General features: G+C 48.9%; 3 long non-coding RNA genes across 9 annotated transcripts; 1 reads left to right on the top strand and 2 right to left on the bottom strand.

Moving 5' to 3' along the window:
- Positions 1-32,797: 32,797 nt before the first annotated feature.
- Positions 32,798-39,650, bottom strand: LOC147575798 (uncharacterized). Of its 2 annotated transcripts, XR_015241569.1 has the most exons (3): positions 37,300-39,650; positions 36,478-36,594; positions 32,798-35,680 (listed from the first exon to the last, which is right to left on the bottom strand). It is a non-coding gene; the product is annotated as an uncharacterized LOC147575798 (long non-coding RNA). The 2 variants fall into 2 exon arrangements; XR_015241568.1 differs by having other exon boundaries at positions 36,478-39,650.
- Positions 39,651-39,735: 85 nt separating this feature from the next.
- LOC147575797 (uncharacterized) lies at positions 39,736-47,280 on the top strand. The gene is made up of 2 exons (XR_015241571.1): positions 39,736-43,254; positions 43,838-47,280. It is a non-coding gene; the product is annotated as an uncharacterized LOC147575797 (long non-coding RNA).
- Positions 42,872-61,677, bottom strand: LOC147575796 (uncharacterized). Of its 6 annotated transcripts, none has more exons than XR_015241567.1 (4): positions 58,333-61,677; positions 50,991-57,438; positions 47,951-48,391; positions 42,872-47,751 (listed from the first exon to the last, which is right to left on the bottom strand). It is a non-coding gene; the product is annotated as an uncharacterized LOC147575796 (long non-coding RNA). The 6 variants fall into 6 exon arrangements; XR_015241565.1 differs by lacking the exons at positions 42,872-47,751; positions 47,951-48,391 and adding exons at positions 49,568-49,944; positions 57,840-58,030 and having other exon boundaries at positions 50,176-57,438; XR_015241566.1 differs by lacking the exons at positions 42,872-47,751; positions 47,951-48,391 and adding exons at positions 49,568-49,944; positions 50,176-50,422 and having other exon boundaries at positions 50,652-57,438.
- Positions 61,678-71,340: the final 9,663 nt, after the last annotated feature.

The following is a 71,340-nucleotide window of genomic DNA, read 5'->3' as shown; positions in this document are numbered from 1 at the left end:
AATTCCTTTTGCAAAGAGGAGCGGGATGCTGGGGGTGCCCGTACAGGAGGTGAAAGAAACAGTTTTTCATCTTGTTGGCATTCAATTTGAAAATCTAGCTATCGGTAACCTAGCCTCAAAGCTAGTATTTGGGCGATTTCTTTTATAACTAGAGCTGACATCGTGAAGAATATTAATGTCCGTGTGAATAAGCAGGACCATGAGTTGAGCGTCTGACCACAGTTCTCTGTGAATATTGATTCCCCTTGGTTAAGAATGATGGCAGAACTCGTTATGGCTGCCACTTTGACCTTGTTTGCATTAGGGGATGACCGATGGCTACACATGAAGTGAATTTTCTTTGCCTGGGGTCTTAGCATGTGTCATAGCCCTGACGATGGGGCTGGCAGAAAGAGTCCACATCACAAAGGGACAATGTGACTTCAGGCTTGTTCCTCTGGCCAATGTCCGAGTGCCTGCAACGTGCCAGGTACCGTGTTGGGGGCAGTCAGCGTCTCTGTCCTCCTGATGCTTCTTGTCTGAATGATTTTGTGAATAATTAATAACTGGTTCAGTACATACTCTGCAAGACAGGCAAAGAGCGTTCGGAGAGCCCACAACCAGAGGCCCCAACTGGTCTGCGTGGTAGGACTGGCTTCCCTGATAAAGGGTGTGTGTTAGCCGATAGGGAAAGAATGAAGGGAATTAGTCAGATAAGTCCTGGTGGACGCTTCCCCCCTGGGGGAAACTACGTGGACACCCTGAGACAGGAGAGAGCAGAAGAAAAGACAAAAAAATGAAGGACGCGTGTGTGTGTGAGATGAGCTGAGAATTTCAGACTCAGCTCTAGGTGGGAAGCCACCGTGGGGGTTTTGGGGGAAGGGGGGAATGTTGGATGAAGTGATTTGCAGGTTTCAAAAATGTGCTTGTGTTGAGGACTGCACAGTTGTGGCAGAAATCACTCACCAGCTCTCTGATTCAGCATTTAACATTCAAAGACTGTGTCCTTTTTTTGTTTTAATTGTGGCAAAAGACACAAACATGAAATTCACCATTTTTTCAGGGTGTATTTCACTGGCATTGGCAATATTCTGTTGTTATCCAACAATTACTGCCATAACTCTTTCCATCTTGCAAAACAGAAACTCTGTACCCATGAAACGATAACTCCCCGTCCCCTCCCCAGCCCCTGGCAGCCACCATTTTCCTTTCTGTCTCTATGAATTTGACTCCTCGCGGAACCTCACGTCACTGAAATCGTACAGTATTTGTCCCTCTGTGACTGGCTTATTTCTCTCAGTATAAGATCCTCAAGGTTTATCCAGGTGGTAGCCTGTGCCAGAATTTCCTTTTATGGGGCGCCTGGGTGGCTCAGTCAGTTAAGCATGCGACTCTTGGTTTTGGTTCAGGTCGTGATCTCATGGTTCATGAGTTTGAACCCCATATCCGGCTCTGTGCTGACAGTGCAGACCCTGCTTAGGATTCTCTCTCTCTCTGTCACAGAATAAATAAACTTAAAAAAATTTTTTTCTTCCTTTTTAAGGCTGAATAATATTCCACTGTGTGGATAGACCATTTATGTATCCACTCATCTGTCAATGGACACTTAGATTGCTTCCACCCCTCAGCTATTGTGAATAATGATGCCCTGAACACAAAAATGCAAATATCTCTTTAAGTCCCTGCTTTTGAGGGACTATATACCCTCAAATATTCTTTTGAGTATATACCCTCAAAGTCTATTTCTTGGACTTCCTTTCTAGGAATGACACTACACCAAACTCTAGGGAGGTTTAGACAAATGAGTATCGCCCAGTCTCTGCCATCCCAATGGAGACAGGAAACTTTAAAAACAGAGCAATCTTCACTGAACTGGGCAACTGATAAACGATTTGGGAGTCCATAAGGAAGGTGCACCACAGTGGGCACCACTGGAGACAGGAACCCAGATGAGAGGCTACGGTGACAACCCAGATAAGAAAAATCAGCATCTTCAATATCGTGACATCGGGGCACCTGGGTGGCTCAGTCGATTAAGTGTCCGACTTCAGCTCAGGTCATGATCTCACGGTTCTTGAGTTTGAGCCCCACTTCGGGCTCTGTGCTGACAGCTCAGAGCCTGGAGCGTGCTTCAGATTCTGTGTCTCCCTTGATCTCTGCCCCTTCCCCGCTCATGCTCTCTCTCTCTCTCTCTCAAAAATAAATGAATATTAAATATATATATATATCGTGACATCAATGGGGATGGAGAGAAAAGCAGTTTTCTTGAGTTAGTGTAAGTCATGGCCAAAGGCCATTTGCTCTTGGTTGATTTCAGGATGGTCAGTGTCTGAGCCCACATTGTGCCTCTCCCCTCAGGACCATCAGCCTCTGTCTCCTCCTCCAGGGCCTCCTTCAATTAAGGAGCATCTCTGCCCACCCCAACCCCTGCTTCCCTGTGACCGGATGAAAGACAGCCCAGGAAAACCCCCACAGCTCACACCGACTGGGAGCTCTTTGGAGCAGCAGCTTTGAAGGACAGATTCCCCGAGCAGGAACTCCCACTGGGCAACTCAAGGAGCCTCTGGGCAGCTCGGTCCCGTTAGCTATTTTTAGTTTGCCTTTTAGATTTAGAAACAGGCAGCATTCTGTAAAAACTCATTTTTTCTGCTTCCCTCAGGCAGAAAATTTCAATCCCAAACCTTCACGCTAAGTGACAAGATGTTTGAGAATTTAGCCGACTTTCTTCCCTCATTGTTACCTTGCCATTCATACCTCTACGGATGCTGAATGCCCCGAGTTTTCTAGTCCCAACTCAAGCAGCAGACAAATGACAATTAATGAGGTCCCTAACTGTGTCAAGATTGTGATATCATTCTGGGGTGGGGGTGGGGAGCTGGTTAATACAGTATCTGTACATAATTGAGAGATACAAACCTCAACGCCCACCCCCAAAAGTAGTACCCTAAGCTTGAACATCAAATCCTCCAAGTGGGTTCTCAGATCCTGGGCTCATTTGAAAATATTTATTTATTTTAATTTTTATTAAATATTTATTTATTTTTGAGAGAGAGAGAGAGAGAGAGAGAGAGACAGAGCACCAGCAGGGGAAGGGCAGAGAGAGAGGGAGACACAGAATCCGAAGCAGGCTCCAGGCTCTGAGCTGTCAGCACAGAGCCCGACGCGGGGCTCGAACTCACGAACCGAGAGATCATGACCTGAGCCAAAGTCGGACGCTCAACTGACTGAGCCCCTGCCTGGCACCCCTGAAAATATAAATTCTTCGGGAAGATGAGAAATCCGGTTAACGAAACATTTTACCTTAACATCTCGGTCACTTAGTACCATTAAGGACCCTAAAGAAATAGAGCCACATGACAAGAGAGACACCAGTGTTTCATTTACTTATTCTTCTTTGTGGCCCCAGCTGCGAAGACTCAGAAAGCTAACAAATGTCTGTAATTGGCTGCTCTCAGAAGTATCGCAGAAACACCCACAGATATAGGACACGGAGCTGGCTACATGCTGAGCTTGGAATATGACATAACATAACCTTATGCCTCCATTTTTTTAGTTTGCAAATTGTCAAATCTGTGGAAAAGTGGAATGGGCAGTAAGTACCATTCAGGTTCGTCGCGTGGCTTTCATCCAGATGTACTTGTTGTTAATGGTTTATCATCTATGCTTCCTCTTTCTCTCTCTATTCCCCTATATACACATGATATATGCGTAAGTGCACACACACACACACACACACACACACACGTGTATATACACATATGCCAAACCGTTTGAAAGGAAATTGTAGACATCATGACGTTCCTCCTTAGATGCTTCAACACGCATCCTCTAAGAACAAAAATATCTGCCTTCATAATCCCAGCACTGTTATCACACCCAAGAATAACAGCATCGACACGTCAAAGGGAAATTTTCAGGAAGGTAAAATTTTGACTCTCGTCCATATATAAAATGACCACGTGTTAAAGATTTTTATTTAACTCCTGGTTAATGGGGGCCCTGGAAGACGTCACCAGCAGTTCAAAAGAGGATCCAAAGAGCCATCACATGTACAGGTGAGGAATGTTGAAAGGAATGAACACACGGAGGCAGAACTGGCTTGTCTGTGTCCATGAGCGAGGATTATTTTGCCGGGCTATCTATTATCTACAACTTGCTGAGTTGTAAAATAGCTCAAAGGCACTGAAAGCGGCAGAGCCCCTCTGGAATCAGAATTAGATAACCTTGAGGGGTGTGCTCTAGACCAGGAATTTGGCAAGTGTTTTCTATAAAGGGCCAGATAATAAATATTTTAGGTTTTTGCAAGCCACGCAGCATTCGAACGTGAAAGTAACCATAGACATCCCTGAAGGAATGATCATAGCTTCCTGCCAATCAAACTTTATGTACAGACACACGGGGCAGTCCCTATCTGGCCCCCTAGCAATACTTTTCTGGCCCTGCTCTAAAGAATGAATAATTCTGCACTGATGCACACATTTTCTCCAACACTTAAAAAAAAATAATAAGAGGCTATCCTGAGTTGAATTGTGTCCCCCCCTCAAAATTCATATGTTGGAGACCTAACCCCAATACCTCCGAATGTGACTGCATTTGGAGATAGGATCTTTAAAGAAAGTAATTAGGTTAAAATGAGCTTACGAAGGTAGACCCTCTCTCAATAGGACTGGTGTCCCTATAAGAATAGGAGATTAGGACACAGAAGGAAGGCCGTGTCAAGACACACAGAGAAGACGGCCATCTACACGCTAAGGAGAGAGGCCTCGGGAGAAGCCAACTCTGCCCACACCTTGATCTCAGACCTCCAGCCTCCAGAACTGTGAGAACATCAATTTCTGCTGTGTAAGCCGCCCCAACGGGTGGTACTTTTGTTACAGCAGCCGGAGCAGACTGACAGATGTCTTTCACTTGGGAAAAGATGGTTGTCTACTCAAGTGAGTAGGTTAGGCCAACTTCTCCCTAAAGTTATTTTGTCAAACGCACTATGTCAAGAAACGCTGCAGAGGCGGAGGTGGGGAAAGGGTTGTGATGCCAAATCAGTTTAGCAACGATAGCAAACCATAGTTCCTTCTTAAAAATCTGCCATGACCCCAGAGTGTCAAAGCTTTTGAGATGTCCCACCATGACACCTGTTTTAGCTCGGGATAGCCTAGAGCTTCCCAAATTGGAATGCTTGTTGTTGTTTTTTTAAGGTACAATTCTTTCTTGTTTAAGTTTATTTATTTTTAGTAATCTCTACATCCAACGGGGGGGCTCGAACTCACTACCCCAAGATCGAGGGTCACGTACTCTTCTGACTGAGCCAGCCAGGTGCCCCAAAGTTACAATTCTTAAATAATAAACCCAGTATTCTTGGAACGTGCTTTGGAAACACTAAGGTGAGCAAAGAATGAGACAGGTATTCTGAGAATGTAGAGATGCCTGCAGGCCGAGCCTTGGGGAGGGCAGGATTCAGAAGGCTGCAGTCGAGAACATGAGTGTGTTCCAGGCAGGGGCAAGAGGGGGACTCCTGTGCCCAGACCTGGGCCAGCGAGGTAGACAGGAGAACATGAGGGGCCAGACTGCTCAGTGATAATCGCTCATCGTTATGTGTCTGAGGAAGGCTGGTCCTCAGGGAAGGATCGTTATCTGTTTTCATGGAGAACCCGAGGTCTCAGTATCCTGTTGCAGAATAAGGAATGGGGTTCGGAACACCTGGCCCCCGGCGTCTTCCTTTGGGGCCCTGGCGATCACCTCCCAGCAGAACTTCAGAGCCCTCTAGTCACTCCTCGGTGTGCATCTCGCATCAGTGGGGTGACAGCCGGTGCACACAATGTCAGCCTCAGGCCACCAGATGGCGCGCGGAACCCACGGTGCACGTGCCCCGTCTTCTGGTTTGTCCCAGCGCTGGCCCAGGGCCCGTAGGAAATGTGTTACTATGTCTCCTCTTGCCCAGCGTCCTGCAAGGTTTTCACTCTTTCCAAAGCTCATCTGTAGAGAAACATGTGAAACACCATACTGCGCAGCTGTGCTTTTCCTCTCCTTTTGCTCCTGGGGACAGGCCAGCAGTATTTCCCCTTGTCTGAAGAGTCTCAGAGTCCAGGGTCCTCATGCATGTTCTCCCCGGAACAAGAAGTGGGGAATACTTAGCCTCCATTTTGAAATCCGCAGTCCTGATGAAATGTAATTGCTGGGGGGAAAAATATCTCAGGGATTGTTTATTAGGGCAACCGCATTCCTGGTGTGAAAACAGACTGCAAACGCTTTGTTACTCTGGTATTCTGACTGTTAACACAGTGGGGTGTAAGGTTTTTACGTAATCCCAAACCTCAGCCGGGAAGAGTTAATGATGTTACTCATGCCACCAGGGCATGAAAGGAAAGCTTGCATTTTTCGGTGGTTATTGCTTGCCCAGAGCGGTGGAATGAGCCATAAGGCTGAAAGCCAAGGGACTTGGGCCACCCATGCAGTGAAATAATCCCCGAGAAATGCACTGCTTGGAGTGGAAATGAAAGTGAAGGGAACAGTCATTCCAGGGCATTTACTAAATATTATTGACAGTCATTCAGTCTCAAGTTTGGTTGATGCTCAACACTGCAAATCTCGGATTTGGGATCTATTACGTAGATCACAGGAAATGACTGACACCAAGCAGTTGGAACACTGTTCTCGTCAAGCTCTGGGTCGTCAGCAGTGAGCTCGGTTCTTATTTTCAGTTCCAGTAGGAATGAATAATTAATAACCTCGTTTCTGAATGGAAAGTACATTTCAATGGATGGGTGATGTTTTCAGAAGGGCCTCTGAGGGTTACTGCTTATTTCCTTTTTTTTTTTTTTTCTCTTTCTGAAGGGGGGGGGGGGCCCTGGATGAGAAGAAAGAAGCAGTATTCAAATGTACGACGGCCTCTGTTTTTGACCCATCGGAGCCTCACGTGAATAAGGAAAAGCAGAATCTGATGCTGACATCGGCATCTACACTAAGCTAGGCACTCCCTCCCACGTCCCGTGAGTACTTTCTTGACCTTTACGGCAACAATTTGATAGTTGGCATCGGACCAGTTTTTCAGATGAGGCTATGAAGCTCCGAGAGGTTCAACAGTTTGCCCAAAGTCACACTGCTTAGTAGATTCGAGAGCCGGCACTCGCAACCGGGTATGCCTGACTTCAAAGCCTGGGTTCCTTCTCCTTCCGCCACGGCACTTCCTGGACTCGCAGGACCTCCAAGTCGGGAATGAGCTGGGAGACCGTTTAGGTGAACCCTCGAAATAATGGAGGCATTCTTCTGGTGCTCTCCAGGAGTTGAAAGGCAAAGAAGTCATAAATGTGCCTGGCGAAGCCTAGAAGAAATCGGAGCAAGGCTTCAGAATGCAGACAGAGGGCAACATGCAAATGTGGGTTGGGGCGGGATGGCCGTAGTATCCTGAAGTTGTGTGTACTGTGTTATAGGACTCAGAGGAATGCTCAAAGTACTCTGCCCCGTACCCGCCCCCCCCCAACACCTCCCAGAAAGGTAAGTCGTGGTCACAAGCGCCGTCTCCATACGAGAGCGAGTTGGCCAAGTGGAGTGAGAGTGGACGGGCGGTTTCAGGCCACACAAGTTGGCAGAACGGCCAGAAATAGAACTTCACGCTGTGTGTCTCGCTCGTGCCTCAGTGGGGCTCGTCCTGCCTCACACGTCTCTTGCCGGGACTCGGTCTGCGTGAATTTGGTGAGGAAACCCAAAACCAGGTTTTGGTTTTCATTACACAGCGGAAACTTGGCCTCAGATCACTAAAAAGTTCGCTGTGGTCTGTGAACCTTTTGAGCACGTGGAGCCAGGCTTCTGCCACGTGTCTGCCCACCGGTGCCCGCAGGGATTTATGGGGGTGAGCGGGAAGCGGGGCCCCCCCGGGGCCGCATGGCCGGTCCAGGCGCACGCAGGCCTGGCCTGACGCGGGGCACCCCGGGAGCCTCTGCAAATCACGGCCCCCGGCAGACTTTTCTGGGAGCTCCAGGGGAATGGCTTTCAGGGAGAGAGGGGAAAAGGAGGGAGTGATTTAGGAGGTGTGCATATTCATTTGCAAATGAAGTTATGGAAGTTGCTAGTGAGATTTATGTTGGTAATTAAGTGATAATGGCTGTGTGAGGCTCCGCTTGAGTTGGATTTCCTGTAAAATATCTGAGTCCCGGTTTGAGAAATGTCTTCTTGTTGGGCATTTTCAGAAACAATTTCGGTTTCTACGGTACTTTATACTCACCAACTAGTAGCTCCTGGAAGCACCCTTGTAAGGCAGGCCACTGGGCTAGTCCCTTCGCGCATCCCCCAGAGATTGTTCGTCTCTGCACGGCATGGATCCCATCTCCCCGACTCCCTCACGGTCCATGGGTTCGAGCCCCGCGTCGGGCTCTGTGCTGCCAGCTCAGAGCCTGGAGCCTGTTTGAGATTCTGTGTCTCCCTCTCTCTGACCCTCCCCTGTTCATGCTCTGTCTCTCCTTGTCTCAAAAATAAATAAAATGTTAAAAAAAAAATTAAAAAATAAATAAATAAATAAAATAAATCCTCAAGATCCTCTGGCCCGGGGTGCCTGAGTGGCTCAGTTGGTCAGGCGTCTGACTCTTGATTTCGGCTCAGGTCATGATCTTGCGGCTCACGGGTTCAAGCCCCACATCAGGCTCTCTGCTGACAGTGCAGAGCTGCTTGGGATTCTCTCTCTCTGCCCCCACCTGCTCGCGTGCTCTCTTTCTCTCAAAGTAAATAAATAAATAACTTAAAAATAAATAAGTCCTCAAGATCCTTTAAAGAACCAGCCTGAAATGACCCAGTTTAATTAAGGAGACCAAGGAAATCATGAAGAAACCAGGTCCGAATTCCATGCAAAGATCTTGCAAGAATTCAAGTCCAAATTGCTACATAAACAACTGATGGCCTCCCTTCCCATGCAGGCTGTCCGTGGGGGGCTGGAATATCCACGAGGGCGGGAGAAAGGAATAAAGGAGAAAAACAAGCCTCTGGGTCAAACCCAGACTGGCTAATCAGTCCTTGATTAATTAATAGCTGCCTCCTCTCCACATACATTGTTTCATATTTCAAAAGAGAGAAAGACACCCAACTACATAGGTGTGCTGTAATGAGGTACATCCCTTAGAAAGTAATGGGGCTGTGGTTTTCTTAGTTTCTCCTTTCCTTTAATGGTGGAAGTCTAAGTAAATATTCAGTCCTAGGACTAAGCGAGTAGAAAAACACTTTGTGCGATAATTTACTGGTTCGTGCATCCAAGGTGCAGCTCGCTTAATGGGAAGTGCTGAAAAGCTCAGCTTCTTTTCATGTTTGTCCCCGTTCAGGGTTTTTAGAATACTCTTTCAATTCTTTCGGTTATGTGAGAGAGGGCTCAAGGGTTCGTACGTCTGTGAGCGGAGAGACGGGTTTTCAAAATTATGGCGCACCTTGGTTCAGTGAAAGAAGGTAAGCGCTGACTGCTCCCTTTGCGTCTTTGGGACTGGAATCTACCGCCAACATCTATGAATAAACCTCGTGGTAGGGGATTCGGCGAGGCACAAAAGCTCGGCGGTGGTCCGTATCAGACGCTCGCTCGGTATCTATCTGGTCGGAAGAGAAGAAAGTGCCAAACAAGAGGCACCATCAGGAGTTCAGAGGGGGCCTCTTTTGGATGCTGTGGCAAGACGAGGGAAGTTCAAAGACAAGAGGAGGTGGGCTTGCTGGGTCCTGAAGCGATCCTACGACTAAGGTCACAGGAGAGAGAAGAAAGGGGAGATCCAGGAATCAAAGCGCTGCTGGGCCTGCTGATGCCCTGTCAATCCTGAGAGGTCGCTGGGAAGGGCAAATGAGAGGCGCGAATGCTAAGGAAGGGAGTCCGAACGTGCTCATTTACTCGAGAGGATACTTCATTGTCCTCAGAGTATGGAAAGAAAATAAGCTAAATTATTAAATGGTTAATCAAATGGCTAAAAGTGTGACATGCTAGTGATGCAGCATATGTGTAGACACGCATAAATATATACATATAAATACACATATAGACACATATAGACATATATAGACACATAAATATAGACACATATATACACGTAAATATATACACACATATACATATGTAGACACATATATATACATATATAGACACACATAAACATAGACACATATATACACATATATAGACACACATAAATATATACATATAAATACACATATAGACACATATAGACATATATAGACACACATAAACATAGACACATATAGGCACATAAATATATACACACGTATACATATATAGACACATATATATACATATATAGACACACATAAACATGGATACATATATACACATATACACACATAAATATATAGATATAAATACACATATAGACACATATAGACATATATAGATATATATAGACCCACATAAATATAGACACATATAGGCACATAAATATATACACACATATACATATGTAGACACATATATATACATATATAGACACACATAAGTATATACATATAAATACACATATAGACACATGTAGACATATATAGACATATACAGACCCACATAAATATAGACACATATAGACCCATAAATATATACACATATATACATATGTAGACACATGTATATACATATATAGACACACATAAATATAGACACATATATACACATATATAGACACACATAAATATATACATATAAACACACATATAGACACATATAGACATATATAGACCCACATAAATATAGACACATAAATATATACACATATATACATATACACACATGTATACATATATAGACACACATAAATATAGACACATATAGACACATAAATATATACACATATATACATATATAGACACACATGTATACATATATAGACACACATAAATATATACATATATACATATATAGATGCAAGTAAATATATACATATTTAAGGCCTATACATATATATGTACACATACATATATACATACATGCACACACACATATATACATATGTACATGCACATGGCATATATATATACACATAAATACATATATATACTTAGGGCATATATATATATACACATATATATTACACACACGTACCATATATATACACATAAATACACACACTTTTATATATATATATATATATATACACTTAGGGCTTATACATATATACACACACATGTATACACATAGACACACACATATATGTGCACATGTCATATATATATACACACATAAATATATATATACTTAGGGCCTATGTGTGTGTGTGAGCACACATACACACATATACCCATACACATATCCTTAAGGCCTATGGTATTACTATATATATATATATATATATATATATATATATATATATATATAGCAGCAAGATCTTTATTAGTGCAGAGTAGTATATGAAGAATATTTTGAGATGGCCGCTGGCTAGGGTTTCCAGGGATGAACTGAATTGTCATATTTAGTATAATTCATTACCTTTTTCTTCTCTCGCTTGGCTAATTCGGGTTCTTCCCAAAAGATGTTAGTTTTAAAAATTCACCACCCATCTCCAAAACCTAAGGAGAAGGCCAACATCTTGGTTCTCACACGACTGTAAAGCACAGTCGTCTTTCAGAATTACCCAAAGGCACGTAACAGAGAATAGGAGAGAAAGCTGTGAAGCGGGCATCTGAATGCACAAAGGCACAAATGCACAAGCCACCCACTGAAAGCTTGCTGCGTGGCAGACGTGTCCTCGAGCACCGTGCACACGTGAGGCTCTTCATACAGAATAAGTGAACAGCCAGCCAGACGGATTTGCTGTGATTTCATTGTTGGCTCCCTTTTTTCCCTTACCCCTGGCCCCCGCTGACCTTTTCACTTCATCATCAAAGATTTAAATGTCTGCGTTTTGCTCACGCCTCCCAAATTTCCATTCTTTTCTGTGCCTTTTCCCCTGTGCCTACAAGATCGCTTTACCTGTCCACCTGCAACAGGAAAGAGGTGAGAGAGAGCTCAGAGCAGCAGCTCCCGCTGGACGGGCTGGGCAGCCCTGGGTCAGTCCCAGGAAGCCAGACGCCCAGTCTGGAAGCCAGACGAGGCCAGGAAGAATTCTCTACAGGCTGCGGAGAGAGCAAGGCCCGGTGACATCCTGATTTCAGACTTCTGGCTTCCAGAATCACAAGGCCATAAGCTCGATTGCCAAAGCCACCGAGTTTGTGGCCCTTTGTCACAGCAACCCTGGCCACCTAACACAGAGCGCTGTGGCGGGGAGCGTTTGAAGACGCTTTGAGATCCGATCTGAATTGGAGATCCAGGTTGAATTACCTCCTCGCTGATGGTTTGGGGCAAATTTCTCACCGAGCCTCGTTCTTTCTGTAGACCTAAGTGGCTTATGCAAGGGAACCATAGGACTGCTTCCCCTGGATGTATGCACACCTGCTTCTTCCCCCTTCCCTCTCTCTGTCTCTCTCCCTCCCTTCAGCCCTCCTGCCTCTACTTTTCCAGTCTTCCACATGTGGCTTCTTACGGCTTCAGCCACCAGAGAGAAATACCTGTGAACCACGCTGGGTTTCTGAATCCAAAAGTCCAACTTCGGCCCCCAACCCTCACCCCAGTGGGCTGTGCTCAGAGATCGGGGTCATATCTTCCTAAACTCATCAAGAAAGGTTGACAGGCCGAGATGAAGTCACAGGACACAATATATAGAATTACTCTGAGATCCGTGATAAACATAAGGTAGCGCTGTGTTTTTGTCTGAATCTGTCACATCCTGGCGAGGACTTTCTGTCCGTCCTTCTGGCTCTTACACCCTCAACTCCCCTCTAGCCTTCCCCATGTCTTTCTTCCTATCTTCCCACCCTCTGCCCAGACCATCCCAGGCCTCATGTCCTCACTCGAGACTCTCCTCCCGCCAGAAGGTCCTCCAGCTACCCGCATCCACCCATGTCCCTTCCTTTTTAAATCCCTCTTGCCCTTATGGTTATTTTCATGTCGCTTCTAGTTGGTTCCTGGCCTAGATTCTGGGCAACCTGAGGGCAGGAAGCCTGCCTTATTGCGCTCTCAGGATCCCGGTGCCCTTTGGCACATTTTCGGGCAACAGGAGGTCGTGGCAGCCACCCTGGCCGGGTCACAGCCTTGTCTGCTCTTCACCTGGAATTCTAGAAGCTCCATGCTAGACAGAACTAAAGCCCTTGTGCCTTGACCGATTCGCCTTTCTGCACCCCACTTCAACTCTAGGCTCTCAGAGTTTGTCTCCCCGAGGTCCCAGATCCGGGAAAGCCATTCTCTCTTATCTCCACCGGCTGGGGGAGCATCTCCGGCCTGTCTCCTACCTTCACCCTGGGTTTGTCTCACTCCGGAAGCCGGGGCAGGCGGGACAGGGGCCCTCTGGGCTGCTACAGACACGGGATCAAACTGGGAGATGTGATAGAAAAGCTCCATTATGAGGGCGGCGAATTAGGACGTTTGTCAAGAGGAGACAAAGCCTTGCCTGGAGGGAGAGGGCCCTTCTCAGAGGCCAGGACTGAGCTGAGCAGATCGGGCTCTTTTGGGACTTTCGAGCCCCAGAAGGTGACAGGGCCCATCTCCAAATGTAACTTGATATAAGACAACACTAAACACGAAATCCAAACTGTTCAGGTATGCCGAAAGTAAAGTGGCTTCTTGCTAGGTTGTTTTTTGTCAATGAAATCCTAAATATGCTCATTGAAGCCAGACTTTTGTTTTCTCCCTCCCTTTCTTCCTTCTTCCCCCTTCACCTGCTGCCTCTTTCTTTTTGTCCTTGTTTGCCATTTCTCTGAGCAAGAGCATAAGCAATTTATGGAGAATGGGGGGGAAATATTGCTGCATTACTGAGAGGGCTCATCGAAATGACCTTCCGGACCGCTCCCGGCTTGGAAGCTCCGTGAGTCCATGAAAGGACTTGATAGAGAACAAATCTGGGCTTTGCAGTCAGACGTTCCTGGTGCCAACCCCGAGCTCTCGTGTTTACTTGCTGTGTGACCTCGGGCAAGCTGCTTAACCTCTCTGAGCCAAGGTTCGTCACTGGAAAACCTGGGCCAACGCTGACCACCAACTCACTGCTGTGAGGATAAACTGAAAAAAATATTTATAAAGCACCCGGCAAGCTGGCAATGGAAGAATGGGTCAAAAATCTCCTGCCGGGGAACCTGGGAGGAGGCCCACCTGAACAGAGACGACGGGGCATGGGGTGTGGTGTGCTGGGACTCAGAGATGAAGCCGCAAGTCCCCTTCGCTGGTGTCTGGGGGATTCAGCTGTCGATTTAGCTGTCAGCTCAGCTCATTTCCCAGGGCCCGGCCCTGCTCCTGTTCTCTCTGTCCTTTTGTGCCCGTGGCTTCTTGCGAACAACCCAGGTCCGTACCTGGGACCTCTGCCACCATTGTGCCATCCCTCTGAGGTCGAGCACACCCTGTCACTCAATGGTTTGTCCTGGGCTTTGCTGCCTCGAACTTGCCCGAATACCTCCCCCCCCCCCACCTGGACTTTCTGACCGTTGTTCCTTTTTATTTGCTTATTTCACTCACTCCACGAACAGTTTGGGGGGGGGGCGGTCTGCAGGGTGCCAGGCCCTGTGCTGGGGCCCCCGGAGCCCCAGCACTTGTCCATCTGCCCCAGGATCCTGCCGCTTTCCATCAGCTCTGGAATCACCCCCCCCCCCCCCCACTCAGGATCGTCCCTCCCTTCCTGGAGGCTGGCTGTGCTGCGGGGCCCCTCAACCCCCTGCCAGCATCAAATCCAGACACTCTGCCGATAGTGGTTGATTAAATGAACACATAGAAAAGGATGTGGTTTTTTTTTTTTTTTAATTACCACCCCTTCCAGGTTCCCCAGCCCCCTTTCGGGCTGATGTAACCCAAATTACTCTGCACCGTGATGAGTTAAACGCTGGCAGCTTGGTGATTGTGTATAAGCAGTTTCCAGCTCTCAGGCAGCCATTATCCGCACCTCCGTGAGGTTCTGATTTTCAAGTATCCTTAGGGCTTAAAAATGCTAATGGTGGTTCTCTTCCTATAACTATAATAATACTTAGCACTTGTGTCCTGCTACATAAAATCAGTTCAAGTGCGCCCACAACCCCCCGGTGAGGTAGGTCCCTTATTAGCACCCTGGCGTCAATGAGCAGCCGAGGGGTTGACGGGGTTTGGCTAAGGCACACTTGCCTTTGACCTGAACCATCCCCTCCACTCTGGCTCTGGAGGTATAGGCAGTCCCCCGAGAGTGTAGACGAGCGGTACCTTTCCGGGACCCCAGCCCCCCAAGGATCTGAGCAGGAGTGGCCAACACCCTGTCGGGAGACGTTACAGGACCATCAGCTGTACGTGCAATTGGCCACGTAAAGGGTGAGAATTAAGTTACGGTTCTACTGACCGTCGAAACAGCAGCTCTTCCAACAACGTTGAAGACGTCGGTGGCCTGTGGGAGAGGCTGAACAGGGTGACCCGTCATCTCAGGTTAGGAAAGCAACCTGCCCAGAGCGACACGGGTCCAAGTCACCCGGAGCAGTCCAGACAGCTGGGCAAAGACGGTGACCCCCTTGCCTGGCATGCCCTGCCCCCCAGAGCGTCCCCTCATCGCGTCCCCCTCCCTACCATGTGGGCTGGAAGTAAAACACACACACACACACACACACACACACACACACACACACACACACACACAATCATATCCGGGGAAATAATTCACTAACGTACGCAAAAATTGCTGCATGCATGTAAAATGCACGCATGTAAGAAAGGAGGCAGGGCTCGAAGGACCGCAAGATAACGCAAACAGCTCTTCCTCCAGCTGTGCCAGTGGTTCAGCGAACCTGTTCCACATTTCTCAAATATTCTCCTGGAGCTTCTGTCTTACCTGTGGATTAGTGTTCCTCTGTTATTTAAAGCAGTATTCTTCTAATGAAACAGATGCATTTCGAACTGGAATGCATGCGTTCCACGAACTTTTAAGAGAAAACACACATTTTCAAAGCAATTGTGTGCTTCTGGGCGGAGAAACCTATTTACGTCTTCTGGGCACTTCTTCTTAGGCACTCCTAGGGGATCCAGTTTGAAAACCCCTGCATGAGTTTCCACCATGGAAGGCATAGAACACCACCTCTGTTAGGGGTGGAGGGAGGAGCAGAGAGAGATAAGGGTCAAGTCCTGCATGGCCCAGTGGCAGCCGAGAGCGGTCTGAGCTCTTGGCCTGGGGCAGCAGAGTCCTGAAAGGCTGGGAGGTGAGCACCTAGGGACAGGTGCAGGGGAGATGGAGAGAAGGGAGGGCAGAGTCCCCAGAGGGATCCCCGAGGAACCCTCAGCCACCTCACAATGAAGCCGTAAAGCTCTGCCCCAAGCCAACCCAGGCGCACGTCAGGACCACAGCCTTTTTCCACTGGAAGGAACCAGAAACATTCTAGTCCAATCGCCTCCTCTTCCAGTCTGGGAAACCGAAGCTCAAAGCCTTGCAGCGACTTGCAAGAGGTCACAGTTCAGATCAGCGCCAGAGTTCTTTTTTAATCTGAGTGATGTTATCAAGATTACTCATGAAGTCGCAACGTGTCTCAGCACGTACAAGTAAAAGAGACAGGAGAGGGTAATCGCAGAAAGGAACAAACTTTGTTTAAAAAGCAAAAATATGAAAACCACAGTAAGGAAAAAGAGGGGCTATAGTCAGGTCAGCGTTTTGACCCAAAAAGCAAATCAGTTCTATGGTCCCCCAGGTTAGTTTACAGGGTTTAAAGCGATTCAATGTAACGTGAGCCCTACGCGGTGTTGACCAACCAGGATTTAGGATTCCTGGTGTAGTCCGCGAAAACTTTTTTTGCACCATCTTATGTAAAAACAGAAAAAAAACTTTTATGCCACCTGAATCTGCACTGCCTGACTTACTTCCCTACAAACTGGAAACCTCTTCTCATTATAAAGATGTGAATCAGAGCCACGAAACGCCAAAACCGGTGTGCAAAGCGGGTGATCCCGGAGAGGAGGCCTTGGGGGTCTGGCAGGGGCCCTGCCCGGTCGTGGCAGCCTTCTGTGGTGTCTTTGCGGCGGGGAGGGTGGGGGGTCTCCGCTCCGGGAGTCCCCAGGCTGCGTCCTACCGAAGACCAGCCGTGCAGTCGCTCTCAGAAGGCCGTTTTCACCTCTGTCAAAAATCCTCAAGTGGCAAAAACCGGGCGTTCACCGTGGCTCGAGCAAAATGAGGAAAATACAAGCTCCAGTTCTGAAACTGCCTGCTCATTATTCCAGGAACATTCTTCCTGTCAATCTTTTATTAATTATCCAGGGGAAGTGATTCTGTACAGCAACGCACAGTGAAATGATTCATCTGACATAACTTCCTCGGTTTTCCGTCCAACTGAAACGATTCCAAAAGCCGCAACTAGGCATGAAGGGGAGAGAAAACTAAAGGGAACGTCCTCCAGACACACAGCCGTGTCCGGAGTTGAATTCCCCAGCAGAATCACTAGCTTGGGCACCGGGGCCGGAGAAGGTCTATGTACCTTCCTTCCCCAGATGTTTACAATGAATAATGGATTCTATGAACAAATTCTAATAAGTGAATACATTTTAATAGCTAATGACTAAAATTGTAACAACACCGCAGGGTCTTAAATATATTTTTAAGTGCTACAAATGAAACATATTGAAACTGTAAGCCTTCCCATATTATAGAGAAAAATTAAAAAAAAAAAAAAGTCGCTAGGAGGATGGCGATGTGCTGATCGTGAAGGAAGTCCCACCGTTGAGTTAATGAACATGTCCAGCACCTCAGACATTCACTTGTTTTAGTGAGAATACATAAGTTCTACTCTTGCAGCAAATTTCAAGTTTATTTGTTTTGAGACACAGAGAGAGAAAGAGAGAGTACAAGCAGGGGAAGGGCAGAGAGAGGAGAGAGAATCCCAAGCAGGCTCCATGCTGTCAGCGCAGAGCCCAACACGGGGCTTGAACTCATGAACCGCAAGATCGCGACCTGAGCTGAAATCAAGAGTTGGACGCTTGTCAGACTGAGCCACCCAGGCGTCCCTTGGCAAGTTTCAACTATACAATACAGTATTATCAGCTATACTCACTACGTTATACATGAGATCCTCATATCTTTTTTTTTTAAATGTTTATTTTGAGAGAGAGAGAGAGAGACAGAGAGAGAGGAAACGAGCAGAGATGGGGCAGAGAGAGAGCGAAAAAATCCCAAGCAGGCTCCACACTCAGCACAGAGCCTGACGCAGGACTCGATCTAATGATCGTGAGATTGTGACCTGAGCTGAAATCAAGAGTCGGTTGTTTAACTGACTGAGCCACCCGGGCGTCCGGAGATCCTCATATCTTATTCATCGAATCACTGAAAGGTACCCTTTTACCAACTTCTCGCCATTTCCCCCATGGGAATCACCATTCAACTCTGTTTCTGAGACCCAGTTTATTTGTTTATTTGGTTTTAAAGATTCTACATATAAGTGATCTCAGGCATTATTTGTCTCTACCTGGTTTATTTCGCTTGGCATAATACCCTCCAGGCTCACCCATGCCGCAAATGGCAGGATTCTTTGAGGACTGAATAATATCCCATTGCGATACATCACATTTTCTTTATTCATTCATCCGTCAAAGGACACATAGGTTGTTTCTGCACCTTGGCCATTGTGAATAATGCCGCTGTGGACATGGGTGTGCAGATATCCTTTTGAGACGAAGATTTTTTTTCCCCTTTGGAGATATATCCAGAAGCGATATTGCTAGATCACATGGTAGTTCTATTTTTAATATTTTGAGGAACCTCCATACTATTTTCCACAGGGGCTGCTCTAATTTCCAGCCCTACCAAGAGTGTGCGAGGGTTCCCTTTCCTCCACGTCCTCGCCAGCGTTTATTATCTCGTCTTTTTTTTTTTTTTTTTTTTCAGGGCTCCTAAGTTTTATTAGTATTCCTTTCCTTTTGAAAAAATTTTTATCTTAATTTTTTAAATTCCAGTATAATTAACGTACAGTGTTATATTAGCTTTAGGTGTATAATATAGTGATTCACCAATTCTATACGTTATTCAGTGCTCAACACGGTTAAGTGTTAGTAAGTGTTAGTCCCCTTCGTCTATTTCACCCCTCCCCCCACCCACCTCCCCTCTGGTTCTCTATAGTTAAGAGTCTAATTTCTTGCGTGTCTCTCTTTTTCTTTGTTTTGTTTCTCAAATTCCACATGAGTAAAATCACATGGTATTTGTCTGTCTCTGACTTATTTCACTTAGCCTTACACTTTCTAGATCCATCCATGTGGTTGCAAATGGCAAGGTTTCATCCTTTTTATGGCTCAGTAATATTCCACTGTATACACATCCCACATCTTCTTTGTCCATTCATCTATCAATGGTCACATGGGCTGTTTCCATAATTTGGCTATTGTAAATAATGCTGCAATAAACACGGGGGGGGGCCTATATTTTTTCAAATTAGTGTTTTCATATTCTTTGGGTACATACCCAGTAGTGCAGTTACTGACTCATATGTCATTCTATTTTTAGTTTTTTGAGGAACCTCCATACTGTTTTCCACAGTGACTGCATTGATTTGCATTCCCACCAACAGTGCACAAGGATTCCTTTTTCTGTACATCCTTGCCAACACTTGTTATTTTTTTTTAATTAAAAAAAATGTTTATTTACTTTTTGAGAGAGAGAGAGAGAGAAACAGAACATGAGCAGGGGAGGGGCAGAGAGAGAGGGAGACACAGAATCCGAAGCAGGCTCCAGGCTCCGAGCTGTCAGCACAGAGCCCGACATGAAGTTCAAACCCACGAACCGTGAGGTCATGACCTGAGCTGAAGTAGGACACTTAACTGACGGAGCCACCCAGGTGCCCCCAAACACTTGTTATTTCCTGTGTTTTAGCCATTCTGACAAGGCGTCAGGTGATCTGTCATTGTGGTTTTGATTTACATTTCCTTGATGATGAGGGATGTTGAGCACTTTTTCATGTACCTGTTGGCCACCTGTAGGTCTTCTTTGGGAAAATGTCTATTTAAGTCCTCTGCCCATTTTTAAAATTGGGATTATTATCCTTATTATTTTGCTATTAAGTTGTATGGGCTCTTTGTCTATTTTGGATAGTAACCCCTTACCAGACATATAGTTTGCAAATACCTTTTCCCATTCTGTAGGTCGCCTTTCATTTTGTTGATGGTTCCATTGCTGCGCAGAAGCTCTTTAATTTTTTTTAATGATTTATTTATTTTTGAGAGAGAGAAAGAGAGACAGAGCACGAGCAGGGGAGGGGCAGAGAGAGAGGGAGACACGGAATCTGAAGCAGGCTCCAGGCTCCGAGCTGTCAGCACAGAGCCCCTCGTGGGGCTCAAACTCGTGAACCGTGAGATCATGACTTGAGCCGAAGTGGGACGCCTAACCGACTGAGCCCCCCAGGCGCCCCCCAGAAGCTCTTTAATTTGATGGGTCCCACTTGTTTACTTTTGCTTATGTTGCCTCTGCTTTCAGTGTCAAATAAAACAAAATCATCGCCAAGACCAATGTTAAGGAGTTTTACCCTATGTTTTCTTCAATGAGTTTTATGTTTTCAGGTCTCATGTTCATGCCTTTAATACATATGGAGCTGATTTTTGTGTATGTTGGAAGATCTTTTTTTGCACGTGGATATTTAGTTTTCCCCCTACCATTTATTGAAAAGACTATCCTTTCCCCCTTGTAAATCCTTCGCTCCTTTGTTGAACAGCAATTGATGATATATGTGTGGGTTTATTTCTGAGCTGCCTACTCTGCTCCATTGACCTGTATGTCTGTTTTTAGACCAATGCCACGCTGTTTTGATTACTGTAGCCTTGTTTGAAATCAGGAAGTACAGTGCCTCTTTGTTAAGCTTTGTTCTGTCTCAGGATTGCTTTGGCTATTCCCGGCCTTTGGTGGTTCCATATGAATTTGAAGCTCATTTTTCTTATTTCTGTGAAAACTGCCATCGGAATTTTGATAGGAATAATCCTGCATCCGTAGAGAGTTTGGGTGGTATAGACATTTTAACAATGTTTACTGTCCCAGTTTATGAACACAGAATATCTTTCCCTGTATTTGTGTCTCCTTCAGTTTCTTTTACCAATGTTCTGTAGTTTTCAGTGTGATCTTTCACCCCCTTGGTTAAATTTATTCCTATTTTATCCTTTTTGATGTTATTGTAAATAAGATTTTCTTAATTTCTCTCTTTGATGGATTGTGGTTAGTGCATAGAAATGCAAGTGATTTTTGGATATTGATTTTATATCCTGCAACCTTACTGAATGTGCGTATTAGTTCTAATGTTTGGGGTGGTTTTTTTTTTTTTTTTTTTTTTTTTTTGGTGGAGTCTTTAGGGTTTTCTATGTGTAATATCATGCCACCTGCAAACAGAGCCAATTTCACTTCTTCCTTTTGGACAAAAGTATTCTTTTAAGTGCACAGACTGAATTCAAGGAAGGGACATGGGTGAAAGAGGCTGAAGCCGTGCCCACACTCCAGGACTAAAAATACACTGCCCCTTAACCACAGTCAGTTGCTGGGTACATTGAGTTTCAGGAGCATTTAAAAAGCAGATTTCATCAGTCACTCAAAGGCATGGATTTTAAATGCAATTACTGTATGTAATTAGCTGTTTCATCTTCAGTGCCAGTGAATTTGGAATTTAATCTCTGATTGCACAAAATAGAATACTAAGCAGATCAGCCCATAGAAGGGCTGGCGTAGTTGTTTACTGGTAGCCGGATAACGTGGCCAAATTCCTTAGAGCCACCGTGGACAAATGTTAGACAGAGGAGGAGGGAGACAAGGCACTGGCTCTTATAAGACACTTATTTTTAAACCCACGTTAAAGACACGGTTTGTCCTCTCTCCGAAGCCTTGCCCCACGCTGGGTGGAGCCCATCACTCAGCCTCAAGTACAGCACAGACCACAGTTACCCGATCGTCTCTGCAACTGCTTTTCCTCCCGGGTTATGAGCGCCTTGAAGGCAGGGACCACGTCTTATTAAACTTTGTGTTTCTGACACAGAGCAGGGTGCCTGGCCCACCACAGCGGTCAGTAAATGAACGAAAGAGTGAGCCACCAGTTAAACCAGCAAGGGCCAGTTTTGCAAAAATAAGCAGTTTATGTAAACCTTTATTTTTTTTTTTTTTGGAACTCTCCTTCAGCAACATCTTTCTTTAAGGCGTGTATTTTTCTTAAATTTTATTTTAAATTCCAGTAGAGTTAACATCCAGGGTTATATTAGTTTCAGGTGCACAGAATAGTGATTGAACACTTCGTCCGGAGCTCATCAGGACAGGTGCACTCCTTAATCCTCATCACCCATTTTACCTATCTCCCACCCACCTCCTCTCTGGTGATCATCAGTTTGTTCTCTACAGCTAAGGGTCTTGGTTGTTTTCCATGTCCCTAAAGAAAAAAATAAATGAACTATTTAAATTATATTTACTTACCCGTTCTTTTCCAAGGTCAACCTGCAGCAAAACCCAATTTTCCATAGGTTGGGTGGGGTGGGGGGGGCACCCTGTCAGCCCGGTAGCCAAACTCCCATAATCACCATAGAAGAAGTCACAGAATCTCAGACTTTCTGTGACACAGCCTCCATCAGCCAGCTGCCTGGTGGACACCTGTGTGCAGACCAGACCGGCTCAGGGTTTCCCAAAAGAACTAAAGTCCCAATCCTCAAATCCAGATCACCAGTGACTAGGTAACAATATTTAAAAATATATGAATAAAGATAGGCCATCAGGTTGAAGTGGATTCAGTGTTATTGACCTTAATTCTAAGTTCGGTTTGTGAAATATCTATGAGATGTCTTGTTTTTTTTTTTTTAATGGGGGGGAGGGGCAAAGGGAGAGAGAAAGAGAAAGAGAGAGAGAATCCTAAGCAGGCGCCACTCTCAGTGTGGAGCGAGACATGGGGCTCGATCCTACAACCCTGGGATCATGACCTGCGCCAAAATCGAGTCGGACACCCACCCGACTGAGCCACACAGGCGCCCCTCTAAGAAGTTTTCTCAGTCATTTATTGCCTAGTCTCCCAAGGACGAGAAGTGTGTGCATGTTGGTCACTGATATATCCTCAGCTCCCTGAACAGTGCCTGAGCCGTAGAAGGTGCTTAAAAATTCTCCCAAGTGACAGAGTTTATATGTGTGACAGCCACAGAGACAGATTGCTATTAAAAAATTACGTGGGGCGCCTGGGTGGCTCGGTCGGTTAAGCATCCGACTTCGGCTCAGGTCATGATCTCACGGATTGTGGGTTCGAGCCCCACGTCGGGCTCTGTGCTGACGGCTCAGAGCCAGGAGCCTGCTTCGGATTCTGTGTCTCCCTCTCTCTCTGCCCCTCCCCTGTTCATGCTCTGTCTCTCTCTGTCTCAAAAATAAATAAATGTTAAAAAAAAAAATTTTAAACACATTTTCAGGGGCACGTGGGTGGCTCAGTCGTTTAAGCGGCCGACTTCGGCTCAGGTCATGATCTCACAGATTGTGGGTTCGAGCCCCACGTCGGGCTCTGTGCTGATGGCTCAGAGCCTGGAGCCCGTTTCCGATTCTGTGTCTCCCTCTCTCTCTGCCCCTCCCCTGTTCATGATCTGTCTCTCTCTGTCTCAAAAATAAATAAACGTTAAAAAAAATTAAAAAAAAATTACGAGCTCCTTTCTTGTTTCCAGGAAAAAAAATTTTTTTTTCAATGAGCCAACCATGAAAAGAGCATTAAGTATCAAGGGCATAAAAAAGTTTATGGTTTGCGGCACCTGGGGGGCTCAGTCGGTTCAGCCTCAGACTCAGAGATCCAGCCCCGCGATCAGGCTCCACGCTGAGCTTGGGGTCCGCTTGGGATTCTCTGTCTCCCTCTCTCTCTGCCCCTCTGGCGCGCTCTCTCTCTCTCTCTCTCTCTCTCTCTCTCAAAATAAATAAATAAAATTTAAAACAAAAGACGTATGGTAAAAGAAACCCCTAAAGCCTGTAGAGGACGTGAAGCAAGAAAGTGTCCCCTTAAAACATGTCCCAAGTGTCCCAGATGGAGCCTTTTCGCACAGGTGCCTCCCGCAGTGGCGCCGAGCCCAGCTCACGGTGGTCTCCACTGGCCAAATCTGCTTTCCTACGACAGTGGCCCGCGGGGCAAAGCTGCAGCCCATGCGATCGCAGAGGAATTGGAAGGGCGAGCAGAGAGAGGAAAGCCGGGGCCCTCCAGCCGGCGCCCCAGGCCTCCGCGTGTAGGCGGGTGCGCATGTGCAGCACGTGTGAAGCGTGTGGTTCCCCACTGGCCTCTCACACAGCGGAAGTGAGGACAGCGGCAGAAATAAACCCAAAACAAATAAAAGCCCCACCGCGGTTTCCATAGGTGACACGGAAGCTTTGTAATTTCCGCACGCAGCTCTTTGCCAAATGACTCATTCCAGAGCTTGAGGGAGAAGGACTGATTCCCAGAGCAACTCGCAGTTGTCATGATGGCAAAAGGCACGTCGGGGAAACACGAAAGGGGACGTTGCCTTTTTTCCCCGTGCCCAGTCGGTCCGCCCTGGTGCCTTCGGGGGAAGGAAGGGGGTTACAGGTTCCTGGTTCCTGGTTCCCGGGTTTATCTGAGCCTCGGTGCAGCGGGCCAGACCCCGGTCTCTGCAGCCACCTCTCCAAGCGCTACAGGACCCCCGGCAACTGGAGCGAGCAAAGCACATTGCAGACGCCGGGTCTCCCTGGCCTATATCGTGCCCATCTGCGTGTGCGCGCGTGTGCCTCCATGTGTGTGCACACGTGTGTGCATGTGTATGCGGGCAGGAGTGTGCACGCACCTGCGCGTGCATCTGAGTGTGTGTGGCCCGGAGGAACATTCTGAGAAAGAAGGGAGTCCAGGCCTGACCGCCAACAGTTATTCACTCTTCAATCTGAGGCAAGTCCCTAGAGTCTAAGAAAGTGTTTCTTTCATCTGCAAAAAGAGGATAGTGTAAAACCCTCCGTTGTCTACAGAGATGAAGGTCCTCCCGAGACCGTGACCGTGCCATGCTGATGCTAACCATTATTACTTTGGCGTTTCTTTTCTCTCTTTTCCCCCCAGTTGTGTCCAGTGGTCAGACTGCGTGGTAGAACCAGGTGCCCCCCGCCATAGGCAAGTGCAAGCTGGCTCCAACCCTTTAGGCGGGATATATATTGATATGCAGCTCGGTCAAGGTCTAGGTCGTTTGTGTTGTTCCCACCAACCAGTCTCCTCGTCTCCGGCTCACCTCCTGCTCACCAGGCCGGTACACTGGTTCCCAACGCACCCCCACCCCAAACCGGAGAAGATGTGTGTCTATCGGTTGCCTTGAGAATTCTCTCCAAGCGTTCTCCGCGCGATGTTAATAGCGGCGACTGAGGCGTACTGACCCCTTCTGGGCCGGGCGCTTTGCCAAGCACGCTATGGGGCCCCACCTCACTTAATCCTTCTGGTATATTCATCAAACTCAATAGCGTTCTCTCCATTTCCCAGATGAGGACATTGAGAGGAGAAAATCTGGCCCGAGATCGCACAGCTATCAAGTGGCAGAGCGGGGACTGGAACGCAGGAGGTCGGACCCCCAAGCCCTCCCTCCGAATCACAGCCACCGAGCTGAGCCAGCCGTGCGCCAGCCCAGCCCATGGGGGATGCGTGGAGTTTGGGGCAACAAGGGAAGAAGTAAGGGCGAGGAAATCTTATTCCGGATGTGGAAGCCCTATATGAGGGCTAAAAGTCCTCTTTCCACTTTCTTACAGGTGTCTGTGATTTTTTTTTTTTCCCCTTCCTGGCTCCCAAGGGGAAGAGACAAGGAGTCTTGTTACATGCTGTCCTCGGCACCATCCAGACTCTGTGCCTCTGGCCCCAAAGCAACGGCTGGGCTAACTCTTGCTGCCTCGTCGGTCCCTCCAGGGGGTGTGCGCAGTCGGGGATGGCATTCCCTCGCGGCTGTAAGTGGGGTGCACACAGCACAGCGAAGCTCTCCTGTGGGCCCCCGGCTAAGTGAGGAAAAACAGAGGTGTGCTTGGGTGACAGCCTGCTGGAGTGGAGCCCCATCCGTAGTGCTCAGTTCCACGCTGCATGTGGCCTCAGTGGTCCTCGAGCCACTGACTCCACCGGACAGGACCCTGAACCGGGGAGAAGAGTGCCCTGTGCTGCCCCAGCCCAGCTCTGCCCCCAGACAAGAGCTGCTGCTGTACGAAGCAGGGCAGGGGCGCCTGGGTGGCTCAGTCGGTTAAGCATCTGACTCTTAACGTTAGCTCAGGTCATGATCTTGAGGTTTGTGGGTTCGAGCCTCCCATCTGGCTCCTTGCTGACAGCATGGAGCCTGCTTGGGATTCTCTCTCTCCCCCTCTCTCTCTCTGCTCCTCCCCTGCTCATGCTCTCTCTCTCTCTCTCAATATAAATAAATATTTTTTTAAGTATAAACTAAGAAAAACAAAGGCCAGTGCAGAGAGATGGGTCCTCCTCCCAGATATGATACCAGCTAGCCCACACCAGCAAACTTCAGATTTTTCATTCTTAAAATGAATGTCGGGCTTGGGTTTCATGAACTCCAAAAATTCCCTTCAATTCTAAAACCCAAGGGTCCTAACTCCCTCCTCTCCTGGGCAGCTCTGTTCCCATTGTCCCCCGGGGAGCCAATGGGGACCTTCTGCAGGGGGGGTGATCAAGGGGCTCCCGGGAGGCTGGGCGCCGGGGGCACAGGACTTGCGGAACAGAAACCCGATTGCTACATCAGCTGGCAGAATGAGGAAGCGGCCGTCCCAGGAGACCTAGCCCAGAGACAGCTTCCACGGCCACAGAATTCTCGGGGCCCTTAGTGTGTCTCCAAAGGACAAGATGTGTGCCCGCTCGACGACAGGCGCTCCTCTGACAGCGGAGTCTGAGGCTCACACACCGTGAAAGTGGCTTTCCCCCCAGTTATGTACTCCATCATGGTCACTTATGATTAAATGAATTTAATAACACCGCCACACTACCCCTCCAAAACCCGAATGACTTCTTTCCAAATTTAAGTTGCTCAAACTATTGACTGTAATTAGCTGGTATAGCCATGGCATAATGATCTGGAGGGTTACTGAGCAGGGAGAAATAACCCAGTTTCAATGGGCTACGTTTACTTGCAGAGAGACAGAGAGAGAGGGAGAGAGAGAGAGAAAGAGAAAGAAGGTATGTTAGCGCGAGGCTTTACCCACTTACTTTTCAGTGTAAAATTTTCCAAGATGGAAGTAGAGATCGAATTGCCAGGATGGCAAAAAAAAAAAAAAAGACGTCGGGAAAATGAGGAAATGGATTTCACGTGGGCAACGGGTGACAAACCTTTCTTATGTGCGGTTCTCGGTAAGCAGGGGACGCTCAAGGTCACTGCCCACACCTTTTTCTGTCTTGCGGATGTTCTTAGAGCAAGGTCAGAGAGCAAATCATAAATGGGGGCAAATTCCAGCCGGGTCTTTTCAACCAGCTGTTTTGTTCTATGAGATGTCACAGTGTAACAGGATAATTGGAGGGTTTGGATAAGCTGGTGAGGGAATACGGGGTTTTCCGAAGGAAGATAAAAGCAGAGAAGCAGCTCCCAGCACTAAAGCTGGCTGTCCTGTTTCTTCAAAAATAGGTCCTCTAACATGGGAGAAGCAGAAATCCAAACCTTCTTAAATCCCCTCGACTGTTCCGAAGAGAGCAAACACAGAGCAAACACGTATTTCATGAAAAGAGATACATTTCGAAAGATCATAGCACCAGCTGCTTGGTCACCTAAGTGTTTTTGGAAGAGGAAAAGAGCTATCCAGCATTAAAGATTCAGGAATGTCTGTTGACATATTAAGGGAACAACCTCAGGGGACAGCTGACAAGGCTCCAAGAAGCATCACCAAGGGAACAGTGACGCAAACGCGTTCCGTTTTTTACAGGCTGGCACTCTGCCAGGCTTCCTCGCCTGACAGCTGATGTAATGCTAATCCCTATCTGGGTTAGCGTTGCTTAGATATCAACTCAAGCGACTCAGTCAGCTGCAATCAATAGCGAGCTCCTTTTATAGAAGATAGTAAAAAGGAAAAAATATATATATACATATATACACATACATCTCAGAGAGCAAGAACTACCCATTCTGGCATGCTAAAAACCTATCCATTGTGCCAAAAACGGAAAAGGAAAAGAAAGGAGGGTCCAGTATAAACCCAAGAAGCATGTTAACCCATGCCAAGTGTCTTTTTCTGAAGTCCAGTTGTCCACAAAGGATAGTGCTATTTCACAACACAAGTTTTTTTTGTTTTGTTTTGTTTTGTTTTTTTTAAGCGTCACTGAAGAAGATGCCTAATTTCCAGCTGAGCTAAATAATGACGGGAGAAAACAGAAGACATTAGGTGGCGATGTGAAAATAATGCCTTTTTTCATTATTGAATAAATGGGCTGGTTCCTTTGGAACGAATGCATCAAATATTGTTCTTCAAAAAAAATTCTCTCTTCAAGACCACTGCTTTTCAATTATTTTAGAATAAATAATAAGAAGTATGCAAATTTTAAATTTTTTTTTTTTCAACGTTTATTTATTTTTGGGACAGAGAGAGACAGAGCATGAATGGGGGAGGGGCAGAGAGAGGGAGACACAGAATCGGAAACAGGCTCCAGGCTCCGAGCCATCAGCCCAGAGCCCGACGCGGGGCTCGAACTCACGGACCGCGAGATCGTGACCTGGCTGAAGTCGGACGCTTAACCGACTGCGCCACCCAGGCGCCCCAGAAGTATGCAAATTTTAATCAATCTCAGATTGAATGCCTGTGTCAAGTGCCCTCTATAACATGACGAGGGGCCACTTTTCATTTTCTCTCAAGCATTGCAATTTTAACTGTCCAAGAGTGATAAAAAAAAAAAAAGAACTCATTTTAGCAGCTCACTTTAATTATACATATTCTTATCTATTTACTAGATTATGCTTAGATGGAAGAGACCTATGTCGTCTTACACAGAAGACCAGTAGCAAAGCATCCTTGGTTCCAAGGTGCTTAATGTAAATAATAATAATAATAATAATCTGGTGGTGGGTGTCGGGGAAGGACGAAAACCAATAGAGAAAGTATAGTATTTTTTTAAGTTTATTTATTTATTTGGAAAGAGTGTGAGAGACAGGCAGAGAGAGAGAGAGGGAGATGGAGAATCCCAAGCAGGCTCCACGCTGCCAGCATAGAGCCTGATGCAGGGCTTGATCTCACAAACCATGAGTCATGACCTGAGCTGAAGTTGGACGTTTAACCAACGGAGCTACCCAGGGGCCCCAGAGTATTTTTAACAATAATGAAAGGAGGATAGTCGTGATAACAACACATGAGCTTCACGAATGAAATCCACAGGATGGCAGTGACACGAAAATGACACACTATTTATCTTTTACATGTTTATAGCACTTTGCTTTTAAGGCAGATGTGGGTTTTTTCCCCTAAATTAGAGGAAGTTTAAGCTTCAGGGAATCTATAAACTGTACGAATTTATATGAAAGTTGATGGCCAGGTACATGTCGTTTTGGGAGAAAGCCTCCTGGCTTCCATTAGATTCTCAGAGGGTTCCAAGAACCCTCCCTTCCCCAAAGTTTAAAACTGATGCATTCGAAGGAGTTAAAAATCCTTTGGAAATTCAATCTCGATTATCCTTCACCTCCCAGTGAGATCATTTATTTACAGGTAGAGAAAGTGGGAAATTGAGAGGCTAAGTTGCTTGCCCAAGGTCAAGGAAGCAGTCTGGTCTGTTATTATCTATGACGCTAGATCAGATGGCCTCCTTGAATGAGCTTCTGTGGCGTGTCCGTTAGTGAGGGAGGTCCCATTAGAGCCACGCCCGCCCAGGAAGGGCCAGAGGAGCTCAGAACGCCCGCTGATGACTCCAGCCTCGGTTCAACTGGTACACCTCCCTCTCCACCGTCTCTCATGCCCACCTTCCTTTCCCTCCCCCTACTTCTGTTACCCAAAGTCTCCTTTCGGTAAGGCCAAGGCCAAGCAGAAAACACAAGTGCGGTATTTCAACACGTTAGCAGTCTCCCACAAGAATGTAATCTTAGCATCACCTTTCTTTGATAAGGCAATGTTTGCTTGGGAATCTTGAAACACTCCATATCTGGCAAAAAGGATACAGAGCAGGAAACTAAGGCATACAGATATGAAGGAACTTCCCAGCATTGTAGAAAATAGGACGCAAATTTAGTTCTCTAGACTCCCAGGCTGACCTGTTCTAAGTTGACTTACACCAGCTCAGCCTACGAACAGAGCCCTGAGTTCTGGGAGAGCTCCAGCTGGGGGCAGAGGCCAGCAATGCATAGCACAGGAAAGTCAGTCCCAGCTTCCAGTAGGGGGTGGAGCAAAGGGAATGGTCTAGAAGGAATGAGAACGGGGGATTCTGTCCCTTGTTTACAGCAATAATATTTCATGTCACTTTAGAGTTATAAAATCATATTTTCTCATTGCAGAAAATTTGGACAAACACAGAAGTAACAAGAAGAAGAGAGAAAAAAAAAATACCCGTAACCCCATGTCTCCCAGAGATCATCCTAAAGGAACAAACATCCTGGTTGTTGGGATTGGTGCCTCCTCTGAGTGTGACCCCAAAGTCACAACTCTTGATTTCTTTGTTAGGATAGTGTGCGCGATGAATGCAAGCCTCACAAGGGGGTTCCATAGCTCAGATAAGATTACGCATTTGAAAATGAGAAAACTCCTTCGCAAATCCTAAATGCCTATATTACACATATAAGGAATTCACACCACTGGCCTCAGAGGTTGCTTTGTGCTCACAGGCGCTGACACTATCCCCCTAAAAACACTGCTTCTCGTGTTAAGTCCCTGCTTTAGAACAGACCATGGATCCCTATGGCCTTTCATCCAAATCCAAGTGTCTCTGGTCAGATTTGTCTCAGTTCAGAACCCAGATTTGTCTCAGTTCAGAACCCAAACTATGATCGGCACCAAGTCTCCTCCATCCAAGTAAATCTTAACACCTTTGGCACACTTCTTGGTTGTTTTATACTGAAATTTTCCAAATGCCTTCCCTTATACATGACATTTGAGCCCACCTGAAAATGCAAATCACTTCGAATGCCTCATTTAATATCATTTCCATCAAAGGGCGGCATGCTGGGGGATAGGGGGTAACCTATCCAGAACTAGTTTTATGCATGATAATTACATGACATGTCACTTAAATTTACATCCACCTTCTGGTTTTTTTTCTTTTGCAAACTTTTATTTTCATTCCCTACCTCCTTTCCTAAAATGCTTAAAAAATAGATTTTGCAAACCATGGGACATGAATGTCATTTGTTGTGTGTGAATTTGCTAAGAAATAGGGTGTACCGCAGCTGTTATTTTTTTCCACATATCCTACTCAATCTGTCATGCGTTTGCTGTGTTTTATAAATATGTGTCATATTTGGAAATATATTGTTCACATATCTTGCATGTTTTCCATTCAAGGCATGCTAAAAATACGGTATCAGTTTGTCAACATGGCTTTCAAAACCAACAAGATCCCCTCATTTGAAACTCCCAACAAAGTCCATAGTCCAGACCAGGCGGTTATTATAAGACGTTTCCCTTCCCGTTTCTTACGGGGCCACTGTTTGCCTATGTCTCTGAGTCACGTGTAGTTGTGCTTTACGCATCTCAGATACGAAAATATCTTAGGTGTGTGACTCAAAAGCTAGGTGGCTTACTCAGATGGCTTCATGGGCTAGAATGCATGTTTCAGTTGATACAGGAATACGACAGAAATAACGACCCAGGTTCCTTCATCACAGGACTGGTCTTTCTGATGAGTCAGCAACAACACGCTGCGATAACACTGTTGGGGCCTTTCCATTAACTGAAAGCTCTGAGGTGTGCAAATCAGAAACTGACCTGGCTTCCAGATCATTAAAAACGCCTGTTTTCTTTCCTGCATCGAGAGTGAAGTCCTGTGGCTTCCCGGAGAATTCTGAACCCAGGCATGGCCTCGTATCTGTAATGGATGGCGGGGGGGAACTGAGGATAGGGTGGGAGATGTGGAGGGTGAAATTTAAATATCAGTTCTCTAGGGGCGCCTGGGTGGCGCAGTCGGTTAAGTGTCCGACTTCAGCCAGGTCACGATCTCACGGTCCGTGAGTTTGAGCCCCGCGTCAGGCTCTGGGCTGATGGCTCGGAGCCTGGAGCCTGTTTCCGATTCTGTGTCTCCCTCTCTCTCTGCCCCTCCCCCGTTCATGCTCTGTCTCTCTCTGTCCCAAAAATAAATAAATAAACGTTGAAAAAAAAAATTTAAATAATAAAAAAATAAAAAAATAAATAAATAAAATAAATATCAGTTCTCTAAGAAAACAAAAACTTGGAGTGCTCAATTGGTAAAATGTCTGACTCTTGATTTCAGCTCAGGTCATGATCTCGTTGTTCGTGAGACCGAGCCCCACGTCGGGCTCTGTGCTGATGGTGGGGAGCCTGCTTGGGATTCTCTCTCCCCCTCTCTGCCACTCCTCCGCTCATGCTCTCTCTCTCTCTCTCTCTCAAAATAAATAAATAAACTAAGAAAGAAAGAAAGAAAGAAAGAAAGAAAGAAAGAAAGAAAGAAAGAAAGAAAGAAAGAAAGAAAGAGGGGCGCCTGGGTGGCTCAGTCGGTTAAGCAGCCGACTTCGGCTCAGGTCACGATCTCACGGTCCGTGAGTTCGAGCCCCGCGTCAGGCTCTGGGCTGACGGCTCGGAGCCTGGAGCCTGTTTCAGATTCTGTGTCTCCCTCTCTCTGACCCTCCCGTGTTCATGCTCTGTCTCTCTCTGTCTCAAAAATAAATAAACGTTAAAAAAAAATTTTTTTTTAAAAAGAAAGAAAGAAAGAAAAGAAAGCAAAAACTCACTTGTCCTTTCTAAGCCAGAAGAATAAGGCAACGGTTAAACAAGGAAAGTGAGTTGGTGTTCTTCCGTTCTCTCCTTGTTAAATTACCTTCCATTTTATAAAGCACGTCTGTCAGTTTCTTTTAAATAAGGGCAAAATTAGCCTAAGAAATCCATACTCCGGGTCTCGTATTTTCAACAGACACCATTATTACACTATCATTATTTATTACATGTTTACTTCCTACATTAATCTGATCTTAACACATTATCAGACGGCTGTTTCCTTGCAGGAGGGAAGCTCGCTCTGCAGGCGGTCTCCCCAGCCTGGACTGTATGTGTGTTTGTTTTGTGCAGCTGCACGGATCTGGCGAACTGAGAAGCAATTCTCACGTGACCGAGAATGGCCCCACACTCCTCCCTATCTCACTTCCTTTGTGTGCCTTGTAGAGACATGCAGGGGACCGTGCAAGCCAGCTGTAGAGGCTGCATCAGAGGTTCTGGACCTCAAGTTCAAGGTACAACTTTGGAGGGAGTGTGCAAGGGGCTCTTCTCTCCCCTAACGTGTGCACAGAGAACGCATTCCCCGGTTTATGGGAGAGACGTGGGTGCCTTTCAAGAACGCCTCACTGGTTATCGCCAAAAACAAAAACAAAAACAGGGGCGCCTGGGTGGGTGGCTCAGTTGGTCAAGCATCCGACTTTTGATTTCGGCCCCGGTCGTGATCTCAGTTTGTGAGTCGGAGCCCCGTGTTGGGCTGTGTGCTTGGGATGCTCTCGCTGTCTCCCTGTCTCTGCCCCCCCCCCCCCCCCCCCGGGCCCTGCTGATGCGCGCTCTCTCTCCCTCTCTCTCTCTTTCTCAAAATAAATAAATAACTTTAAAAAAGTAAAACAAAAACAAAAACGGCTCCCGGTGATGTGATCACGCACCCGCCTTTTGAGACAGAAGCACTGTGTGATCCACCAGCTTCCCGACAGTCTGTGTCAGGACAGTTAAGACCTTTGTCCCCACAAAGGTTTGTTGGTCTCTTTTTGCCTGTTCAGCAGACCTGCAAGGGAAGGCAGCTACTATTTCCCTCCCACCCTGCTCCCCAGATAGGGGAAGCTCACACGGCTTTCTGAGGAGCAACTAGAACGGGAACCTAGATTTTTCCGGCTCATGTTTCTTTTAGCTCGTGTACTTTCTGAACCGTCACCTACCCACGCTTCCCTCACCCTCCCCTGTTAAGACCTGCTGGGGGGAAAAAGTGACCTTTTTCAGAGTGTGCTCTGGAGTGCGCCTTCAAAAACATGAATTTATTTCCAATCGCTACATTCTCAGGACCCGTCAATTATTTTTACATTGTATGCCTGTTCCTCCGCTAAGTATAAATCGATGAAAAAGCACGCAGACAACCTTGCTATCCACAGATTCTAAAATGATCCCCAGTGTCCCTCACCCTGGTAATATATAACCTTCTCCCCTTGAGTGCGAACAGGGCCTTAATTTGCATTCTAACCATAGAATGCAGCAAAGGTGGAAGGGTATCACTCATCCCTGTGTTTCATGATGGGAGTGGCGAAGGCGAAGGGATTTTGCAGATGTAATTAAGGTCTCTAATCAGGTGTCTTTGGGTGACTCACAGGAGAGATTATCTTGGGTGGGTCTGACCTAATCAGATGAGCCCTTTAAAAGAAAATCTAGAGGGGCAGAGACAAAGCATCAGATCCTCTCTCGCACTTGCTGGCCTGGAAGAAGCAAACCTACCAGGAGACGCTTGAGAGGAAGTGAATTCTGCCCTATGAACTTGGGAGAGAAAGGACCCTGCGCCCAGAGGAGACCCCAGCTCCAGTGGACACACTGACTACGGTCTTGTGAGACCCTGTGCAGAGGACCCAGCTAACCGGTAGAAGACGAGACATAATAAACGTGTGTCACTTCGAGCTGCTGAGCTCATGGTAACTTTACGCGGCAGTAAAAACAAATACACTTAGGATCTGAGAAGCTAGCGCTCGACCCAATTTAACAAATGTCCGTCGAATCCAAGATTTGCCAAGAAATAAAGAATTTTTTTTTTAGCTTCTGAACTATTACATAAATAAGAGGTAAAGGTGATATGTAACACTAACAATTATACCATGGTGATAAAACCAGTCTTGTCATTTAGGAACAATAGCGACGGCAGTATTTTCTCCCTCATTCTCTCCCGGTCTCATACACACAGGTGCTCAACCGGCGACTTGCGGAAAGGTCCTAGTGGTAACGTTAGCAATCACATTGAGAATCACGGGATAATTATTCCATGAAGGCATTTTTAATTTCTCTCATGGCTTAGAGGGGTCATCTTGGAGAGGAAGAGTGGGTTCTGTGGGAAAATCACAAGAAATGCTTTCCCCGGAACACTAGGATTTCGAGAGTACGCCCATCCTAAGCATGCAGACTCTTGGAGACAGTGCCCCAAACAGTACCTGTGCTAGCAGGAACTCAGTAAGCACCTAGTAGGTACTCGGCAAATATTGAATATACAAAAGTGGAAAATCATCTTCACTTTTTTTTTTTAAGTTTATTTTTTGAGGGAGGGAGAGGGCACAAGTCAGGGAGGGGCCGAGAAGGAGGAGACAGAGAATCCCAAGCAGGCTCTGCGCTGTCAGCACAGAGCCTGACGTGGGGCTCAAACTCACGAACCGTGAGATCATGGCTTGAGCCGAACTCGGGAGTTGGACACCTAACCGACCGAGCCACCCAGGCACCCATCATCTTCACTTTAAAAATGTCAGATGAAATGGTCTGGCTATGACACGGTCATCAGTGGGGTGGACTAGAAAGCTTAGCGATCCTTTCAAATACGAGCTTTTTTCGTAAAAGCGTGGGGTTTTCTTGCTGTCATGAGGGCTGGTGAGCAGAATGCAGCGAGGGCTGCGACAGTAACCTGGCCGGGTGGAGATGTGTCCACCTGCCCAGAGTTGGTGCAACCACTGAGAAGACAAAACCAAGGAAACCAGGTAGCACCAACGGAGCTCACTGGTAGAAGGAACGGAGAATATGCACTTCTACGCGCAACCCCTCCCACGGGAAGCCCATTTTGCCACCAAATACAAAAATAATATTAACGACACAGGATGGGGGTGAGAGGTCGGTTGTCCAAAGCCTCGGGCGGTGGCCGTGTGGTAACCATAAACGGGACGCCAAAGAGAAGCCCAGGCATTTGCTACGAGCCGTGTAAACTTGGTCAGGTCACTTAACCCACCACCCAAGCTTTGGTTCTTCCCATTGAAAACCAGGGATAACGACAGTGCCTACATCATAGCAAAACTGTGCCGCGCGACCGTGAGACTAAAATAATTCACAGTGGCGAGCCAGGGGAGGGAGGGCGCACAGTCAATATTCATGATTATTATTCACAGCGGTCAGCCTGAAAGGTAAATGGCAGGAGGGGCTGGTTGGATATTGCAGTGTCTGGGGAATGCTTCCCAATCTGCCTCTTATTCCAGAAAATTCCACGTTGGTCCCTTGACCCCACTAACACCAGTGCCAGCTGGTTTCAACAGGGAGTGCTGGGCCGGCAGAGGCAGCCCTTGTGCTGTGTGTGAGCTGTTGGCCTATTGTCACCGTCCTCGCCTGGGATGGCAGTGGCGGCGGCCCGGCCTTCTTTCCAGTCATGCCCTCCTCCGCCCCTGTCACCCCGCCCCCGGGCCCCATTCTCTCCCTCTGCTGTGCCCAACAGTGGCCTTCTGTCTCCTTTTTGTTCATGCTTCCGCTGAGCCACACTTACCCCAGTTCACGAGCTCTAGATCTGTCCTCAGAAGCCCCGGATCCCGGAGGTCAAAGCAGGACCAGGCTGGCTCACTGGTGGGCGCTGTGCTTCGCGGGGAGTCGGGGGCGGGGGGTGCTCCTTAAAACTGAGAACAGAAAAAGCCCCTTTGACCAAGGTGAATTCAAAGCCCCGCACTTCTGGCCACGGCGAAGAAAACAATAATCGTGTGGAGAGGGGGCTGCCCACACTGTAGTGTCTGAGACAGGACCCGAGACCTTCCCGGGAAGGGGAGAAATCCTTTTTGGCTGACTCCCCTGACTCTGTGTTTCCTACAATTCTACAACAAAGATCCAGGAACATGAGAAAAGGAAACTGAGAAAATGTGTCCTGGGATCCAAATTTAAGCCAAGAACAGGACAATGTGGGCCAAATGGAAATGAGGCCAAGAGTACTTTCTTGGGGCCCCAGCTTTTTATTTTTTTTTGTTTTTTCACATGCCCAAACCTGTTTCACTGCTTAGTGTGAACGATAGTTCTGGGATACAGTTCACTACGGGAAAGGAAATTTAATTAGCTCGGGCAAGCTCACCTTCCATCCAAGGTCGACACAGTCAAATGGCACATTAACCGTGATTGCTGCCAATGGATTTGTGAAAAAAGGAATAGAGGAAGGGAGGAAGCTGGGGGGGGGGGGGGGCGGGGGCACGGAGAGAAAGAGGGAGGGGGAGGCAGGTGACATACTTTAATTAAGAGTCATACTGACAGAGGTCAACCTACATCATATGCAGAAAGCAACGGTCTCCCCTCCTTGCCACCCAGTCCCAATAAATTCCCAGATCACATTACGCACGTGCATGGACCGCTTTGCCTCACACGCTCTCTATCACATTCACAGGAATCTAAGTGATCAAAGTTCTATAATTAGGACTTGAAAGGTACCAATAACAACCCACGTTTGTATGCCGCTTTACAGTTCGCAGAACAGGTGCACTGTCATTACTACGTTGGGTTCCTCGTGACCGTGCCGGGGCGGAAGGATGCCACTGTCCCCGTTTTACAAGTGAGGACACTATGCTGACACTTGCCACCGGGAGGAGGTCACAGAGTTACAAGGGTCCCAGCCAGGACCTGATGCTCGAACTCAAGACCTTTCCCACACTCTGGGAGAACGGTAGGGCCAAGCAAACACAGAGAGGGAAACGGAGGCACAGACTAGCGTAGTGGCTTGACAGATGACGCAGTTGGGAGCATTAGCCCTCAGTTAGAACTCTTCAGAGTTTCAGCTTACTAATATTGACAGGATTACCTAAGTTCTCGCGAGAAAGGCCGTATATCAAGAAAGCATCACACTTGGTAGGAATCGGAAGGATTTTGCCGTACGACGTCCTGTCTTCTCCATGTGCTGGTGTGATTGTTTCGTATTGAATTATATGCATCCTATGAATAATGTCATTTCCAGAATAGAAGTAGAGAGCTCCAGGCCCTTTTACAATCCTGGGCAGAGAGTCTGAGCAATCCAGCTCATCTGAATCACCAGAAAGAGGCAAGTCTCAATTTGGAATCACAAAATAGATGATGCAAACGTTTCTCAGCCCTGCAAGGCGAGGGAAGCCTGGGCAGAACCAGGATCCGTCTGGAAGGCTTGGCTGCTTCTCTCCTGCCCGCATTCCCTTTGACCGGCTGTGGCGTGTCCTCCGGGGCCCGTCCTCCACCTCGAAATTTCCTCGTGAGCTTGATAGTTCGGCCGGCCGGCAGGGCCGAACCAGGGACCTTTGTGCAAGGATGCCGTCTCGGGCACAGGAGAGACACATTCTGCTGACAGCTCTGTTCGGACTACGGCCCTTCGGCAAGGCCCCAGTCCCAATCACCGGCTGTGAGCACTGCAGGCTGTATGTGTTTTTCTCCTTCTGAGCCCTTTGGTTGCGCTTTATTGTTTTTCCTACTTAGAAATTAGGCTGTCTCCATGATGCGAGACATCCTTCCTTTCTAGAATTTCCAGGAAGCACATTTCCCTCCCACGTGTTAGAGTTAATGTAATTGAAACCAAAGTTTGAGGCCATTTCTCCTAATTCAGGAAAAGTTGCACGCTTGGCAATGCAAATGGAAAGAGACAAAAAAAAAAAAAAAAAAAAAAAACCCAAAAAAGCTGGTAGTGGATTTTTGCGGTGTTTTTCTCATTTTGGTTGTGTGTGTATGTTTCATAAAGCGCGCAGGAGAATTAAATTCAAAACACAACTGCTGGGAGAGCTAGAAACTCTTGTAATTCATGTTGTGCATAATGCATTTGGCAGGCCCGAGCACAGAAATTTCCAGAAGTGTTTGCGTGGCAGCCGTGCTTAGCCAATTCACATTTTTTAGCCGTCCTGGCCAGCTGCCCAGCCTACAGAAAAAGTCTTGTATCTCCACAAGTTTGGCCGGCCTCTCTGACGGGTTTCCAAACTGCATGGCAACGTTGGATAAGCTTATTTTCAAGAGCCAAAAATCTCCAGCTACTTATATTGTTACCAAATACCAGATGTGCTTAATACAGAGCGAGCAGAGCCAAACCCAGGGTAATCAAATAACCTATCATTACCATTTTCTAAAAACAAAAAATGCAATTGGAACACCAGATTACTGTTTTTCTTTGTTTGCTTTACGCCCTATTACTGGAACCCCTGGGGTGTTGGGAACAGGGCTCGGGCGGGGAGGCCAGCTTTGGCAGCGCAGAAGACGCTGTTTACAATCACACCCTGCACATCTGAAACATGTGTGAGAAAGTCAAGGCCCCAGCAGATTTCTTCCAGCCCCGCCGCTCGCAACGCCGTCCCCGGCACACCCCCCCCCCTTTCCCCGGGGAGGGGCTCTCACCACCGCCCCGGAAAACACGGCAAAGTTGAGGTGCGCTGGGATTTGACCTTGAAGGAGAGGAATGTAGAGGGAGATGGGAGGGTAAGAGCTGGGACTTCACAAATTAGAGGGGATGCAAGAGTTGGAAGCTGCTGCAGCGGCTGCCGGAACAATGCACGGAAGTCCTTGAAGGCACACGGGGATGCTGCGTGGCTTTGTCAGAGGTCCTGGCTGGGCTTCAGCTGGTAGACCTCCGAGTATTGAACACAAAAAGCTCCAATTCCATTTTCCCCTCCTCTCATTGCTATAAATTCCTTCTTTCTCCTTCCCTCTCTCCTTTCTTCCCCCCTTCCTTCCTTCCTTCCTTCCTTCCTTCCTTCCTTCCTTCCCCCTTCCCTCCTCCCTTCCTTCCTCCCCTGCTTCCTTCCCTCCTCCCTACCCTCCCCCCGTCTCCTTCCTTCCCTCCTCCCTTCCTTCCTCCTTTTCTTCCGTCCTTCCCTCTTCCTTCCTTCTTTCCCTCCTTCCTTCCCTCCTTCCTCTCATAATTTTCTGGGAACACCGTGGGAAGAAAAGTGTGGCTGCCACATCCCCTGTTGCTCAAACCTCTAGGCCTTCTGTTTTGCTAGTCCTGCCTCCCCAAACTCACAGGTCTGAAGACACGACAAGAGCAAACATTCTTCGCACCCCGAGGAGGTTGGTGACCCCGGTAGATGGCAAGCATGAGCAGCAGGGGTGATTAGAGACAGAGATGGCATCTTGCCAAGAAATTGGAGAGCCAGTAACGATTCCGAAAATATCTGTGATCTGCCTTAAGACAACTGTATAAATAAAGAACTAAGTGACTCGACCCTTGGAGAGCTGTTTCGAGAAAACCGTTCCTAAAAACGTATCACAATCCAACTGGGCCTTGAGGACCTCGGTGCCAAGCCAAACTCAACGAGAAGATGCACAAACTCAACGAGAAGATGTTTTCCTTAGTGTGGAGTCATCGGGGGGATACGCCATGAACTTGGTCTAATGAGCAATGAAATGCTTTGAAAATATTTAAGTGGATGTGTACCGTAAAATAACGTGGAACGGGCGTCTACAATACCTTTTGAACTTTCCTCCCGGCTGTCCTCACACGTTTTACACATCGGGGGTGTTGCTGAAAACTTGAGTGTGAATCCATATGCTAAGTGGAATTAGGTTTTAAATATTCTAGGGATACTCCTGGCATGGGGGAACCCCGTATCCGTGAAGAAGCCACAGAGAAAGTCAGTACCTACACCGATGGTCTCTGCTCTGTTTGGACGTCCCCCCCGCCCCTGCCCTCGGCCTGTGAAGAGCCTTTGAGGACACGCATCAGCAGCGCCTTGCTCTCACTGAGCAGGTCAGGGGAGGAAAGGGCCGGTCCTGGGGAAGGGTCAAGGGCAGGCTGTTTTGTTCTCCGGCAGCAAAACAGAGCAGGCGAGAGGAAACCACCCAAGTGATGAGCTCTGCAGAGGACAAGTGAAGCCTGAGTCTAAACACAAACGTTGAGGAGCTCATCTCCTTGGAGCTGTTTATATTACATAACTCAAATAAACACAGCAGCGCGAGATCGGTTCCCTTGGCGAGGGCCAGGACCACAGGGCCGAGAGGCAGACAAAGGGCGTCTCCTCCCACCCCGCTCAGAAACGGGCTTCCTTAAAACAACGACCCGACTACAGCAACACTAATAACACACAGGGACACACCAGCAGGGTTTAGCAGGATACCCTGAATAAACTAGACCAGAGCCACTCTAATGAGGACCGGAAGGTGTCTTTCTTTTCTCCGGCTGAGCAACAGACCCTGATCAGAGCGAGAAGAAACAAAACTGACCCTGGAATGATTCTTTGCATTTGCAAAGGAGGGAAGCCAGTCACCTGCGGTGGTTCTCTCAGTACTCAGAGCCGCTGGCAAACAAGGGAGGACCACAGTGGCTACCTGCCCAGGCATCGGAGGGGCAGCCGACCTTCTCAGACTTCAGCCCTTCACCGCCCCGAGGCAAAACAGGGGGGTACCCCGGCCTCTGGGAAGCATCGGGCAGTTTCCATGGCATCTATGTGAAGAAGAAGTAGAAGAGGAAGAAAAAAAGAAGTTTCCAACTCGGTAAATGAGCACAGGCGCACAGGCCCGACGTCTGAACGAAATCAGAGAGCCTTGAAATTGAGAGCAGGCGAGAACCTACTGAAACCTTCTTTTTCGTCAGTGGCCTGCAGTCTCCTGGGACACAAGCCCTATCGTATGCCAGGGGACAAGAATAGAACCAAAAATTGAGAACACAGCCCTTAGCACGGGCTGATGGCATTGGTTGCCAACAGTTGCCCCATTAGTAGGCTATGGGGACATGCTAGGGAACATTTTCTCTGCGAGGCTTGTGTTTAAAAATATATCTTGCTTCAGAGCTGGCCCTAGGCGTGGCTGGGGAGTAAGAGCCTCCTTTTTCCGTGCTGAGAAGGTGCCAGTCACTCTGTGATTCACTGCCGATCCCTTACCCCTCTGAGCCTGCCCCTTACGTGCAGTGTGACAGTCACCCAGACCTCAACCCGGCCCGTGGCAAGTTAATGTTTCAGACGATTCCTGGATGGAAGCCACGCTCCAGGATTGCCCTCCCCCATGAACTTGCTGGATGCACGCAGGGCCAGGGCTGAAAGACGGTGGTCATTACGAAGGGCTCTGACCTCTTCTCACCCTGTGGATGTGTCCCTGGAGACATTTCTCTCTCCATTTCCTTATTCCCAGACGGAGGCAACAGTTCCTGCCCATGTCCCAAGGATGTTTAGAAGTCATGGCTAACGGAAATGACCGAGAAGCTCTTGGCAGATGCCCAGTTCAGAATCGCGTGCTGAATGACGGCCTCCCTCACCCACCCTCTGTACCGCATTACCTACGTGCCCTGCTCTCACCGCTCTGCTGACCGCCCTGGGGCGCGAAGCCGGTCTGCCCAGAGGTCCTGGGGTCCGCTAGAGAAGGTTCCCTTTGCGGGAACCACTGCGATCCCCGCATGGCCGAACTCGTATTCCAGGTCGGAAACAACAGGTGATAGATGAGCTGCAAAAGGCTGAAAGGCTGCCAGCATCCGGCCGCGGGCACCCAGGGCTTGGCACCCCTTCCCCCAGAGGGGGTGGAAGTGAATCAATCGACATGGTGGGGTCAAGTTTGAGTGTGCCTCGGCGAAACCCTGGGGACCTCCTTTCTTGAAAAACAACTGGGACAGGGTGACAGCTGTTCAAGGATGCCAAAGAAAAGGGTCCCCCGGGGAAACCTCCCCAGGGAAGTCTCTGCCTGCAGGAGGCTGTGAGTGACACAGAAGACAGTCGGCAGGAGTGGGCACAGCCCGGCCCGGGTGAACTCTCCGGGTGGCCAGCGATCGGAAGCACCGTGCACGTGTAAAATCTGGCGGTAACCAGGACTGCGGTGGCAGCGGTGACATTGACTATCACAGACGGTGGGGCCTATCGAACCGTAGACCGTTCTGAAGCTGTGGCCCCTGTAAGGACTTGGCTGCAAAATGGCTACCATATTGGAATCGTCACAGCTCTTTTGGCCTTTATTTATTTTTATTTATTTGAGAGAGAGAGAGAGAGAGAGAGAGAGCAGGAGAGGGGCAGAGAGAAAGAGAGAGAATCCCAAGCAGGCTCCGCACTCAGCATAGACCCCAACATGAAGCTCAACCCCACGACGGTGAAATGACCACCCAGAGGGACCACGTGACCCTCCCCGTTTGCACATGGGCCGCCGCCTCTGAGGCAGGCTGGGAGAATTCCTTGTGTGGAAGTCACCGGACTTCGATCCCCAAGACCTGGATTTGACTCTGGGATCAACCACTTCCTAGCAGTGTGAACTGGGCCACAGCAGCTAACCTCTCTGAGACTCAATGGTCCCATCGATAAACTGGAGCAAGCGATGCCTCACCTCGGGGAGGTGAGGGGCCGTCAGAGGAAGCACACAGCCCCAGGAGGTGAGATAAATCAGCAAAATCTGAATCTGGGTACAGGCGTGACCTCTTAGCTTCGGAGGCGAGAAGCCTCACAGTCACCTGGCAGGTGCGGGCGGCTGGAGGCCTCGGCCTCGGCCTTGGGAGCAGGCGTCGAGCCCTGGAAGTCAGCCTGCCCACCTCCCCCTGAGAGCTGGCAACAGGGCCGGAACAGGATCTGTTCGTCCCCTGTAATCCAGAGCATTTGCCACCAGGTTGCAGTGGCCTCTTTGACAGTTTCGCAGGTGACAGATCTTCCTCCATGTTCTCCTGGGCCCATCGCGCTCCCGACCGCAGAGGGGACGCGCCCTCTTTCGGGTCCCCAAGGCACCCCCCCCCCCCGACCCAGTGGAATCGAAGGCCCCCAAAAGAGCGCAAAGGGGAGTGCCCTGTGCACCAGGGAGAACGAGCCTCCTTGTATTCTTTCTAGATGAATCTCCGGGCCTGCAGCAGCCCAGGGCGCATCCCAGGCCTGCAGCAAACCTGTCCGCTGCGGGGCTGTCTCGACACGCTGTTTGGAAAGTCAAGATTTTCAGTGTAAACTTTGTTCTCCCTTTCCTTTCTTCAGGGATTGATTCACAGATGCGGCTTCGTGCCCCGCTTCCTCTCCACGGCTCCGGTGCCGAAATCCGAGGTCACACGACATCGCTGTCAGAACAAGTCCACGCCGCCGCCGTCCTATCCGAGAGGCCTGCGCCGGGGCGGCCTTGGCTCCTGAGCCTGCCCTGGTGTAGGGTTCTCGGTGGCACTATTTTTGGCAGATTTTTTTTTTTTTTTTATCCTTGCTCTTTATCACAAGCCTGTCGGGCAAATGACAGAGGAATTGCAAGCTTGAATGGGCTTGTCTGACAGGCCAACTTTCATCCCGGGTGCTGCTGCCTGACTTTGAAAAAGGAACTCTGGGCAGAAGAGAGTAATTTCACACTGATTCCTCGCCGTAATTTGCTTTGGGGTTGAAAACGTCGCGTTTCAATCATCCCCGCTTCGCGCCGCAGGGGAGAAGAAGGGCCACGCGTGCAGGTGACGCGTTTGCCGCGGGCCCGCACCGAGACGACTGCCTGGCTCTGAAGCAAGAGCCCTGAGACACACAGGCAGGCACGCCAAGGAGCTCTCCACCAGCCACAAACGAGTGCCTTCGGAGGAGCCCATAAGAAATGGGTTCTGGCAGAAAGAGAGAGCCGCCTAGGACGTGGAGCCTCATATCGGACACCTCCATCATTCAAGAATCCATTAGAACGTCTTTCTCCCCCAGGCCCACGTTCCGCGGAGGAGCTGGGTGGCTGTAGGCAAACCGCAAACGTAGGAGGGTCCGAGACAAGCGTGCTCAGCTCGGACAGGCGTGAGCTGGGAGGTACGGGAGGGAAGGGGAAAGTGGCGTCCAGGCCAATGACAGCTGGCGAGGCTGTGCGTGAAGCATCCGCCGGGGACAAGGACAGGGGCTCATGGGGAGGTCAGGGGATGTGGTCGTTCCCAGGTCAGCAGCAGGAAGCGGTGACTTCTCCCGCGTCATAAACCGTCCCGTCCTTCGCCACCTCTCGCCACGCTTACTCAAGGGGCCACACTGCCTGACACCTGCTGATTTTTCCTGGGATGGCTTCGAAATGGTTCACGTCCTTAATCTTGCTCCTCAACTGGATTGTAAGTTCTCTGAGGTCAGGAACCCATACCTAACCCTCTCTGCGTGCCCCGAAGCTCCTTCCTAGGGCTGAGCACAAACCAAGACTCAATAACCGCCCGGAGTCTATCGGAGACTTTCACACACCGCTGACAAAGATTCAGCGGTACTGGAGGGTTTGAGCCGGGATCAGCCAGCGTATTTCTCAGCGAACGAATCCAAGCTTGTTCTCAGTGGGACATCAGGCTATTGACGGTCTGTCCAGCCAGACTTTTGGGCCTTCTTGGCCATGCCTCACATGCTGTAGACTCCAGCTGTGTGGAACCGAATGCTCTCAGCGCCTCTGTGCCTTTGCACAGGCTGATCCCTTGGCCTGGCTGCCCTTCCCGCATTCTTCCATCCGTGGACTTGGCATTTCGGCTCCAGGTCAACCCGCCCCTTCCCGCAGGGCAGCCAGCATCCCTTGGGCAGAGCTGGTGAGGCCTCTGCCTGTGGGTCCAGAGTACTTTCCGGAGGCCTGACAGGACAGGTGGCCTGGTGGCCCTGCCATCCGGTTAATGCTGTCTGCCTGCCCGATCTGCCCCCTTCGTCATCTCTCAACTTTGGCTCTCGGCGCAGTGCCTGGCACTTGGTAAAGGTTTATCGAATGAATGTGTGTCCCGCATTTGGCCTATCATGGCGATGGCAGTCAGGGCCCAGCAGGTCATGTGGGGACACGGCAAAAGACGTGAGACCAAACGAACGCTTCAGAGGGAAGCAAGGCCCTGGGGCCCTCCCGATAAGCTGGGGCACCTGGGACCAACCCCCAGCTGTGAGGTTGGGGGAAGTGACACTTGCTTCCCGGAGCCCCAGCCTCATCTCGGGACCTCACTCCACCTTGTGGGGTTTCCAAAACGTCATGCAACCTTCTCATGGCCTTTAGTGACACGGCCGGACCGGGCGATTATTCCTGGTCTCCAGCGATGGGTGTGGGGTGTGACCAGGCAGCAGCAGTGTGTCGGGCGGAGAGGGTGGTGTTACCCCTGGATGCGGGGGAGGTGGCGAAGATCGTGGACTCCAGCCTGGCCTCACACCCAGCCCCCACCCCTGCCCCGCCGTGCGACACGGTGGGAAGGCCTCAGCTTCCCCGCGCATAAAGGGTGAAGCAACCCCCACGGGGTCGTTCAGAAAGTCGGGCAAACGGACGCGTGTGAGCATCGAGGGGGATGCCCGGCACGTGACGATGGCTCCTGAAAAGCCAGCCCCCGTCATTTGGAACCGGAAGATGAGTGTCACATCTGGCTTTCTCCACTTGCAGGCTGTGGGACCTGAGTGGGTCAAGGTATCTTACCTCTCCACTCACATTCTCTGGTTCCTGAGAGGAGGGCGGGACTGCTGCCCTCACTGACTGTCTTGAGACGCAAGGAGATAGTGGGAGGGAATGTGCTTTGCAAGCCACGCGTTTTCCTGGGGTAGCTGTGAGTTGCCTGTGCGAAGGCATTGAGAGGTGAGGAGACCTTGGAGATCCTGCCACCTGAGAGCTACCCCTTAATGGAGACAATGACCATCTAGTAACCAAACTTGTAATTTCTGTAAAGCGCATGCTTTGACAGCCACCTGGGGTTGGGGGGGGGGGAGGTCTATTAGCGACCCGTAGGCAAAACTGTGACTCTCCCAATGCAAAGTTCGAGTCTGAGGGCCCACTTGGCTGAGCCACGGTTCCCAGACATGTAGTCAAACATTATTCTGGACGTGTCTGTGAGGGTGTATCTGGATGAAATTAACATTTAAATCATTGGACTCTGATCCAATGTCCTCTATAATGTGGGTGGGCCTCATCTAATCAGTTGAAGGCCAGAATTGAACAAAAGCCTGACCCCCACCCCCACCCCACACACACACCCATCCCCATGCAAGAGGTAATTTTGCCAGCAGACTGTCTCTGGACCTGAACTGTAGCATTGACTCTTCCCTGGGTCTCTAGCCGGCCAGCCTACTCAGCAGACTTTGGACTTGCCAGGCTCCATAATCACCATAATTGTGCTAATTACCTAAAATCTCTCTCTCTCTCTCTGTCTCTCTTACACACACACACACACACACACACACACACACACTGTTGGTTCTGTTTCTTTGAAGAACCCTAATATACCCATAAACATTTGGAGTCCTCAGATAGCTTTAAACTATAAACTCTAACAGCTCCAGTGAACACAGATTTCCCAGGGAGGCCAGTTTCAAACACTAGCCGATCCTAAGCATGACTTTGTCCTGCCTCGCCTGTTCCCTTCCATGGAAACCACACATGTCCCCTCCTTCTGCTCCCTGACCGCCCCCGGCGCTTACCCAGGAGACCCTGCATGGTGTCCCGTGCTCTCTCAAGGGAACCGTGACTATAATAAAATCTTTAAAATTTCTCAGTCTCTCTCTGTCTTCACCTGCATCTGGTCTTTCCACACCTCACCCAAGGTCATGTGATAAAACAGACAGTGACTGCAGCCCAGCCCTAGGGGAACCGTGGGCCAGCCTCCAGGGATGGGCAAGTAGGTTATTTGGCCCCGTCACGTGATGCCCTGCTAGATGCCAAGGTACCACACTGTGAGATCGAGGGCTGACAGAGAGGCAGTCCACTTCTCAAGCAGCCTGGGCCAAAAGAATCGTTCCTTGCAGAAAACAGCAATCATCATCCTCATATAAACACGATCTGGCCCTCCAGAGAGCCTGAGTGAGCCATGTCCCCAAGTGAGAGCAAATGTGCGTCCAGAGGAAGCGTATTTACCTGCTCGCTCAGGACCCACAGCAGCCTCGGCGCCCTGTCCCCCGTTCCTGTCTCTGTTCCTCAGGGCGTGTTCCTGAAGCATCTGTGTCTGAGAGCTCATTCACCTCACCTGCGGGGAGAGGAGGGCGGTGACCTCCCAGGAAAGAGTTAAATCCCCCTGGGTGACTCATAAAGTCACAGAATCGTACAATTACAGAACCTGAGAATTTCAGAGCCTGGAAGGGAGCTAACGGGTCATCAGGGTCCAACACCCCTCATTTTGAGAAGGAAACAAATAATCCCAGCTGAAACAAAGACGCCCCACTCACCTGCAGTCCCTATTATGGAGTCCCAAGCGAGGGCTAATTTGACCGTGGAATCGGAGAACAGCTTTGACCTGCAACCAGAGTTCATTTGGTGGGATTTCTCCTGACTGAGTAATTGATGCAAGGGTGCATCCCCCCTCTGTCCCGGTTAATCTGCCTATTGTCCCTGTCCATCTATCCCACACCCCACTAAGAACCGAGGCAGGGACAGGAGGAACACAGCTTTGGTCTGCTCTCACTTCCTCCTCCTCCTCCCTTTCGGTTCTCCTCTCCGACTGAGGCTGAAGATTGAAGAGTTGTGGGAGCCGGCTCAGCCCAGGGGCGGGTGTGGAAGAAAGGCCAGCAGCGGCCAGTGTCACGGTGGCATCTTTGAAACTCTCCGAGTCACTCACACGCCCGCGGTTACAGGCAGGACTGCTTGACAGAGCGGATGTTAGAAGGCACCTGATGAAGACACCCCAAATAATAAGGGGCTGAAAACAAGCGCATCTCTGGTCTTCAGGATGTCTTCCGATGCCAGGACCGGGGGGCCGCGGGACGGCACTGAGGATAAACGTAAATGAACCACCGTCATTGGGGGCCGTGCCTTCCCCATTCCCCATGGCCAGGAAAACTACCCACCAGGCCCCTGCTGGGGGTCACTGAGTTAAACGCGACAGCTGCTTATGAAAGGGCCTGGGTGAATCCACGAGATCAGTAATGACGCTGCTTTTTACAGGAGCTAAGAGAAGGGCAATTAAATCTTCCGCTTCGGGCCATATAAACTGATCTCCACAGGAGGGCAAGAATTAATTTAACTCCAAACACACAGGCCCGCCCAAGCCCTCCGACAGCCTTGTATAATGGACCCAGCGCATGGCGGGGAAGACAGAGGGAAGGCAGCAAGATTTGTTCCAAGCACCAGGTATTAGCCAGCACACAAATCAGGAGCTTGAACTTGATGGGCCTCAAGGCTGATCCAGTGTGGCAAATCCTGGGCTTCTTACGGCTTCTCTCCGTACTTGGTTTATTACACACAATCTGTACAGGGGCTGTTTCCACACTTAATGGCAATCCTGAATCACTATCTATTTCCCATCTTCGCCTGCAAAATAGCAACCCAGAGCGAGTGCTGCACCATAAATACTGGGCCCCATAAAGCCACTGCTGTATAGATTTGCCTTTTTGTGCGTGTGTGTCTGATTCACTCGCGCTTTGGCCGCCTTCCAGGCTCTAGGAGAGGAAAAAACCATCCCGAGCATCCCAACAGCCTCATTTTGATCTGTGATACTGAGCAACTCATTTCCACTTCACAGGCTCTGCTGAGCTGTGCCACGGAAAGACAAATCCCAGACGTGGAAGGGGCGGGAGGCGGGGGAGGGGGAGGGGCCGGCGGGGAGGGAGGACGGTGGAGGGGAGGGAGGGAGGGAGGGAGGGAGAAGATGAAAACAGAAAAGGACCGCATTTATTAAGCTGTTTTTCTTTTGGTGAAAAGAAGCATTTATCAGTGATTTCATATATCATGTGAGAGGTGGCTTCCTGCCAATTTCCAAGAATCCAAACAACCCACTGACATCATATGCTAAATATAGCTCAGCCTTTGCTTTAGGTGAATAAATAATGCCGCTGGAAAGGAATAGGTTCTCTTCAGTTACATGTTTATTATGATCAGGCTGTCAGGCTTGTGTAATCAAGAGAATAATGCCCGGTTCCAAGGAGGGATTGTAGGCTATGAACTCTTCAAACAGTTTCGGGAGGGGAACGATAAAGCCCCATTCTGATGGACTTTCCAGGTGGCCAGCTGAGCCTGGCCCTGAGAGGGGAGGTGGGGGATTCAGGTGTCGCGGGTCTTCAAAGCCCTGATGAGAGCGTGTGCGTGTTCCCATGTCTGCCCTGTCCTCTGAACCAGCAAGGAAAGGTGGCTGATCCCTCTGCGGGAAATGCACAGAATGAAGACATTCAAAGGCACGGGTGTGGTCCCGAGCTTTCCACGAGGCTGGGGTGGAGGCGAGCGGGAGCTGGAAAAAGAGCAGGATGTGGTAGGTGGGAAGATGGCCGAGGAAGGCCCTCCCTGTGTTCTGCGGGCCTTCGGGTAAGGGGGCTCCCCTAAGGGCGTCTGGAGATCCTACCCCACTGCCCTCCGGCCTTTGATTCCACTCCCCTGGAGCTTCCGCGCTGTTGTGTCAGAGCCACCTGAAGAATCAAGGTTTCTAATGAGCCCCAGAGACGCTGGCCTGCCCCGAGCTCACCCAGGCTCGTGCAGGACAGAGGGAGCCACGCTGAAGGGCTTGCACGTACTTGGGGGAAAGCGAGCAGCTGTAGGGAGAAGAAAGGACAAGAAAATCAGCGCCGAGAGATAAGGAGACTGTGAATCAAAATAGCTGCTGGAAGGTGTTGGATCTCTACTAACATCTGCAAGATTTCTCTTCACAGTCACGGATACAATAGAGGTGGTTACTATGGAAACGTGAAAAGCGGCAAGGGGAAGGGCGAGGGCTGGAGAGAAAGAGGAAAGAGGAAAAGGCACACAACACTTTTAAATCATCAAAGAGGGATACGACGGCACTTTCCATCTCCGTTAGGAGAATGGAAGTTATTGAGCCCAGGGAGCGGTGAATACTACGCGGGACGGGTGGGGTCAGGCACTCGCAGACACTGTGATCCCTTCCCCCACCCCCGTAAGCCCGGGCTTTGAACCTGCTCCCCTGCGGTTAAGATCACCCACCGGAAAAGCATTTCGGGCCGGTAAACTCGGCTCCGTGGGGTTTGGCCACGGCCTTCCATAACGACCTTGGAGAGATCAGGTCATTTCTCTGTGCCATGGTTTCATCACCTACCTGCCTCCCAGAGAGGAATGACGAAGCACTTTGCTCAAGAGAAGAAATGATGGCGCAGTTTAAGGGCACGAGCATGACGGAGCCCCCAGCGCGGCCCGCGGGGGGCCAGGAGGGCTGCACGGGCCCACGCCGCGACTGAGCCTCCCAACTTTGCTTCCTTTCGGGGCCGGTGTTAGTGGCACGAAAGCGTTTTCTGAGGCTGAGGAGAATTTTAACAAGCCGCTTACCTTTTATCCAGAATTCGCAAATACACTCCCCTAGACACTGGTGCTCTCCGATGTAAATATAATGTGAACCGCAGAGGCCGCTTAGATTTTCCTAGGAGCCATATTTAAAAAAGTAAAAAGAAAGAACATCAATTGCTCTATACCCTCAATATATCTAAAATGCAATCATTTCAGTATAATCCATATAGAAATCATCAGTGAGGTATTTTATATTCTTTTTTTTTTCCATACCAAATCTTTGAAATCTGGTGTGTGTTTTATACTTGTAACACATCTCAATGAGCCACGTTTCGAGGGCCCACTAGCCACAGTGGCTACTGCCTACTGTATTGGACATTGCAGCTCTAGAATTTTCTATCCTATGAGGAACACAGAGAGGTAAGAATACAAAAGAGGTCCATTTTGCTAGGACGCTAAATTCTAACTAATTGCCTTGTATCACTATTGGAACAATAAACACACACACACACACACTTCGAACAGGTGGTCAGTCTCGAATATTCCTCTTGGCCGTTGAACAGTGAACATTCTGTGATTAAGATGAAAGTTGACGGGCCAGTGAAATCACACAGACTCAGCTCAAGCCACGTCTCTGTCACTTCCTGAGTGTGACTTTCTGAGTTTTCCCCAACCATACAATGGGAATTAGTGAGGCCGCCCAATCGCTTTTCGGAGTAAATAAGATAATGCCCAACGCAAGACCCAGCGCGTAGTAGGTGTTGTTAGGGCAGCTCACTTCCTGTCCCTGGTCTCAGCGCTAGTTTACCAGTCCGCCCTGGACCGTCTACTCTTCTCCAGGCCTCTGTGAATGAAGAAACTAGAACTGTGCATGTCTTCGCGTGCGGGAAACCACTGGAGGTAGAAAAAAAACACCGTAAGGATGGACATCGACTTATTCCACGAATTCAGCGCAAGTAATAGCTGGGTGTTTTCCCAGCACTGAAAGACACGAAGACTAGCCATTCCAAGTTCTTCTTGGATGGCCGTGGACTACACGGCAAGAGACTTAGGAAAGGTAGTCAAAATACATCCTTCAGCTTCCGTGCTGTGCTGTCCAATACAGTAGCGACTAGTCACATGAGGCTATTGAAACTGACATTAGTTAAAACGTAAACGTTTTATTTTCTTGGGCACACTCTCGCCACATTTCAGGGGCTCAGCGGCCCCACGGGAAAAGGGGCTGCCGGTTGGACTGTGCAGGCACATTTCATCACAGAAATGCCACCCTGGGGATTTCAACCATTCATTCACTTTGCAACCAAATATAAAACTCAGAGAGAGTAGGACATCGTGAGCGAGCCAGTCGAAAGCCAGACGAGATGGGTTCAATCCTGACCTCAGCACTTCCCAGATAAGTCAACTTACGTAAGTTTCTTAACCTCTCGGTGCCTCCGCTTTATCATCTGGATAATGGGGACCATGTTAGCGGAACTTAATTCAATGGGGTGTTGTCACTTAAGGACAGAAAGGCACGTGAAGTGCTTCCCACAGCTCCTGGCATGATGTGAGTGCTCAACTCACATTAGCTATCAGGACTAATTACACCATATTCACTACTTCCCAACATAAGGGAGGGTCGGGATCATGCTTAAAGGTGAAGGTACCCTTGATTAACCCAAAAAAGCTTCCCGGAAGAGGTAATCCCTTGAGCCGTGATTCAAAGGGAGTCCTGCAAGCATTCAAAACCCTCGGTGGGCATTTATTGAGCATTTACTGAGTATAAGGCGCTGTTACCGATGCAGAGATGATACGAAAAGCTCCCTTCCGCCCAGAAGTCCTCAAGGAGGACAAAAAATAGTGTTGATATGAGCAAGGGCCATGAAAGACTTAAGCACTGAGTGCCAGGTGAGCCTGGAGAGGGAGCCTGTGACTGAGCTGCTGAGACTTCGGAGGGGTGGTCCCTGAGTAGACCCTTAGAGGGCTGGCAAATGGCAGGCAGGTGGAGGGAGGCAAAGCCGATGAGTGGCCGGGCCTTACTCGGTGACTAAAGTCACCCGTCCCAGCCTCTGAATCTCTAGGGACAGTTAATCAGCCTCTTGCTGGCTAACAAGACAGACTCCAGCCTGTGCACGAGCACCCCCTATGTGGACAGAGCCCCTCAGGAGTAAGGGGAACCACCCAACACCACCCCCAGCCCTGGGGCCCGCCTGACTGCCCACCTCACTGCAGAGATGGGAAAACGGGGAGACGATCAAAAACGGCTCGACTCTAAGACAAGTTTGAGCACGAGGAGTCCGGGCAACTCGCCCCATTATTATTCTGGTCACCGTTCATTCTTTCAAAGTTGGAAGTTTTGCACAGACACCAATGTTTCCTCTGAAAAGGGCCAGCACGTCCCTGAAGGCCGCCGCGGGGGTCAGGATGGGCCTGTTTGTCTAGTATCGACAGGCCGACGTGCCAGGCTGCTGCCCCCAAGGGCCGGACCGGTGTGCCAGTCAGGTACCGACAGCCAAGTTGGAAAGAAAAGTCAGAAGAGCAGGTCTGTGGGGGCTGGGAAACTCTGAGGCTGCCGACCGCCCTGGAATATCAATGGGCCTGCACAGGCCTGACAGTCAGGAGGCGGGAGGCCAGACCAGCCTCCCTGCAGGCCTCTCCCAGCACCTGGGGCTCACACCCTGGAGATTAGGTAACTGGGGTCCTTAATGGGTGACGGCTTGAGCCCACGACCTTCATTTATGCCCCAGGATGGAAACACTGCATCTCCCCTCAGGAATTCTGGTTTCTTCCCTGCTTTCTCCTGTTCTTGCCGGCAGCCATCAGAGGAGGAAGAGGCCTTTCCAAAGATCTGGGCCTCCTGATGTCACCCAGCGTCCAGCCTCAGAGAGAGAGAAATGACAGGAGACGCCCTGAGGGTGACCAACCAGCTAGGGTCGTCTGGAACCACCATTAGTTTTAGTACAGTAAGGCCCTCAGTCCTGGGCCAACTGGGACAGTGGGTCCCTTGCCTCTCGTCCAGCTTCCTGCTTGGCCCTCAGGGCCCAACTTGAGGTACTGACTGAGCAGCAAACATAGTTAGAGACTTCCATGAAAGGATTGGGCTTCCTCTCCCAACAAAGAGCTCTTTATGTTCTAGTCAGCGAAGGAAAAGCCTGCCAAGGCCGTTTACGCCCCTGCCTCAGCTGCCTGACCAGGAAGAAAAGTTGGTCAGGAGACTCAGAGGCCAGGGGAGAAAGACCGAGCGGCCACACCGCACAGTGAGAGCTGCCTGAGGTGGGTGCCTGGTGCCCTGCCCTGCTGGCGACCACAGAGTGTTTGAGCTTCGGGTCATCAGAGGCCCGGATAGGGAAAGGGCACAGGAGGAGACGGCCGGGCATCACGTCCAGATCCCTGCATGTGCGCGCAGGGATGCGCTAGTAAACGTTTAACGGGTCCTCTAGGGTGGGGGGGGGCACGGTGGAGCCCAGAGTAGCATTTGCCCATTTCTTTGGTGTAAACGTTTCACGGCTGATTTCCAGCCACCAGTGTGATGCCGCTGAACACAGAATGTGAAGAGATGCGCGTAGTTGGCCGTGACGAGCAGGGCCAGCTGTGTCCCTATGCTGTGCGCGTGGTCTGGCTGTGCCCACTGAGCGATACGGCCAAGCCCTGCACTGGGCGACGGAGAGGAGGCTGTCACTTCATGCCAGGGGGAGGGCGGGAGTTCCCAGTGCCTTCAGCGGCACCAGGAACCTAACTTACTCTCTGTTACTTGTAAGCGTGTTTCGGGAAACAGGAGTTATAAGGGACCAATTCCGAGGACATGGGTGGGTCTATTGGTGGCTGCTGTAGGATCCATTCTCTAGCAAGCCAAGGGAGAATCAGATCTGCAGTTTTCTATGCAAACGGTAGGGAATGCACAAAGTAGTGTGATACTCCAAAAAACAAAAAAACAAAAACAAACAAACAAAAACTAAAAGAAAAGCAATTATTTTTCCTCACCACTAGAAAACGCTGTTTTTGTGGCTCTAACCTAGAATCAATTCTTAAACCCCTCTTTTGTATAAAGCATAACTTGTAGTAAACGCCAAGAGTGTCGTTCATTTCACTTAATGATAAATAAAATGATGTTTGACCAATTTGATGAAGACAGTAAGTCAAACTTAGATGTGCTGGCATTTGATGTTGCTGAAACCACAAATCTTACTGAAAAGCTTTCTGCATTTGAAATATGCCAAGTGCAAACAAAATTTAGGAGCGAAAGTAAAGTTAAATATTTAATGACATAATTAAGTCTTATTAATGGTATGTTCTTTATTTTGCGGATTAAATATTCACAACGATTATCATCTCTTTCATCTTTATTACTTAAGCCATGTGTTTTTCATAATTATTTGTTAGGTATTTTCATTAACATTTGATGAATATTAATAGTTAAAATAAAAAACAGTTTTTATTTCTGTTGTAATGACTTTACAGGGATAATAATATATAACTAAATGTTTATCGTGTGTTCCACTTGCTAATATTTAGATCACTGGTTTTGTTGCCACCGAGTGGAAACGTGGAGCACTATGGGTGACAAATGACAATCGCCACAGTCTGCCATTATTCTTTATTTATTTATTTAATCCACTATTCTTAATGTAGCTTCTCTGTGGGACTAATATGAATTGCAAACTTACACATAAAACTCATAAGTAGTGTTTGGGGTTTAATCCTTCTCTGGTGTTAGTGATGGCTTGCCTCTCAGACATCCTAATTTATTTCCCATTTTTACCCCATTTTCCTCACCATTTTGGTACATCAGCGTTGATGCTGCTCTGGCGCATTCTCTCTCCGTGACATTGAAAGCTCAGACCCCGTTGGGGCGCCCAGGGGGCTCAGTCGGTTAAGTGTCTGACTTCCACTCAGGTCGTGATCTCACGGTTTGTGAGTCAAGCCCCGTGTTGGGCTCTGTGCTGACAGCTCAGGGCCTGGAGTGTGCTTTGGATTTTGTGTCTCCCTCTCTCTCTCTCTGTCCCTCCCCCACTTGTGCGCACTCTCTCAAAAGTAAATAAATAAACATTAAAAAAACAAACTTAGACCAATAGCCTCTGAGATATTTTCCTTCTGGCACAAAGGGCCAGGGTTTTCCATCCTGGACAATATGAAGCAAATGCACGTGGCTCTCCTAATTTTCCAATCAGGCAGTATTTGCAGAGAGCAAACAGGAGCGGGTCTAATCAACATGACGGCATAAAATGCATATGGCGACCATCGCTTCCGTCACCAAGTGTGGCGGCCATATTGCCATCAGCAACACACCCGAGAGAGCCCGTCGCTTCCGGGCAGCCCGGGAACTGCATCTTCCCCACCCCCACCTCCGGTTCCCACACCGTGTGCTGCTGACCCCCTTGAAGGCTTTCTGAGGCTTACGTGCATTTTCCCTGGGGATGACCATCGGGGAAAGAATGGTGATGTATTCTGGCCTCACGGTTGGGCCCGCAACCACAGAAGCCCTGGTCCAGGTCCCTGCTCAGCATTCTGGGACCAGCAAGGCAGGCACCAGGGTGCAGACAGAGTCGTGCCAGTTAGGACACGGTGTCCTTTGGCTTTCCTCGCACAGCCTTTCCTCTTCTGCAGAAGGCATCTGCATTTTTAAAGCCACAGCCTGTTCTCGAGAGCTCTAAGCAGGAGTGAGGAGGGCTTCTAGCCAATGACAACCTACAGGTAGTTTATGATTTCAGTTTAGGAGAACCCGAATTCATTCCATTTCCTGAGAACCTACCACGCTCGGCCCTTTTGGAGGGCTCTTTCTGCCTCTCCCGAAAACCCTGCAGAGAGGAAGAGATTGCCCCATTTTTATGGGGAGTGAGGTGAACACCCTAAGGTCTCACAGCTGGTGATGGGCACAGCTGGGGTTCTAAGACACAAAGCCAGGACTCTCTGGCTCAGAATCCTGTGCGAGTCGACACTACCTCCCTCGTCAGCTACTCGTCTCTGTGGCTATATAGGACACGCGCTCCAGAGAAATCTCATTGTTAAGAAAACCTGAATACAGCCAGGCACAGGGAAAGGAATATGTGCCACCTTATTCGTGATGTGCAGGAAGAGAGCATGGGTGTTTCCTGGCCCCACTGCCCTTATGCGTGCCAACTGTTTGGCCTGGATGGGAAAACACCGTGCCCTGCTCTCAGATCTGTACGTGTGAGAGCTGGTCTCCAGCTAGACTGTCTTCAGCGCTCTGAGAAGCGGCCAGCCTTAGGTGTCCCCGTGTCCCCCCCCGACCCCCCAACAAACCGGTCCTGGAGTATCTAAAACTCACACTTTAATGTCTGCTTAAACCATTTTCATTAACAAACGTACCAGTTCAGGATGCCCGGGTGGCTCGGTCGGTTAAGCGCCGACTTCGGCTCGGGTCATGATCTCGCGGTCCGTGGGTTCGAGCCCCGTGTCGGGCTCTGTGCTGACAGCTCGGAGCCTGGGGCCTGCTTGGGATTCTGCGTCTCCCTCTCTCTTTGTTCCTTCCCCACACGTGCTCTGTCTCTCTCTGTCTCTCAAAAATAGACAAACATTAAAAATAATAATAATAAATTTTTTGAAGCGCCAGTTCTGGTGATTTCCACTCATGGATCTCTTGCTGTTGCCGCTAAGAGCCTGGCTGCACGTGGGCAAGGCTGCCAAAAGCAAGTCACGATATAAGACAGGCTCGATTCCCACCACACCCCCGGGGATACATCTCCCAAGCGACACACGGGCCTCAGTTTCCCCTTCCTGCTCTGAGCACATGGAGAAGAAAGCCCGTGTGGGCTCAAAAAGGACAAATATGGAATTTCTGCAGCCCAGGGTGAGCCAGCCGGCTCGGCCGCACGCAGTGACGTCAGGCTGCCCCTGGCTCTCGTCTGTAATGTCTCTCCTTGTCGAGCCCGCGATGTGACCATTGTTTATTACCTATCGAGCCCCAGCACCATATTTGGCTCTGCACACAGGATTGATAGATTCTTCCTGTCACCGGCCTCACTCGGGTGGCAGGGCTCCAGGCGTCCTCCCCACCTTCCTCTCCTCCTTCCACCTTCCAGAATCCCAGAGACTCTGAGCAGGCCTCCCCACCGCCGCTGCAGACCCCTCTGAAGAAGCTGTTTCTGGAACAAGAGGGAGCTGATGACAGATCCTCAGTTGGCCTCCGAGCTCCGGACCCAGCCAGCCCGGTGAATCCTCCCTGCCATGGAAGCTGCTGACAGTGGTGGGGACTTTCCGGGATCTTCCCCCTCCCCACCTGCCTTTAGCTCCTGCGTCTTTATTGGACAGAGGCCTTGAGATTCATAGGCCTATGATTCACAACATCTGGTGGGGGAGGGGAGGAAGCTGAGACCTAAGGGCCGTTTACACCCCCTGATGGAAAATAGTCCAGTTTGGACTGTTTTGGAGTGGAAGTGACACCGACCTGGAAACCAGGGTCCCGTGGTGAGTCAACGGCAGCTTCACGGTGACTCCATTTTGCATTTTGGCCCCAGAGAATTGTGGCATCGGATCAGGAAGGATACTTGGGAAAGCCGAAAGATGGGGAGGTAGAGGTGTGTCAGTCATGAGACTGGGAAGCCCGGTCCTTGCTCTGTCACCAAGTATCAGTGTGACCCTGGCGCTGAAACTTACTACTCCCCGTCACTTGAAGGTCGGGCTCACTGTAACCAACCCAGTGAATATCTGTCTCAACACCTGAAGGTGAAGAGAGGTTCCAGAAGCTCCCGCTGGGGGTTGAGAGTCTGAAGTTGCAGGTGGAGGAGTGAGCCATGCTGAGCAGGCAACGCATTGCAGCCCCCCTCCCCGCCCCCGCCGTGTTGTTTAACCAGCGACACGAGCCCCTCCCCAGACCTACGAGTCTCACTGGCCGGTGGGGGGTTGGGGTAGCTCTTCCACACCAGCCACTCTCCAGTCCTCTGGCACAAGCTGGGTGACCCACAACTCAAACCAATTCCGACACCAACTGACCCCACGATCCTGCCCCCATATCGGACACTGGCTGTTCGCGGGGTCCTGGGGTTACCTGTACCTCCACCGGCTGACTACAAGGTCAGTGCGTCCTGCCACCTGCCCTCAGGCTCAGCAATTCATTGGAAGGACTCACAGAACCAGAAAAGCACTGGGGTGCCTGGGTGGCTCAGTCGTTAAGCATCCGACTTCGGCTCAGATCACAATCTCACGGGTCATGAGTTCAAGCCCAGCTTTGGGCTCCGCACTGACAGCACGGAGCCTGCTTGGGATTCTCTCTCTCTCTCTCTCTCTCTCCCTCTCTCTGTCCCTTCCCCACTCGTGCTCTCTCTGTCATATATAAACAAACATTACCAAAAAAACCCCCCAAAAAACAAAAAAGAAAAGCACTAAGAATACAGTTTATCACACAGGGTAGAAATGAACAGCCAGATGAAGCAGTACATAGGGCAAGATCTGGAAAGGTCCCCAGCGCAGAAGCCTCTTTCTCCATGGAGTTGGGGCACACCACCCTCCTGGCACATGAGTGTGTTTGCCAGCTCAGAGGCTCCTCTGTCCTTGTCCTTTAGATTTTATAATGGAGGCTTCAATAAGTAGGCATCGCTGATTAATGATTAATGGCATTGGCCATTGGTGATTGAACTCAATTCCCAGTCCCTCCCCCCTCTCTGGAGATCGAGGATGAGGTGGGGTGGGACTGAAAGTTCCTACCCTGTAATCAGGTGTTTGGTTCCTCTGGGAGCCCTCAGGAGTCACCTCATTAGCATAAACTCAGGTATGGTCAAGGGGACCTTTATAAATAACATTCCTGGGGTGCCTGGGTGGCTCAGTCAGTTAAGTGTCCACCTTTGGCTCAGGTCATGCTCTCACAGCTTGTGAGTTTGAGCCCCGCATCGGGCTCTGTGTTGACAGCTCAGAGCCTGGAGCCTATTTTGGATCCTGTGTCTCCCTCTCTCTCTGCTCCTCCCCCACTCATTCTCTGCCTCTCTGTCTCTCAAAAATATAAATAAACATTAAAAAAATAATAAAATAAATAAGTAACATTCCTATCACTCAGGAAATCCCAAGGGTTTTATGAACTCTGTGCCAGGAACCAGGGACAAAGACAAAAATATACATTTTTTTTTTTTTTTTTTTTTTTTTTTTTTTTTTTACTATATCACAGGTAGACAGAAATATAAATGCATGTGGCAGGTGCTGCAGAGAACTGAGAGCCCCGCCTGCTAACGGGAGGCTACAAAGCGGAAGCGGTCCTCGGACCAGGTTGCGCTTGGAGAGAATCGTATCCGCAGAGGCTCACTATGGCTAGGACACGTGGGATGTTTGAATCCTGATATCCGTCCGACCTCGGACAGGACACTTGCACCTCAGAGGCTCAATCACTCCATCCGTAAAAGGGGTTATAACTGCAACACTTCAGGGGTATGATGGGAAACGAGACTCGTTAAGGAGAAGCTTAAGACCGTGCCTTGCACATACTAAGCACTCGGTACCTTTAAGCTCGTACAGCGAGTGAGGATGATGATGACGAGTAAGGAAAATTTCAAGGGGAGTCGGAGAAATCGTGTGGCTGAAGCACTGGGTATCGTGGCCCCAATTACCTCACGATCCGCGAGACATCTGCTTACTCAGGCAACTATTCACAGACCAGCAGACAACTGGCTCCCAGACAATTGCTTAATGGTCCGTGGGGTGACCTGTCCTCCTTCACGCTGTGGGAACCACAGGGCTCCCCTCTCTGTAACAGCTTCCTGGAGGCCTAGAAATTTTTGCCTAGTTTGGCTAGCACGGGATCCAGATTTGACGATGCCCCGAATGAGAAAAAACTAATTTTTGCAACAACAGCCGTGAGATATTTGTTAAACAAAGCAAAAACGCTAATCAAAACAGGAGAGAGAGGGCCAAGTTTTCCTGAGGCGGTCTTCCAGCTCCTGGGAGATAGGCCTCAAAACAGGGCCGAGGGAAGCTGGTGTCGTTTGTGCCCCAGATGCCTCGAGGGAGGGCGACGGGGAGACCCAAGACCTGGAGCTGGCTTGCTCATCGTGGGGCTCACGGATCTCGGAGGCCCTGGGGTGGTCTTGAGAGTGTGGCCGGCCGAGACCTCGGGGCCGAGCTGAGGTGAGCCCAACATGGGGGACACATGGACAGCTCGTGCCCCCAGTCCACCGGGGAGGCCACCTCAGGCCGTTGTTTCCTTTGCACCACGCACCACCCCCAGGCACTTCTTCCCTCTTCCTGCAAAAGAAACATCCAGTGCCCTGTGTTGAGTCTCAGGGCTGGGGTGGTCTGTCATCCACATCTCTCCAGTGTCTGGGCCCTCCTCTGCAAGCTCAGGCTTGAGGCGCAGGGACGGGAGCTCTGTCAGGCCTTATGCACAGCTCCTCTGTGATCAGCGCTCCCAACATGTGGGCTGGGACCGGAGAAAACCCATCCACAGACGAGCTCACTGCTGCCTCTCAACATGCCGGCCGTTTGGGGCCTGGTGGTGCCATCTGTAGTCTCCTCAGCCTGCAGTCTGCCTGAGGTCTCACACGAGGGCCCCTGACTACAGAGAAAATGAGATGCTCTCTCACACACACCTCTGTGGAGAGAGGGTCATCCCTCTCTCTCTCTCTCCCTCCTCCAGCTGGAGGTCCTCAAGAAGCAAACACTTAAGGTCTCCCTTTGGGGTTCGCAATCATGGAGGCCGGGCACTTACCATGTTACCACCTGGCAGCTCCGTCCAGAAAGTGCCAACCCCACGGGTCACTCCTGGGGCCCGGGGCCAGCCAGAGAGGCCACGTGGAGCTGCATTAACTCTGGAGGGGTTGTGGGAGGGAAGTTTGGGAGACTCTTTGGCACAGATATCCAAGCCAAGTGAATCTTAAAGAATAAGCAGGAGGGAAGATGATGGAAGCAGACAATAGATAGGACACTCCAGGCCACACACCATAGGAGCGAGGAAACTGAGGTGAAAACGTGCCGCAGGTTAGGGTGACTTCATGGGCATTTGACCCAAAAAGTCACACAGGCCTTGTACTTGGGGCTTAATGCTCTGTGGCTGCCATTTTGAAATTCTTCATTTTGTTTTTTTTTTATGTTTATTTATTTTTGAAAGAGACAGAGACAGAGAGAGCACGAGCAGGGGAAGGGGAGAGAGAGGGGGAGACACAGAATTCAAAGCAGGCTCCAGGCTCTGAGCTGTCAGCACAGAGCCCGACTTGGGCCTCAAACTCACAAACGGCGAGATCATGACCTGAGCTGAAGTTGGACGCTTAACCGACTGAGCCACCCAGGCGCCCCTTGAAATTTTTAATCTTATCCTTGAATTTTTGCTTTGAACAAGGGCCTGCTGTTTCACCGTGTTCTGGGTCCTGCTATTTATGGACCTACCCTCCTGGGGTCCAGGACATGACAGGAAGTTTGGGTTTGAAGTGGGAGGGGTAGAGGTGGCTAAAGGCTAAAGAGATATGCGGTGGCTAAGACCCCCAAATGCTACACCAAGGAGCTCAGGTCCTGTCCCAGAGAGAAGCGGGTTTGAAGGGGGAACAGTAGTTAGGTTTGCATCCCATAAGGGCGTCTCTGAAAGCGGGGTTAAGTTGGGCCTGCGCACGGATGCAGGAAAGAAATACGTTGCTAGTTGTTTCGTTTTTCATTTTCTTACCTGCGATGGTATTTAAGCACATGTCAGCCTTGTTCGTATTTGTCAATAAGAGCTCTTATCCAATACCAAAATAACTGTGACCCTTTAAGAAGAGGACAAAAGTGGGGCGCCTGGGTGGCGCAGTCGGTTGAGCGTCCGACTTCAGCCAGGTCACGATCTCGCGGTCCGTGAGTTCGAGCCCCGCGTCAGGCTCTGGGCTGATGGCTCAGAGCCTGGAGCCTGTTTCCGATTCTGTGTCTCCCTCTCTCTCTGCCCCTCCCCCGTTCATGCTCTGTCTCTCTCTGTCCCAAAAATAAATAAATGTTGAAAAAAAAAAAAATATATAAAAAAAAAAAAAAAAAAAAAAAAGAAGAGGACAAAAGATGGGGGAAAATGTAATCATGTCCCAACTTCATTCCCCTGATTCCCCTGTATATGTCCAGGGTGAGATCCAATCTGTGGGCGAGAGGGTGGAGTGCACATAGCAGACTGGCCCGCGAGAGGCCTCCCTAAAATTGTGTGCTGTACAGAGGGCTTTAACAATAGGCCTACAACTTTCTTGGCTTTTTTTCTATCCTGCATACCAATTATTTTTTCCATTTGCTAGGAACCCAGGGTTGACCTTGAAAAATACCATTCATGTTGGTAAACACATGCTGGTTGTTTTACCAGACATGGAAATCTGTGCGTTAGCTGCGACCTCAAGACACCCTTGCTCCAAAAACAGCCGCCTACAGGTCTCAGCCCAAATGGGCAAGCGTCCAGGGGATCTGAGGCTTGGAGGAGAAGTAGTCGAAAGTTAATGCGTTTATCTGAGCCCCTTTGATCTAAAATCAGGCTGACAATCCTGTGAGGCCAGACTCGCCCGGAAGATTTTCAGGCTTTCCTCAGATTCAGCTGGCCGTGCTTGGGAACGGTCTTCCCTCCAGCAGCCTAGGACTTGGGCTTTGAATAACTTGATGCTACAAATCAAAGTCTCCCTGATATATGAATGACAGATTTTAAGAAGAAAAGAAATTAGATTTTTTTCAAATTAGACATCTTGAAACTGACAAACGGGCTGCCTCTGAGTCGGTTTATTTACTTGCAAGATAAACTAAATTCAGTAAAGGAGAAAAAAAAAAAAAAAAAAAAAGCTCAAATCAACCAGAAATCACAGAAGGCACTGAGAAAATATTACTCTTAGTAAATAATAATTATCCAATTTTTCAGATACTCTGATGGCATTTTCCCTGTTCATAAAAGTAATACATGTAGACTGTAGAAATTTTGAAAATTCAGCAAAATAGAAGATCAATAATAAAATGACTGCCTAAACCACCACACAGAAGTCATGTTGTGCACATTTTGAGGTGTTTCTTCTCAGCTTTGTTTCTATGTACACATTTATAAGTTCTTTCAAAGTCTCTCTGAAGCCTTAAAAAAAATTGTGTTAACATTTACTTACTATTGAGAGACAGAGAGAGACAGAGCATGGGAAGGACAGAGAGGAGGAGACAGAATCGGAAGCAGGCTCCAGGCTCCGAGCTGTCAGCACAGAGCCCGATGCGGGGCTCGAACCCATGAACTGTGAGATCATGACCTGAGCCGAGGTCAGAAGCCCAACCGACTAAGCCACCCAGGTGCTCCCTCTCTGAAGCATTTTAAACTTAATTAAACTTAACGCTCATTTGAAAACGTGATGAGTTAAGTGGCCATATTTTAAAATCATGGTTTTTTTTCTAATTAAAGAAATAAAGTATATGGGGTACAAGAAATTTGTAAAATACAGAAAACACAAAGGAAGACAACAAAAATCACTTGGATTCCAGCCAAAGAAAACTATGATTAATGTTTCGGTATGAACCCTCCTTTTTTTTTTTTTTTCCGTTGTATATATGTGCTTTTCTTATTTATTAACAATAACAGTGTACCCCAGTTTACTCTTTGCAATTTTCACTTAATGATACACAAATGAATATTTCCCATAAGAATAAATGATTTTTAATGGCTACCTAGACAGTATTCCTCTGTATAGATGTATAATAATTTACCTAACCAGTCTCCTAGGTAGAATTTATAGGTTGTTTGTAAATTTTCATATTGCCAACCATGTCATGATTACCATACTTATGAATGACATCTGCCTACTCTGCTAACAAATTCTTAGAGTAAAATTCTATTAAAATATATATATATATACACATATATATTTATTTGATCGATAATACTAAATTGCCTCCAGAAAAGTTCTACGAATTTGTACTTTCACTAGTTCAATCTTTTTAAAACATGATTTAGTGGCAACTGTAATTAGCTCTGTTTTGTCATTTGAAACAATTAAGGCAGAAACCACTATCACGATGAACGCGACACAGCATGTCCATGAGAAAAGTTACCATCACGCCGATCTGGGATATATCTTCACATGTGGTTGATGTGTACTCTCATTTCATTCTTACAACAATCCCCCAAAGAAAGTTGTTTTTTTTTTTTTAATGTGTATTTATCTTGAGAGAGAGAGACACACACAGAAGACAGAGTGTGAGCAGGGGAGGGGCAGACAGAGAGAGGGAGAAACAGAATCTGAAGCAGGCTCTAGGCTCCGAGCTGTCAGCACAGAGCCCGACGTGGGGTTCGAACCCACGAACTGTGAGATCATGACCTGAGCCGTCAGAATCCCAACCGACAGGACCACCCAGGCGCCCCAAAAAGAAAGTTTTTTAATCCCCATTTTTAGATAACAAAAGCGAAGCTCGGAAACCCCAAAGCCTTTCTTTTTGCACCCATGACACCGTGCTATCTCTCTGAGCCCAGACTTTCGAGTGGCCACCCGGCTGTGACGTAGTCAGAGAATCCTAGCGTGGATCCCGGTCCTACAGACACCAGTCACTTCAAGCCTCTCAGACACAAATGCTTCATTTTAAAGGAGTCATGAGACGAACATCCCCCCTTTTGATAAACGTAACGTAAAAGGTCTTGCTCCTGGATTTATTTTTCAGGTAAAAAGAGCTCCAGGGTTTTGTGGTCCTCTCCTGGGGAGGCGGGGGGGCCAGGAACGAGAGGAGGGATGGAGGCTAAGGAAGAGAAAACCAGCTTCCTCAGGGGACTGGGCAAGGTAAGGGAGCGTGTCTTCCAGGTCTATGCTGGCAGACCTCCCGCTTTGAATCAGAAGTAGGGAATTTGCTTTGGTTTCCTGCCTGGGTTGCCTTGTTTATCAGCCACAGGGCAAGAAACATGCCATAGCAATGAAACGAAGTTGACATGTCATACGGGGGAAAAGGGAGTTATTCAATAGGGCTGAGTCACAGCTCTGCGGCAGGTACAGGATGAGGCATCCTGCAGAAATTCGGAGCGGACCGCCAGACTGCAGGGTTGAATAACAAAGAGCAACAGGTCTATGGATGACCTAACACGCCTTTCTGATTTTGAAATCCCTGGATGGTGAAAACCTAAGAATGACGGAGTCTGAAGTAGGTTTACGTTCGCTGTTCCTTCGTAGCAGAAATCAACCCCAAGGTTGCATAAAAGCCAGGCATTTAATTCACAGTAACAATGTTATTTACCTGGGAAGTTTCTCTTCCCTACAACTGTAAATTCACCCACAAGTGTTGGCGTCTGAGTTGTACCTTTTTGCTGTTTTCTTCTCCATCTGCTGCCGCGGTCGACACCCGTCCGCGTGTTCTCTGAAAAGACAGGGCGCCAACAGCGAGCCCAACAACAGCACACGAGGCAAAGCACAGTGAAGAGAGACGACGTCGAAGCTCGTCCCCGTCTGGCCAGAGACTCTAGGAAACCCCGCTTACGCTTCTGTCCGTCCATCAGCAACGCCCCTAACGGAGCCTCCACCACCAGCCGGCTGTGTGACCCAGCCGGACGTTCATCACTCTATGCCTCAGTTCCCTCTTCTGTGACACGGGGCAATAAGAGGCCAAATGAAGAGGGGACGCTGGCCACCGGCCTGTGACAAGGATCCAGAAATGCCAGCGTCGCAATGTTGCTCATTCCATTTCCGTCTTGCTTCATCTGCTACCTTCCAAATCACGGGACAGTGGGAGGAGTTCTAGGTCAGGCATCAGCAGGCCTCATTTTAGTTCAGAATCTATTATTTATGACACTCTTCAAACGGGTAGTTGTGGCAGTAGTAACAGACCACCTCATTTTTGTCCTTGGCCCTCACAATAACTTGTTCCCACAGGTAATGTTATTCTCCTAAAGAGGATATATAATTTGGCCACGTTGGCTTGTCAACGTGAGTTTCCTCGAATTCATCCAGGAGAACTGTTTCCAGGGCCCATGATCCTAACCATTATTCGGCCTTAACCTTTCCAAGTTGGTTTTTGGCCCACCCATACCTTATTATTGGATCAGTGCGTGTAAAGGACATTTTGGGGGCCTGTTCAATATATTTTGGGGGGGGGGGGAAGAGATGTTCTTCTATTCCACAAAGTTCCATTAGAGTTATGGGTTAAAGGGCCCTTGGCTACAATCATCCTGTCCCCCAACCAAAAAACCTGGTAGAGGACAGTCAGACCCTCCCCCTTCAATGATGGTATACACAACATGAGAATTTTTCTGCTGGATCTGCTTATCGGGGGCTGGCAGGGGCCATATTTCCCAGAGTGTGGATAAAGGCCCTCCTTTAAAAGAGTAGGACCTACGGATAAACAGGAACAGATAATCAGAATAAAATATGGATGGCTACTTAGAATCCCCAGTTCCAGTTCAGAGACCCTGCTTCTACCCGTTACTCCTTTCAACTCTGTGATCAACCCGGTACTTGAACTGTGTAAACCAACAGCCTCATGCCTGCGTGACTATGAGCCGTGTATTTATTGCTTGCAATCAAAGAAGCAGGGAAGGGGCATGAGGGTAAGCTGTAGACAAAAGGTGCACGGAGGTGAAGTAAATTATTTATCAGTAAAGAAAATAGTATTAGAGACAATAGTCGGAAAAATCAAGTTAGAAAGGGGCCACATTTTAAAAAGCATTTAGTCCAAACACCTCATTTTACAGACGTGGAAACTGATTTGCAAACGCACGAGGTGACCGGCATGATGTTAGGCAACTGGCTGGGGGTGAGCTTGGGATCTGGCTGAATTCAGGTGCCCCCTCCCCCCACCCTCCCAGGACTCTGCCATCACCCGCCCGACCTTCCCAGATAGGTAGGCGGATAGGCAGACGACTGCATTCCAGATGAACGCGTAGACAATGGGTAGATACACGGACAGATAAACTGGTGGCTGGACAAATAGGACAAATAGGGCTGATAGATGGAGAGACAGAAACAGATTTAGCAGATTTCATTGTATAATAAAAGCCACTGGAAAGTGGAGATCAAGCTGAGAGACAGCGTGGCTGAAAAAAACACCAGGCTGAGAAAACATTCCAGATTTTATGTCCGGCCCTGTGCTCACTAGCTGTGTTACCTTGGGCGAGTCCCTGAGCTTCTGTGAATCCCAGTGACAGGTACGGACGTGGTCAGGAATACACTGTGAATAAGCACATTTAGGAATCCTTTGTTAACTGTGAAAGTTTTAATGAAGGTGAGGGGTTCCCGGCCATATATGAAAATCTGTCATAATCACGTGTTCACACTGAGACAGTGAGTTCCTTGAGGATAGGGATTAGCCCCCATGATTACCCCTTGGATCTTAATAAACCCTGGAGACTGGCCTATTCTTCTGAACTGCCTGGAATCTCTCCCCAGTTCTGTTTGTTTCTTTCTTACAACACATTCACATTTCCTACCATCTTGGAAGTGTCCTCTACTTAAAAAAAATAAAAATAGGGGCGCCTGGGTGGCGCACTCGGTTAAGCGTCCGACTTCAGCCAGGTCACGATCTCGCGGTCCGTGAGTTCGAGCCCCGCGTCAGGCTCTGGGCTGATGGCTCGGAGCCTGGAGCCTGTTTCTGATTCTGTGTCTCCCTCTCTCTCTGCCCCTCCCCCGTTCATGCTCTGTCTCTCTCTGTCCCAAAAATAAATAAACGTTGAAAAAAAAATTTTTTTTAAAAATAAATAAATAAAAATAAAAAATACACCTTTGGAGAAAAAAAGACATTAGATCCCCTCCTGCACACAGCCATAGAAGCTAATTCAAGTCACATATCAGGTCCAAATGTCAAAACAAAACAAAAACAAAAACAAACCTCCAAGACCATGGAGTAGGGAGAGGTTTTTGAAAACGAGATCAACAACAACAACAACAACAACAAAAAGCATTACTCTTTTTTTTTTTTTTAATTTTTTTTTTTTTTCAACGTTTATTTATTTTTGGGACAGAGAGAGACAGAGCATGAACGGGGGAGGGGCAGAGAGAGAGGGAGACACAGAATCGGAAACAGGCTGCAGGCTCTGAGCCATCAGCCCAGAGCCCGACGCGGGGCTCGAACTCACGGACCGCGAGATCGTGACCTGGCTGAAGTCAGACGCCAACCGACTGCGCCACCCAGGCGCCCCCAAAAAGCATTACTCTTAAAAGAAAGCTCGATGAATTAAAATTCATTAAGCCTTGAAATTTCTGTTCGTCAAAGACCCCACTCTCCACTCCAATTGAGTTAAGTTAAACATGTGTTGGTGTGGGTAGCACTGCACGTGAAGTGAGGTGTTCCGTCAAACGTTGCTGCCACATTGAGTGTGGCAAGAATTAAGGATGTCATAGGCCTGGAGGGTCTTACTGTTCCCATGAGGGCTTTAGCTAGATGGTTTAGGGGCCAGGAGATAGAGCGCGGGTGAATGTGCGCAAATCTTTTGCTACCAATGGAAAAATAATCTAACACACATGACAAAACAGATGACATGAATACCTTGAGATAATGGAGGTCTTCTCTCTCTAGACCTTAAGGGCCTCGGACAGGCTCTGGCACAAAAAAAGACCCTTCGTATATGAAGGGACAAAAGATAGCATCATCCTTGCTCAGAGAAGAAAGCTCTTGTCAGATCAGTTTCACCAGGGGCTTTTCACTCTTTTGCGTTCATTAACCTGTGGCTGTCCTCCCCAGCCTCTCTATTGGTCACGAACACCGTATCCAGAGAGAGAGAGAGAGAGAGAGAGAGAGAGAAGAGAAGAAAAAGCAGTCAGCAGAACACCCCCAATAACCGTGACATCTACATTGTGTTTTACAATTTGCGCACTGCTTCCAAATATCTCATTCGAATCTCACAACCACCAAGGGAGATTGAGTATTATCCGTCTCATTTTAAGGACAAGGACACTGAAGTTCAGAGAGGTTCTGTGACTTTCACAAGGCCATACAGGTGACAGGTGGCAAAGCCAGGATTTCAAGTTCAAGGGAGAAGAAAACTCAGTGGGAAGGCTAAGCTTGCCATTAAACCTAACTAAAGGAATAGGGCAGAAGGAAGAAGGCAGCAACTTTTTCACCAGAAATATGTGGTTTCGCTCTTGTCTTGTCGGTAGGGCTGTCTCCGCCAAGTTGCACCCAGTTGAAAACAAACATGTAAAAGTCAAGGGCCAATAGTCCTGGGCTGGGTATCTGTCGGGACTCCCCGCCTTGCGCAAACCTACCTCTCGCTTCCGGGATGGATCCGACTTCCCTAACTCTTAGACCTCTTGGATGAGGACTTGGGCTCTCAACATTCGTCTCAGGCCTTTCTCCAAGTTTGCGAAATGATTAGCAGCAATGAACGTTCTACCAGCCACTGTCCACAGATCCTTGCATATGATGGGCCAGTGCGACGCGCTTCGCGTGCACTGTCTCAGTCTTGCAAGAACTCATGAGGTAAGTACTAATTTTGTCCCTATTGGACAAATGGAGAAACTGAGGGACAAAGAGATGAAGTCGTGTGCCCAAGGTCACGCGGCTGGGCCCTCTCGGAGGCTCTGGCCTTGCCATTCTGTGTCCCTCAGCTGCTGGCTTTGCACCATGTGTCGGCTTGGACGAGCCCAGAGCTCTAGGTGACAGCGTTGCCTCGGCCGGCCTGCACCCCAAGAATCTCCCAACAGACGAGGCAAATCCCCAGAAAGCGGATGATGCTGGAGATGCCGTGGCCTGCCTCTGAGATCTCTCCTCCAGGATGGAGGCTCTTATTCCCCCCCGCTGCTGGAAGCGTTGGCTGCCGAGGGCTCACAGCTGAGACTCCCTCCAGAAACCACCCCTGCCCGATGGGAGTCACCAAGGTCCCCCTCCACCCTTCTGGGGAACAGCGGCAGCCACTGAGTAATGGATGGGGGATACAGGCCCAGCCTTCTGGCCTCAGCTGGGGTCAAGCCCTAAGGACCATCCTGACTCCAGAGCTATTGCAACTACTTCACATTTCCACACCCCTCCCTGTCCCCCCTTCGGCTTCCTCCACCGCCCCCCCCCAGCGGGCGTTAGTCCCGAGAGCATTCCCTGATAAATGTCCTGTGTGCACCTTGCAGCCTCAGACCCAGATTCCCAGGAATCCCGCCTAACGCAGAAGTTAATCAAACGTCGCTGAGCAAGGCTTCAGGTCCTGATGACAAAGGGAGGTCTCATGCAGGCTGTGGTCTCAAACCCATCCCAGCGTTTCAGTTTTCCTGCCCACCTGGCCTTTGGCACCGCTGTGCGCCTGTTGGCTCATTTCTTTTTTCCTTTCGGCTCGCTAGAATTTTCTGGTGTTCGTTACTGTGTTTGTGGGACTCACCTACACCCACAGCCAACAACAGAGCTGTGTTCTTCCCGCGACACTTCTTTTAACCCTGACAATGCCTGGAGTGTCCCAACCTGGGACGTAAGTCACACTGGTCAGGTTCTCGACATAGTCCACACCTGCAGCTGATGTGCACAAAGCACAAACAGACGTGGGCGGGTGTAGGAGTATCATTCGACCTTGAAGATGGGAGTGTGTCCCTACCGGTCGATCCAGAAGTCTTTGGCCAGT

The sequence above is a fragment of the Puma concolor genome, chromosome D2 (genome assembly GCF_028749965.1).
Source record: "Puma concolor isolate L17-30 chromosome D2, mPumCon1.1.hap2, whole genome shotgun sequence".
NCBI classification, from domain to species: domain Eukaryota; kingdom Metazoa; phylum Chordata; class Mammalia; order Carnivora; family Felidae; genus Puma; species Puma concolor.
This window is presented reverse-complemented; position numbering and strand designations above follow the sequence as displayed.